Source organism: Nestor notabilis, unplaced genomic scaffold, assembly GCF_000696875.1.
Source record: "Nestor notabilis isolate BGI_N333 unplaced genomic scaffold, ASM69687v1 scaffold6522, whole genome shotgun sequence".
NCBI lineage: Eukaryota > Metazoa > Chordata > Aves > Psittaciformes > Psittacidae > Nestor > Nestor notabilis.
This window is the reverse complement of record NW_009916886.1, coordinates 34,416-106,504: the sequence shown is the minus strand read 5'-3', so window position 1 is coordinate 106,504 and position 72,089 is coordinate 34,416. Positions and strand designations below refer to the sequence as shown.

General features: G+C 40.0%; 1 protein-coding gene across 1 annotated transcript; it reads left to right on the top strand.

Moving 5' to 3' along the window:
- Positions 1 to 22,518: 22,518 nt before the first annotated feature.
- On the top strand, positions 22,519 to 57,087 carry SLC28A3 (solute carrier family 28 (concentrative nucleoside transporter), member 3; the record flags this gene model as incomplete). The annotated part of the gene is made up of 17 exons (XM_010024798.1): positions 22,519 to 22,635; positions 25,684 to 25,766; positions 30,303 to 30,394; positions 31,792 to 31,981; positions 33,882 to 34,026; positions 35,666 to 35,779; positions 37,253 to 37,330; positions 43,350 to 43,430; positions 44,447 to 44,527; positions 45,394 to 45,519; positions 46,589 to 46,716; positions 47,563 to 47,731; positions 49,366 to 49,563; positions 52,153 to 52,234; positions 53,100 to 53,198; positions 55,018 to 55,141; positions 56,973 to 57,087. Coding segments are annotated over 17 exons (2,022 nt in total), but the record flags the coding sequence as incomplete, so codon positions are not given.
- Positions 57,088 to 72,089: the final 15,002 nt, after the last annotated feature.

Genomic DNA, 72,089 nt, shown 5'->3' with positions numbered 1-72,089 from the left:
TTTGAAGAACACGACTCTTCACTGATGATCTAAAACAGTTTTCAATTGACAAGCGAGACAGAAGTTTCTGCTTCCTGGCTGCTGGTTTATGGTCCTCTCACTCTTTGCAAATACTAAAGGAAAAAAAAAAAAAAAAAGAAATCACTATTATAAATTCCACATTTGTGTTTGTGAAAAGCAGAAAAATGAAGAACTGTTTCAGGACAGATATTTGCACTGCAAATATTCTAGCTTCCACTCTTCTCAGCTGTTTGGTTTTGTTTAGGATGGGCTTTTTTCTGGTGGTTTTTTTGTTTGTTTCTTTCTTTCTTTCTTCTTTTTTGTTTGTTTGTTTGTTTGTTTTCTTTTTTTGTTTGCCTGCTTGTTGAGTTTTTTGTTTATTGGTTTGTTTGGGGTTTTATAAATTTATTTCTATTATTATTTCTATATTCCCTAGAGGTACTAAAGAGAATTTGGTCTTGAATATAACAAATTATCCAAATATACAAGAAAACACTAACTCATCCCAGAAAGTGTTTGAAAAATTGCAGCCATTTTTTATGACTGAGTTTTAAATTACTGTATCATGAGCATCTTCGAAAACCGACTCCTGATCATCTTTGCACTCAATGACATAAATGAGACACTCCCTCGAAGAATCCTTTCCTACTATAAAAAAGCAGAAAATCTTTCTGCGCCAGTAAAGAAGAAAATAACATTACATACTCTGGAGCACCACCTGCTGGTACCTGACTAATTCTTTAGCTACTGTATTATCCGATTATTTTTCTTCTCAGTGATCAGCTTAAATTTTCTGTGATTTGGAATCTGGGGGGAAGAGTTTGGGGAGGAGTCGATATTTCAATAGAAGATTGAGAAGTTGACTGAATCAAGAAAATGTGCTGCATTTCATAAGAAGATTCACAGAATTTCCAGACACCCTCAGCGTATGCATTATGCAGCTATCTCTTTCTTTACGGCTCACTCTTATAATGCACCTTTATCTCAGAATGCCTAGGATGGCTCAGAAGCTGTAAAGCCTGGCTTTAAAGGCAGCCCAGGCCAACAGGGGCTTGGTTACATAGACTCACCTGGGAGGACAACAAGAAAAGATTAAATGAGGTACCAGAGAATAAACGTGGAATGTGTTTTAATAAACTTTGTAGTTTTGTCTCACAATGGCCATTGTCATTATAGCTCCAGTATGAAGCAATAATCCACTGCCCAGAAGTGGTGCCTGGGGATACAAAGGGGGCCACTGTTATCGTGTTGTCCTTCCCATGTCTCCCATATTTGACCTGCCTATAGAAAACAGTTTGCTAGGAGTTTCCCTTTGAAATGATACTTCATAAAACATTTTAAAATGTGTCCTGTGAAAACTGAAATAGTGCATGGCCACAGTCCAACAAAACAGTCAGGGCTGTGTTCTTCCCAGGCTCTTCCAGCTAGCTCAGGGGACCGCCTAAGGTGCTGGAGCCACCAGGAGCTGCAGTTCATTATCCCTATAGGTAGCTGGAGCTGGAGGGACCCTCAGCTTTAAGTTTCAAAACAGGTAAATAGCAAGCCAAGAAGCTCAAAACTTGGATTCTCAAAGAAAATAATTTACAAACCCACAACCACACCCTAAATAAATTACTTTGATCACTACTAAATAAAGGACCACAAATTCTTCATCCCATTGTAAATGCTGGAAAATCAATTTACCTTTTCCAAGCACAGAGAAATTTCCATGGAGGGGAATTTCAGTTTCCAAAGTGTTCCGGTGTTCAGCAAGATTGCTTAGTGCATTGCTGTCTTCCTAAATCCTGTTATTGCTAGTCATTCCTTTGGGAAAGTAAAAGGGGCCAAAGCTCTTCACTCTCTCTCCCCAAACACACACACACACGTATCTTAATATCTCCTGGAGCCACAGTGATTTCAGCAAATGTTTTCAATGGGCCCTGCAACTTCTGAATTTTTATTAGTTCAGCTCCCAGCTCCCAGCAGTATTGCTCCACTTAGCATAAATTATTAATTTATTACAGAGCATTTTGAGGGGACAGAGGAATAATTCATCTGGATAAAGACATCAGCTGCAACAAGGAGAGTGAATCGCCTGTGTAGTGAGAAGGGAAAAATATCTGTTCACAGCTTTTCAAACGAAAACAGGTGGAAAGATGGCTCAGCTGGACATGAAAACTTCCCAACTTCATCCCTATATAAATTACCCAGTGTTTCATATCCATAGTTGGTAAAAACAAGCAATACTAAAAGTACATTGCTTTACACCAGCTGAGGACTGCTCTTAACACTTGAAGCAGACTGAGTTGTTTTCTCATGTGATTTTCTTTTACTTCCTGACATAATTTTTTAAAACAAAAATTCAGGGTTGTGAGCATCATGAGGAAAGCAATACTGTAACATGGTTTTATTGCACACCAGAGCTGTGAAAACCATCTCATGAGACCAACAGACACCCTTCTCTGAAACAAACAGTAAAAGTGGGGGGGGGGGGGGGTAGAGAGAGAGGACAACACATGACCCTTAAATATTTTTCTTGTTCTAATCCACTTCAAAAAGCTGTTTGCATTAAGGGAACAAAATACCTACACAAAATAAATGCCTGGCATTTCACAGTTTTACCAGAGCATGTGAATCATAGAATGTCGCTTTTACTATTTGCACCAAGCATTTCCACAATTCGTATTTCATAATAGGATAGGATTGAAAATATGTACAGTCTACAAGTTTCAGAACATAGAAGAGGTTAATTTAGGTATTGGAATACATATGCCAAAGTGTTTCATGCATTCTTCTTGGCCACAATCTTCTTCTTGAGCTAGGGTGCACTTGCCACCCCCCAGAATGGCTTCTTGCCATCTTTATACCTCTGCCATTTGCTTGCAGCATTAGTAGATGATTGCTTCAGTTATCTGTACAGGCCAGGCAGCCTCAGATACCCATTTCCAAAGGCATCCCCAGGGACAGATAGGCAGTAAGCTGTGCAGCAGGATGCCCCTTGCTGCACTCGAGGATCCGTTCTCACCTAATCACACGTTCAGCAGTATTTTGCAACACCAGCAAGTTGTTAAGTGCTTCATCCACTACAGAGGCATCTGAGGCATCGTACCTCCTTGGAGACAACTATAGGAGGCTAATGCTCTCATAGCAATCCTACCTTCAATCTTAATCAATACAACCTAGATCAATGTTACCAGTTGTACTGTGATAGATTTCAAATAAATGTTCACTTTTGTCCTGAGATTAAGCAGATAGGGTCAGTGAGAGCAGAAAGTCAACAATAATCAGGAAAATCATAGAATCATTTAGGTTGGAAAAGACCTTTAAGATCATTGAATTCAACCATAAAGCAAAATCGTGTCTGACAACTGCAACAGTAAGGCTGAAAAGAGTAAATCGTATTTCCTGTCCTTTCACTCCTCTTCCTCCGTTTTTTTTCCCTTTCCTCCCTACCCTGCCTTCCCAGTTAGCCAAAAGTGTCCATAGCTCTCCGAAGGCTGCACTGGAAACGGCAGAGCTGATGAAGTTAACTGGTGCAAACACCTAATGCAAATACTGCCATCAAGTGCCCAACAGGCCCATTTGCAGTGCAGACTCGCATTTACAGCTACGCAGAGATGTGGATGTTAATACACAGCATACAATAGCCGCGAATGCTCCTAAACTAGTCTCGCTCGTAGAGTGTCAAACAGATAACGAATCTGAACGTACAGGTAAATGCAACCATCCTCCTGGAGACAGAAGAGTTGCATTAAGTTTAAAAAGTGTGGGCAGTATGGGAAATCATTCTCTCCATGGCCTGGCTTATGTGACTGTAAGGCTTATTCCATTTCCTGTCATGCCCCAAAATTAAACTTAAACATTCTCTCTTGATTCAGAATTGTCTCTCTTGAGCCAGCACTAAAGTGTGCTAGCAATGGCTTCAGGAGAAAGCACACTAAAATGCCTGGGATTGTTGCCCACACCTGCCAGGGCTGTAATGCCAGCTGTGTTAATGCACATGGGCATCTCAGTCAGTGCCCTGACCACAATGCAACATGGCCCCACACACCTAGGAGGAGCCCCCAGCCTGTTGGAGACCCCTAGGGCACAGCCCATCCAGAAGCAGAGACCAGCTCCTGGGGCTTATAGCTTCTTCCTGTCTGTTTACATGGGAGTTGAGACACTGCTGCTGGCCTGGCCTTCTGGTTCACTGGCACCAGACACCTTTCCCCTCCTTAACTTTTGAGTTCTCAGGTCAATTTCAACTAAATCTAACTGAACATTGAACTAACTAAAAGTATCTAACTGATATTTTTTGGAAATTGGTGATTTTCAGTGAGAAAGAGAAACGCTAGGCTGTGCTTTTTTCTCATTGTTATACTTGTGAGCCAGCTGATCCACAACAAGGATCAGGATCAGATGTCTTCTCGTTATCAATAGTTATGCTTGCCTTTTTCTCTATGTGTTATTTTAAGCAGCTAATATACAAGGAGTGCTTTGCAGTCATCAAAAGCGTGTCCTCTGTCCGTGTTAATTGCAACACTGTAAATGACTGTATCAGCAGCGTAAACCAAAGTTTTGAGGCAACTGAGTGGAAACCACAACTGTCAGTAAGAAAAGCGGGAGCAGGAAAGCTTTCTGGATAAACAGTCTTCAGAAAGACTTGAAGATATCTGCTTTTAAGCTTAGAAAGCACCAGGACATAGAAAGCTGAGAGTCAGAGAAAGACATGAGAGCAAGAGCGACGTTAAAATAATAAGAAAACCGAAGGTATGTAGAAGGAAATTACAACAAATAAGGCTGGATATTGAAGCAGAAACATGACTGTATGGGGTACTCAACGTAAAAAAGCAGAAGAGATGAGATAGAATAAATAGCTTCAACGTTGTAGAAAGCTAAACGTGAAGAATAGAAGCCTGAATATGATTTAGAAAGACAATCAGATAATCAATGTTCTGTTTCTAAATGTGATCCAAGACACTGAACAAGGAGATAATTTTATAGGCAGGAGTGGGCTAGATTATTCTGTGTGTGTAAAATACTAGTATTATGGTAATTGGTGTAAGTGGCCATAGTTGAGCTTAGGGATATATATTATACTGATAAATAGAGAAAATCCTTACTCAGGAAGACTAGACATAACAAGCTAGGAAGTGCTGAAAAGATTACAGGTAACCCAAACAGAAAATACCAGGGCAAAACAGAAGGGGGCGTGTCGATGCCAGCAGAGAGGGAAGCAGGCAGGGATTTGGCTGCTGCTGTGCTTTCGCTGAGGATATAGGACTAAGGAAGCCCTCACAGGTAGTAGGGGAAGCCAGCACGATCTTTCAAGTCAAATTTTTACTCCTGGCAAGAAAACCGACGAAACGTACGCTAAGCAACGCATCTGTCTGTATGTATGGACTGGATATTTTTGTGCTGTTATTTGGTCATGGGATGAGAGCATACATATAGATAATCGTGTACAAGTAATAGGAAGAATAACGCTTTTATCACTCTTCAGACCTCAAAGACAGCTCAAAAGACCAATGCTTACTAGCAGTGTCACTTTAGGATAAACATAGGCTTCCTGTTCTGAAAGTCTGTGGTGTGTGGCCTGTCTGGAGAACAACACACGTGTACTCCATTTCTGCTACCAACAAATGTTACTCTTCTGCTTAGAATGAGATAACTTACTGGAGCTTGTTCCCCCTTCCAAGAAAGAAAGGGGCAGGGAGTGTGCTTGCCCTTTCATAGCTCTCCACATCAGTCACTGCTAGGGCTGTAATGGGACCCACACATGCTGTGGTTTGGTGCTTCCTAAAAATTAATCTGATGTACAGCTGGTGCAGGGCAGCTTTGCGAGGTAATTTGCTTCCAGTGGAATTTTCGAGTATGCTTTAAAGTACTTAAGTGTAAAGCTTTGTAAAATGAATAATCCATCACAAATAATTAGAGGTACCCCTACAGGAGTTGGATAGTCACTCGGAAACAGATGTGTGTTTAACTTACGGGTTACGCATGGCCCAGAGAGTCAGCTTTTCCGATAGAAGCTCCTGCTTGAATAGTAGTTAGTAGCTCCAGAGGGTGTCAATAAACAGTTTGTTCATGTGAGAAAAGGCCACAAAGGATGGCAAGAATGAAAAAGGAATTAGCACATACTTTTACAGTAGTTACATGGAGATGTGACATTCTAATTACTCTTTTTGGTTTTTAGTGGGTTTTTTTTGTTGTTGTTGTTGTTGTTCTTTTTGGGTTTTGTGGTTTTTTTAATGTGGTTTCACTATTCCATTGACATTTGCTAGTTTTCAGGCATACAAGATCTTTTAACTCATGTTCTGCACCCATTTCCATAATTAACTGGAACAACTTGCTCAGCTGTATGGTTACAGTTCCTTCCTGCTTTTAAACTAACTTTTTACTTTTTAGTCCAACGGGAAATAATTCTGGTTTTCTTCAACTTCTTCTTTTAAGCAAGATGTTACTCCTTATGCATACTGAATATGCCACTGGCCCTGTGATGTCTTTGGGTGCTTTGTTCAGGTTTGGAAATGGAGCTGAAAGGATTTTGATTTGACTTTCTTTACAGTACTCTCCTTTCTCTCCTAATTCTTCAAAAGGTTTTATTTATTCCCCACAACCCACAAGGATCCCACAGACTTACAGAGGCCAAAACATATGGAATTTAAAGACATGCAGCCTGTAATGAAATAATGCCAATATTAAAAGGAACGATTTGGGTAAGGGGGATCAGAAGATTAAGGTGAACAGGAAACTTCTCTATCTAGAAGCTCTATGAAGTACCTATTGGCAAATTACAAGTGTTTCCAGTGTTAGTTAGATCAATGCAGAGCAGCTAATTCTTCTGTGACAACATTGCTGAGTGTCATCAATCCTTGGATCTAAGTGGCATAAATCAGCTAGCAGGAGCTCTGTTGTTGAAAAAGCTGGGAAAAAATTTACATTTGCAATATGGTGAAATGGAATAGGTGATGGCTCTGTCTGTCAGAAACATAATGAAAAACTGTCTTTAGGTTATGTTGTGTCAGGTTTATGATTAGGTTGCTTTGTCTAGCAACGTATTTAAGAAATTCAGAAAGTTCACTAGGCCAGCAAATATTTAGCTGAAAGGACACTAATGAACCACCAGTACATACACCCTGCAGCACAGAAACATAATAAACATGCAAGGTAGGAGCTTTGTATTTTTTTGAAGATGAGTAAAACAAGATCTGCAAAAAAAGAGACTGCAAATATAATTTTTCCACTAACGGATTAATTGAGTGAACACTGGATCTGTTGGACAAAAGAAGAACCCTTTGTGTGATTATGATATTGGTTGTCCAAATCCACTTACATTCTGTTAAATCCTTTGCCTTGACAAACGAGCTGTAGTTTTGTGTCTCTTGGACCTTAAAGATATGTATCTTGAATTCCTGGGGGAGTGGTGGAGGGCGTTGCAGCTCTTTATTCTAAGCTGTGCTTGGAACACATACTTTTTATTCTTAGCCGTAATTCCAGGCTGGGTGTCTTGCAAGATGATTTTAACTGTTTCCCAGACAAAGAAAACTTAGTGCGGGGGATAGGTGAAATGGTTCTGCTGGGATGACACAGGCCACATACATCTTCAGATTCCAGCACAGGGTTCATTTCAGGTAGGAGAACTGGTCTGGACAACACTGCTGTGATGCTGGGGCAAACTAGAACTGCCCCAGACTATGCTGTAGGTGGAGCCCTCTCTGAAAGCTATCAGGATGATAACAGCTTTAGGTGTGTTAACAGCAGTATGTTAAAAGCAGAGTTTAGGCACTGTCGACTTCATCTCCTCAGCTGTGGCAAACGCCTGAACTTCTAAATACCCATTAAAAATTCAAAAGAGCATTCTAAATGGTGCCTCTCCTTCCCTAACTGCAGCAGTTTAAAAAAAAATTCCCTGGAGTTCAAACTGAGTGCACATGTTGCCCTTGATTGTAGTATAATATTTCACAACCCAGGGAGTTATTTTCTCTTCTCAGGCATATTTTACTTCAACTTCTGCATCTGGCCAATAAATGTAAAATACACCGATACGGAAAATACGAAAGGGTGCTTAATCATGTTTAAGTATCTCGAGGAATTGACTTCCCACTAGTCAAAGGGGAGAGTTCTTGCTTTATTTCAAAAGGTTTTGATATTTGTATTTCTTTAAGTTGTATTTGGCACTCGAGAGATGACCTTTAATAGAACCACACTGGGTGATCCCATTGCATCAAGCAGAGAGATGCTGTATCATCTCTAGTACACCTAGGGAACCAGCATGGCACAGAGATTTATTCCAGCCACTTCAAGTTAATAGGTTATATTCAACCTCATTTGTCTGCAAGACTTGATCTTCCATACTGGGCTCATTTTTGAAGTTTTGTTCTTGCTGTAGGCTTATGGAATATTTATTCAAAACCACTGTACATGCTTGCCCTGCTTCAAAGTTATTAATTTCACTGTACTTGAGATAGGTAATTAAAGCAGGATTGTTTAATGAAGTTATATGAGTAGTGTATTTTAACAGTATCGGCCAAGGGGGGGGAGGAGGGGGGAAGAAAAGAAAAAAAAAAATAAAACCAAGAAAAAACTAATGGATAAGAAATTTTACCATAAAGAGCTTATATTAATATGGCCCTTTAGCCTGATTAAGTCCAGATTCTTTCTCTGCTTCCTCTTCAAAATACACACACAGTTTAAGTCCTCGGATAGGCCTTGTTATCTGTATTAGACAAAAAAATCTATTTCTAGTATAGATGAAAGGTACTTAGGGTAGCATGTAACCCAATCCTCTTCCTCCTACCACATTTCTTGTGTCAGTGAGGAGGCTCTGAGGTTGGAGGAATGGAACCTGGGTGTCCTGGTCAGAGCAGTAAATTAGGGCACAATTTTTAGCTTTGTTATTTTGAAAATATAAGTCTGCTGAACTGACAGTGTCGACCACGTAATGAAAAAGGAAAGATAGTAACTTTTGTTGGCAGTTCAGTCTTATAGAGATGTTAAGGTTAAATCTCTCACCAGTGGTGCTGTTTTTTAAATACAGGGAATTTGGACTGCAGTAAATTTACAGTTCTGTGTAAAAGTATTTAACTTCATTGTGATGGGGCAGCCTGAGGACTACAGTCAGCATTGCTCTGTAAGTAGCAGGTTGTGATTTTTACAGCAGTGAAGCTTTGTTGCCTGTGTAATGAGTTTCTCCACAGGGAACCATACAGAGCATTGATATTCATACTGTTTCTAAATTACCTTGGATCCCAGTAATATCAATGAGTGATTTACCATTAAATGTAAGGAGCATGAGCACAGAGCTCTTTGTGACCTCCTCTTCATTCCCAGGAAGTGCGGATTCCTGATGGCTGGTTTAAGTTCCTGCTTGTCATCATCCTGTCGCAGTTTCAAGCTCCAGAAGCACTGTTAAGTGCTTCAAGGAAGCAATAACCAAACAGAAGAATAAGTGTTTTTTGTATGTATAGTTTTAACTTGTAGACAGACATCTAAATACTTTCAGGACTTTTGGTCAGGTTCTTCAGATTTCTGATCCCTGACTGCCCTCTTTCTAGTCCTTTTGAAATATTTTATAATAGGAAAAAAGTTTAGTTGTGCTGCTACAGATCAAGGATCAGTACCATACTCGAGCTTACATTGCACTGGCAGTTCAGAACAGGACACCTTTGTTTACTTATCTAAAAGCACTTCAGGAAGTAGGCAAGTATTAATGTTTGAATCGTAACAGGAACTAATAATGATATAATAAACACTAAAATATTCAAAACTTGTCAGACTCTGACCTCACTTTTAAAAAAGTAGAATGAATTTACATTGTCTTGCAGCAAAAGGTTCTGTTTCAGAGGAAAGACTCCCTGAGCTGTGCAAACGTTCATAGACAGAGTGCTAGTTACAAAAATAATTCATTGTGATCTCTTGCATAGATAATGTAATGCTTACGTGGGCAACTGAATGTCTCAAACAGGGCTGTCTGTCACTATGCAGATGCTGCAGGACTCCTATTGCAAGTGTCGCAGTAGCATCTTCACTGGATCAGATGAGAGTCCCCAAGCTGTGGTGTCCTTCTGAGTCCTATTAGCAAGATAACTACTCCGTAAAGTGCATTATCCATTGCTATGAGCTAGTTTTAAGTACCTACGAAACATATTCTATCTGTCTTAGCTGTGCACATAAGGCTATCCTACCTTACTATTACTATTCCATATGCAGGAACAGTTTCTACTTACTGTTCAAATTATCTTATCTATGCACATTTTGGTCAGCTCCTTTCTCTGCAGTAGCAACTACCCTGGGGAGACCCCAGAATTATTCAGGGTGTTAGCTGACACATCTCAACATGCTCATAGTGCCTACCTACTGGTCTCAGCCCCGGAGGGTAAGCCCTAGTGCCACTGAGAATCCAACACATGGAATCCAGCACATCCAGTACAACTTAGGCAGCTGCTGTGAGACAAAAAAAAGCTAGGAATTTAATCAAGAAATTTGTTACAAATTAGTCCAATCACTCATCTGTATAGAGACAAGCTGGGGAGTTCCTCTGACGAAGCACTCCAGGTATGTACACAGGTGCAGCCTTTGTATACACGGCCCTTGTACATGCCAGCCACACTGCAACTATGACTACAGGAAGACTTGAATTTCCTCTTTATATCAAAATTATAAGTTAATTTCCATGGTGTTTGCCACATCTGCCTTCACAGAGAGTAGAAGTATGCATTACTTACCTCTAATTCACTTTCTGCCTCGGAGGTCTAATTTTTGCAATTGCAGTGATTGGCTACCTTTTTGACTATCTTTTCATCTCATTGAACAGAAAGGCAAAATTATCACAAATTAAAAATCAGCTAATGAGCCTACACACATACCCAGAGATAAACTGCATCCTTTGTGAAGCATATCGCAATAGTTGTTCCACCAAAATCAGTTGTGTTTATGCTGTAGTTTCTACTCATGTGTCTGAGCAATGACTAGAAGTTATGTTGGAAAGATTTCTAGCATACAAAACGTATTATTTTGCAAGCAGAATAATTAAAAAAAAAAAAAAAAAACACAAAAAAACCTCACTGCCCAAAGGAAATATGTGATGTTAACATTTCAGCTCATTTTTGCATGTGGCATTTACAGATTGATGCCAGTAATATTTCTATGCTTAAAAGGTTAGAAAAAACAGCCCAAATGACAGAAATCCAGTAGACATATTTTTCCTCAGTTAGATTAAAGAGAATTATACCAAAATGCCATCTACTGATGAAGATCTTTCAGATTAATAAGACAATTTTAGATTAATAAAATGCTAAAAACCTCAAAAGCCTTGTAAGCCTAATTGCATTTGTCTTTGAGCTTAGGTTCACACAGAAGTTCCCACTTGCAGGTGGAAAAACCCTTTCTGAAGCAATCATTGAACCTAGGTGAGTTTTCTACCCTAATTAAGTAATTTCCTTATTAGTATTCTTGAAATAATACTTCCTATTACCTTTAAGTGTATACCTTTCTTCTTTTATTTGGTCTTTGTTTGCTTGTTTTCATTTTGTATTCGCATAAATGTGGAACGGAAGCATCTATGTAGTGTTATTTTCTTTTACTTTGCCTGTGTTGCATGATTAAGCTATCACATGAAATCTTTTTTCTGCTTCTTGGAAAGCCTTTTCCCTTTGGGATGGTCTCTTTAAACTTTCCTGAAGTGGCTGCTAATATCTGAGAATCAACAGCTGTAGGATTCCTGATGTTTAGCCTTACGTGGGTATTTGTCACAAGGTAAAACACAATAGCCGCCAAAGGCCCTTGTCTTTCTTCCAAGAAGTCTTTCCCTCCCTAATTCATGGCTTTTGTTAAACATGATGGTTTTTAACATTAATGTTTCCCTCCTGTCAAGGGGCAGCTTTAGGATAACTGGAAAAAAAGAAAAAGTTTCTTTTCTGCCACAGAAAACCAAGAAAGTGAATAATTTTCTTAGTAGTTACTCTGCTTTAACACTTGAACAGATTTCAAAGGTATCCCAGAAGGAGAGCTGAAAGCCAGAGTAAGAACTAGAGATTTACTGGGCAAAAGACTGTGACTGATGTGGACCAAAGACTGAACTCATAGCAGAACCTGGGAGAGAAGGTGGCAGCACCTGCTCAACCAGCCATCTCATGACTGTAGGAGTAGTATATTTTTATAAGGTCCATCTGGCAAGAAGTCAAAATTAGTCTGAAAATGATGATGTTTTTCCCCCATCATTTATCTATGTAGCAAACAAATTCTCCAACATGTGTTATGAAAGAATGCAGTGTATTCCAAACAGGCTAGATGTCATGCCTCATATGTCAGATGCTCTGGACTGTTCAACCATTATATCCTCATCCCATTAGATTACCTAATTTTCCAAAAAGTTTAATAATTTTTCTTCTTTCTTAGCAAAAGACTGCAGATGAAGGAACAGCAGAGTTTGATCAATACCAATGCTTTATGAGGTATGGAAAATATACATTTGTACAAAATGTACAAAAAGACACATAATGTTTCTTTAATAGCATTTACTGTCACTTTGTACAGATGTAAAAGATTTTTTAAAATGAAGGTTCAAGGCTTTGTGTCCACATTTCACCAAACTTGACACCATTCTGATTCTTTCCAGACTTTTTATTTTAGTAAGAACTTTTTACTTTCTGCTTTCCCCTAGCTATGCAGGATCTGTAGCTGGGAATTTTTATTTTTGTTTTTTTAGGGAGCGGGATGGGTGGATAAGTCCCCCTCAGCAAAAATTAGCCCCAAAGTTAGATTTTCCAAGAAAACTCTACATCAAGGGATGAATTTTACACTCACAAAATTATATTTTTTCCCAGAAGACATTTCTCTCCTTCACCCTTTATTATCACAGTACTGTTTTAGAGTTTATCTTTTCATTGGTAACCTAATGAATATGTTTCTAAGAACTGAATAGGCCATAATACAAATATCTGCAGCTTGGATATTATAGATATTAACAAAGAATGTCTTTTTGGTCCAAGCTTTTTCAAATATGGAATGAACCTTTTTCACTCGGAGAAGACAGTAGGTGGATAAGCAAGATATTTAAGCTTTCTGCTTCCTTAATAAATTTCAGAGGAATAACTGAGAGCACTTTTCATGTGGAAAGAATCCAATAAAATAACTGTTACATATAAAACTTCTTTTAAAAAATCTTTATTTCTCAAATTTATTAATTTTCTAGGCTTCATTCATACGTGTGATAAAATAACAGTGGTTCATTGTGCCAGCTGCCTGCAAAATTATAGATATACAATACACTGAAATGAAAATTTCTTTAGTGCATATCAAAAAAGTAGGTTTGCATACTTATTGTGATATTGGTCTTTTCCAGATTGCTGTTTCATACAATAAATGATTCCTTTCCTAGTTTCTGAGGTCTGCTAAACAAAACAACAATATTCTTTCAATTAATTCATAATCTTCTATCATTACAAAAAGTGAGAAGCACCCAGAAAAAGTTTTAAAATTATCTAATAAGTTGTCAGAAGAATACGAATAATAGCGGAAAATATGTGTGTCTTGGCATAGTTACCAGGGTAGAACTTTCTCCCATCCATGCAAATTCAGACTGCAGATTTTAACATTGCATGGGCTGATTTGAAAATGATTCACTGTCTTGTTTCCTTCTTCACTCTGATAGTAAAAAACATGTCCAAAACTGGCAAGAGGAGAAAAGGAAGAAAGGAGGAGAGAAACAGCTGAGGTATGCAGTAATCAACAGACAATTATATCAAACTTGCTAAAGAGCTTTGCAGCTATTTTTGCTGGCGATTAATGTGCAGAGACAAGCAATTAGTCACAGAAATTGCTCTACTCAGAGGGCAAATACAAATAGCATCAAACATGCTGATTTCAAAACCTAGGGCATCAAAAAAGTTTCTGAACACTGAAAAACAGAATATACCATTAAAAGTTTTGTGGTCCTTACTAAAAAAAAAAAAAAAAAAAATAAAAGAAAAAGAAAAAAGTAACAAACAAGAAAAAACCTAGTCTCTCTTTTTAGCAAGAGTTATGAGATTCAGAGATCATATATTGCAATTGTATCATTTATAGTATAAAGCATAGTTGGAAGGATGCATCTTCTTATTTTTCATGTAACTACTCTTTATTTCCAAGAATATATTCAGTCATGCTAGTTCATTCTGTCTGTATTCCTAAAACAGGGTGGAATTTTTTGCCTTTTATGACAGGCAAAACTCATCACATTTACAAACTCCGTGCAGGAAGTTACAAATTCAGGCACCTAATGTGTACAAAACCATATGTTGCTGTATTTCAGAGAAATAAAACATTCCTTCGTTTTTGTTGTCATCAAAGACAAAATTTATATTCTCTCAAATTCTGACATAAATGTCTGTAATAGTGCTACTATTTCCAGTGAACTTATGCAGAACAAGCTGTAAAGACACCGTCCAAAAACAATCAAAACCATGGGTAGGAGACCCAACTGATAGTTCTAAGAACATAATTTTGCCATTCTGCAAATAGGAAGCCTGGAAAGTATTAGAAAACACGTCTTTAAAAGTGAGTAATCTGAGGACAGACATCCAAATGACCCTGTGCCGTAAGATTTGACATGCCATCTGAAAAAGTATAACCGGTGTTTGTTACAGAGGAATGGTAGTTGTTCATTTTCCATTGCTTTCTTCTGTTAGATGAAGTGCCTAACCACCGTGAAAACAGCCATGATAACATCACAGAAACAGTAACTTGAGAATAGCTGTAAAAAAAGATGTCAATTGCTCTGACCTCTCAAAGATCTGGGTGTGGAAGATCTTCCCCCAAGCAACTGCCAAAAGCCAAATGTGTGTCACATAAGTACACACATTTGCCTTTGGGATCACCCAGGGATATATCGGCCTCTTGAGGCTCGCAGGAGTTCTCCCTTCTTGTCTCAAGAAACACTGAATGCAGTTTCCCACGCTGGCCAAAAGGGGTTGTGCCAGGGGAGCGAGAAGGTGGAGCCCTGAGTGAGCAAGAGCAACCTGAAAGTGCCTCCAGCTAACCAGACCTCAAGTGATACTCGCCGACCTGTGGATGGAGTAACCAGGTGCTGCCTGCCGTTGCCCTGTGCTGCAAGTATCTTTCAACATTGACCAAAAACTCTCCTGCCCATGCTATACACATGGAGCTGAAGGAGACCACCCACGATCACTCAGGAGTGCACAATTTGGCCTTCCAGGTAAGCATGGTTTCTTTTGCTTTGTGGGAAGTGGAAGGACTTACAAACAATGAACAATGCTTACTTCAGTCCCTGAAAAAAAGATGTAGCAATTTCTGCTCTGCCTGCAGATCTTTTACAACATCCAACACGCTTTGCACTGATACGCTGCCAAAGTGCAAGGCTGGAGCACAACCAACACGTTCAAGTAGGCTCCTTTTACTACTCATCTGCTGCCTGGTATACCAGTGTCTTTATAAAGCCTCCTAACTCAGTAATATTTTATAGGCTGGTGTATCTCACAGCTAGCTCATCCACCTCTCCCATCTGCTGTATCAGTTGCTGCTTTTTCATGAGGATAGGTAATTCACAGTTCTGTTGAAGAAGAGGTCATCGTTATGCAGCAGACATGTACCTCATCAAATCAATATTAATAATTTGAGGAAAATATTCATGTAATCACATGTGGCATATCTTCTTTCTTCCATGCATAAAATAAGTGTAATTGTCTCCTGCTTCCAAGAAGAGCACAGAAAGGAGGTAAGGAGCTAACCCAGAAGGTTCTACGTATTATACATATAAAGTAATGTTATCAATCATTTTTTAAAAAGTAGATTTAAAAAATGGAAGCACCAAAAAAACTGTTAAGAAGTTAGTTATGTTTCTCAGTGCCCAGCATCCCTGCACATTACTAAGAATTAAGGCAGGGAACCCTCAGCCAGGCTGGTTCACTGTACTTGTTGCTGAAAGTAGAACAGGTCAGGAAGAGAGAGTAGCTTTAAAGAGCGCTGCATTAGCTAAGTAGCCCTTGCTCTCCTCTGCAGCTTCGGATCCCTGTGCTGCCCCTGAGCTCAGCTAGCAGTGAGCTAGCACGTAGTGGGTGTGAGTATCAGCCAGACACTATTCGAATAGCACAGAAAGATCTTCGTAGATGCTAAGCATGTGGAATATTATGTAATACCAGCAACATCCAACCACTCTGTATATTTATTCATTGGGCTATAGAGAGACAAGCAATAGATTGATTTGATAATCTGTCAGTCAGGGAATATTTGTGGAATGTAAGGGAGTTAGGGTCAAGTCCCTGCTCCAGTCAACAGTTAATAATTCATGCTAAGTGGGACAGTTTCAAGAGTAGACAGAGAGATAACTCTCTTAAAACATGATAGCCCAGTGGTTAGGGCATTCTCCTGGGTAATCAAAGCACCCTCAAACACATCTGTGTTTCAGAGCTGATAGCCAATATCAATTTGAACTTGGGTCTCCCTCGGTTGAAGTGAATGTGATAGGAGAGGGCTTCATCCTTGCTGCTTTTTCACACAAAATTTGTACCTAAGATAGTGAAGTCAGCTTCCAAAGTCTCTGTCTTCAAACCCTTGAAGGAAAGAAATCCCTCCCAACCCGCAGAATCTCAGTACCTAAGCTGAAAATCACCTCTCTCCTCAGTAGCCTGTGGAGCACAATGCGGTGATTCAGGTTAATCCACTGCTTTACACAGCTAGCTCACCTGGGCAATATGTGGGGAACCCAGGTGCTTCCTTTCCTGTCCACTGCAGAGGTTTGCAAGAGTCTGCATATCCTCTCCTATTTAAATAATTCAAATGTCAAATCAGGAATACTGTCCAGAAATGAAACCTAGGGCCTGAATCAGATTTTCTGGTTAATTTTGTTTCCTGGAACACCACAAAATTGTTCACATTTACCTTTACACTGTCTTTCTCTGACTCAACATATAGGTTGCTTCCTAGAGAAAATAAGACAGAGAAGGAAATAGGTAAACTTCTTCATATAGAAAAATAAATCACTTCACAGTAGAAGCCACTGAGCAGAAAACAGTCTCATGGTTTTTTTCCTAGTTGAACTTTTCTTGCACAAAGATTGAATGCTTTTCTTCCTCCAAAATACAGTGTCTTCTAGAATCAAGGAAAGAATATCTGCCCTAAACCACAAAATAAAGAAGTGTTCTGGAAAGGGATTAATTTAAGCTATTTGTGGTATCAATGTGGGATTGCACTCTATAGGTACTTTCAGATGTACCTGAGACATTTAACGATTAACGCACAAAGAGATAGAAAAAATAAGACAGGGACAAAGTAAACCTGGGTTCATTAGTTTGTTTTATAAAGTAAACAAGGAAACAGCTTTCAACGTAAAAAAGCAGCTCAAAGCTAACAAATGATGGATGAAGGATCATATCGGAGATTTATTATGTCAAGAATGGGAGGCATTGTGCCTTCCGTTGTGGAGGACTCTAAAAGGGATGAAGAGGTTGAATACAGAGTGATCTGCCTTTAACTAGTCATACGAATGGGCAGAGGGAGCTAACTATTTAAGCAGTTCTCAGTTTCACATTGCCTGTTGATATTTAAAATCACACATCCACACAGAAAGATTTTCTAGTGATACAGGATTTTCACTGCATCACAGAGGCTAGAATCAACAGATTGCCAGACTATTTATACAGAGACATTCAGGGGTTTAATAGTTTTTATCCCCTTAAATTACGTCATGCAGTGTAAGGAACCTAAACCTTTATCTTCAGACTCTCATTGCTATTCCAAAGATTGTCCATGTTTAGTGTCTACATGCCAATGTAATACATTCTGTGTCTATATCTGTAATAATGCCATATGTAATGTTTAGAAACAATATTGTGCCTCTTGCATTCAATGTGGTACAGTTAACTTCTCCCTGATGGCACCAGCTGGAGGATCACTACTGTTGCCCACAGAATTTCCTGCTCAGAAACTCTGCAACAGTTAACAGTAACCCTAAAACTGAGATTGGATTTACCTAGCTTGTGTATAGCCATCATTTAAGAGGCAAAGATTTTACCTAATCAGTTCTGATGATTCAGATCTCTGCTAATGATGACATTAAACAACAACTCACACTTATTCCTCAAGGAATGATAAGAGCTGTCTCATAAAAAGGAACGGTAGGTGGGATGAAAAAAATCCCTGATTTTTAAAAGGAACTCAGAAATAAACATAAAATAAATACAATGCAAAGGGAAGGTAACAGCTAATAAATATTTATTGTTCAATGGCCCCCTATGGTCAGTGTTATGATGCATTAAACAGTCAGTCCTTGTTTCTGCAGCAGAGCACACCATGCTCTTAAGAAACTGACTTGAGAAAGGATGCCCTTTAAAATTCTGCCTTTTACTCATGCTACATAAGGACATTGGTATTGCCATAATATATGCAACTTTTGTACTCCATTTCATTCAAACAAGCTTATAACATATCATAAAAAATGCCATATATTTATGTGTTTATCTCCATCCTCCAGAACTTCCTAGGTACTTTGGTCTGGTTGGTTAATTAGCCTATAGGCACTATTAAGAATTTACATTTCATTTGCATCATTGTTGTAATTTCTCTTGGAAATTAGGAAGGCATTGCACTGCGTAACTCCATCAGATACACAAGGGAAAGTATGCAGTCCTTTTCCACATTTTTTAAACTTGCTTTCTAAAGCATGTTTTTTGGGTTTTAGGTTTTGGTTTGTTTTTTTAATAATTTAACTGTGACATTCTACCCCGCCTCTTACAGGAAGCAGTGAAAATTAGTCATACCTTTAAGCTCTTTTCCTCTCAGGCTAAGAAAACATTCCTTGCAAAAAAGTTTTTATGATTCTTGTCCTTGTCATTCTCATTGTGTTCCTGCTTGCCACCAATAGATGTTTTGAATGCCATTAACTGCGGAGGTCATGTGCACCTTTTTATCTTCTCAGGAATGTGCAGACCTTTTTTCCTGTTTTATATTTTCTGGCTTTTGCTTTCTGCCTCTGATGCATTTTACTTGCTCTGAGAGCAAACGGATTTCCTATTTATTTTTTTATGGCCGGCTTTTGCCGGTCTATCATTTTAACTTGTTTATCCTACATTTCAGGATACTATCCAACTATCCCACTCGAGACTGACAACCTAAGCTTTTAAAGAAAACACTAGTGTACTCAGAGGTGGGTGAGCCTAATTTACAACCCATTTCAAAACACCTCATGAAGATTTATCCAGCTGAATTTAATCTGGCAGTACATGTTTCTTATCTGCTGTCCCAACAGCTCATTTACTGTAGTTTAACACACGGATAATGAGCATTCATCCCTCAACCCTTACACTGAATTTTATCATTTGACAGGAATTTATGAATGCTGTGATTATTGATCAAAAGATTTCTTTATCCATATTTAAAATGCTTTTTAACTAGTTCAGAATTTTGTCACTCTGACTAGCAAAAGGTAGTATATGAGGGAAAACTTAGATGAATGGTCTTCGATTACAATGAATATTAAAAGAATAGCAAAGTTTTGAACAGTGAACCATATGGCTTCATTTCAGTGCACTAAATGCAACCTGAAATCCAATGAAATCCAGCATGGTAGCTTAAAACATTTGCTTTGAAGCATGTGTTTTTCACTGAGTTCCTTAAGTACCCTGATTCTAATCTCCAAAGCTAATGTAATGGCCCATTCTTAAACCATAAACAGTTTAAGGAGCTGTCTGAATGCTCTGATAGCCAATCTGTTTTCATCACTAACTGGCAGGGGGGGAAAACCATCTACTCTAAGAGTGTGTGCTGCTGTTAGAAGCACAACCCACGGAAGTTACACCCTCTTTACAAAACCAATCCCTCCTTCAAAAGGCTGGGAGGACACAGGAGGGAAGGTCAAAGAATGTAGTGGTGCAAAAAGACTTGGCAAATGAACTGCCCATCTAGAGGGAACTAAACAAACACTTCACTTTCAAGTACCCATGCCCTTGCCGTTTAATCAAACCCTTTAGAAGCAGGAAATTTCAATCAGTAAAAGTGCAGCAGAGTGTGAAATCAGAAGTGCAACTGTGTAACACTTTTCAGATTGCTAACATTCAAAACAGATGGATCGATTCTGTAATACTCCAAGTGTGGCCTAAGGGGAAGAGAATTTTCCCCTGCAAGCTCCACTTACTTGGTTTTAACTTCCTGCTTCCTTATGACACTACAGACTGAGTAGGTTCAGAAGTGACATGGCATATTGCTTGATCTGGCCTGTACTCATATCAGGGCTGTGCTAGCTACAGTCTCCAAGGCTTGAACTCCCATTTTCTGTTGTGATGCTTTGTTCTACAGACATTTCCAGGAATGTGGAAAAGGATACTGTGCAAACGAGGTAGAAGCTTTCTGGCTGGGTGCTTAGGTAGAAATTTGCAACAGCAGGTGATAAACACAGGCAAATTGACATTTTGGCACGATGTTCCTTCAGCAGACTCAGAAAGACTCTACGCAAACAGGAAAAGGGAATAGGTATTTTTATTTGTTACGTAATACTGCTATTCTTATAAGAAGATTTTTTTTTTTTTTCTTCAAGAGGTAGGGTTAAATAACATGCATTAAACATGTTAACAAAGCATGTTATAAAATAAACAATACAAAAACCAATGTATAAAGGGGAGGATGAAGACATTATAGTTCAAGAATCAGCTATGAAATGTAAGAATTACTTGGCTTCATGGCATTTAATGGCTGTTTTAGTCAACGGAAGTAGTCTCTTACTGAAGTTAACTTGCTATCAATAGTAATTAGCCAGTTTCTACTGAATCTGGAGTATACCAGAAATGTGTTATGATGAGCTGAAATGAGTGGGGTTTATGCTTGCAGAAAATAACACAAATCTATCATTCTGCAGTGTGAGCTATTTAGAGTTCCACCAGTCACGTCATGCTCTTACTAGTTTTCTGCTACATTACTCATACATTCATATATTTTAATTTTTCTAGAAATTATGTAATTATTGCAGTTGAGCAGTGGGTTGGGCAAAGTGACTTTTAGAGGTTTCTTCCAATTTCTGTACTTCCATTGTTTTTAGACAGCAGCTGTTTTGTAGATGCTTACTGGGTTTCACGTTTGCTGAAAAAGTCCGAAGAAATCTCTGTTTTTTCTGGCTCAGCAACAAATATAGAAATCTTCAAAGAGACTATCCCATGGGTGTGTGTGTGTCAATTACAGAACTGTGCCACTCCATCTTCACTATGTTGTCTTTTTAATGTATCTCAATGCTACAGTTAAGCACTGCTTCTTGTGATGAATGTTTTTTTGCTCTTTATGGAGCTTTTGGTAAAGGCTTTCACTGTCAACTGCAGGGACAGCTACGACAGACTCCTAATAAATACATCATGGTTAGAAGACAAAGAGTTAGAGAGATGCTTTTTGATAAAGAAATACCTTCCTCTGAAAGGAATGCAGTGTTACACTTCTCTTAGAAGGAAGGGAACTGATATATTAGCATCTGGTTTATCAGGGCCACAGCAGATTAATCAACAGCTTCTTGCAAATCCTTCCTCTTCCACCAGACACACAAGGTTGCAGAAACACTTTTACTGAAACCAATTTTTTGTGAAGTTTAGAGGCAGAACATCTTTAAGGAGAATATGTTACTGAGAAGTGCCCTGATTGCTTCCATTGGTCATATTCCCATCAAAAGGCAAAATTTAAATTACGTCTAGCAGTACTGCCAATTCCTGCCTTTATCATAATTTTATATGATTAAGTTTATTTTGTATTGTTCATTTGGAAATGATAGTTTTCTTAGAAGGCTAAATGTAGATACTCATTTACTGGTTTTATTAACATGTAAGTAATGAGATACTTCGTGCAATAAGACACTGTGAAATGACTGTACCATAACTGCTGCCATAACAAACCACTGAGATATAAAACATTTATTATTAGTTTATATCAATTGTGGATATTTAACGTTTAGTTTAAGAAGCTTTCTTACAAAAGCAAAATAAGAACCAGCCCTTCAAGGATCATTGTAAAGAAATAATGTACTCTTCAAAACTTTAAGAAACAAGAAAACTAATATTAATGATAATAATACTAGTACAAATAGTGGAGTTGATTATGGCTGTCATCAACTCTGTAGGTATACCACCTACAACTAATGCAGTAAAGCTAGCTGCTCTCTTTAAAGATACTCCATGTGTTTCCAAGAGCAGTAAAAGCACATCTTTTTTAAAAGATGCGTATTTACTGTATAAGCATAAGGAGCATATATACTGGAGCAAAGGTACTAACAAGCTGGGGAAAGCCCAGATAGGCCCTTCTGCCATTGGTGGAGGGAGGGCTAGATCTTTGTAAACTTGTTGAACCAGTGCTGAGGCAAAGCATGTGTTTCGGTCAAGAAAACAGCAGATTCACAGTAGCTAAGCAGCACCCATGGCAGATGCAGGTTTGTGTAACAGTGCAAGGACTTGAACACCTGAGCTTTGTACAATGAGTTGCAGGGTCCCTGTATTAGTGAATTAAAACATAGAAGCACAGGCATCAGAGTATAAATCAGTTCTGCATATGAAAAAAGGCTTTTGGCTTTTGATTTGAACCAATACAATTTCTGGTCTTGTCACAACCCAGAGCGACAGCGAAGGTGTGGATGTTACAAATACGAAAGGTCCTGGAGACAATTTACAGAGAAGCAAGAATTCAGAAAATAAGAAAACTGTACATATTAACCAGGTATGGGTTAGGCTTTTTTGTTGGTTTTTTTTTTTTTTGTTTCAAATAACCTTATGAAACTTTATAAACCTCACATTCAATTTCAGCAATGGGTTATGATAATACTTCCAAGATATATATATATTTTTAGAAAGCCTGGATTTGATTTAAAATTCATAAACTGACAGAGAAGGGAGATCTGTTCTCAGAAATAAGGAAAAAACACAGAAAATTGACAGGATGTGGAGGATTCAGAAAAATGTTTTCTAATGTCATAACTCCTTCATATAAGATAAAAAAGAGGCATCAGATACGGTGATCAGAGAGAATACCATGGATGACAAGTTGATATAGAGCATTTTTTCCCGAGAGTTGGAGAAAGAGAAGGTGGAAACATTGTGTTTAGTGACACAATCTTTCAGGCAGGGCATACATTTTATTAAATACCTATTCATTCAAAATAAGGGAAATTTCTCGACAAACACAAACTGGAGGCAGCAGCTCTGACTTACAACCAACCAGACAAAGTATAGGAGAATACAATACAGATTATTTCATAAGAAACGCATCCATTTTGACTTCTTTTGACTGTACATTTTTTTAAGCCACCATAGTGAATAGCTCACTATGAAGACATGAAAGTCAGGGTAAAAATCCCCACAGATATTTTACTAGTGTCATGTATCAATATTTTCAAATCCACACTCAAGTTGCAGCCTGATACCCTAAAAGTTCCATGAAAAATTTCTAGTACTTTCTGCTGTTGTAATCATATCTGCTTGCCAAGTTTGGTGATGGTCCTTGAAGCAATACATAAGAAATAGAGCTTTCCTAATGCTGTGGATATTCTTTTCTATCTTCCAGTGGGTTTTTTTGATATAGAGGCAGCAAAGGCATGCTGTAAAAGAAATGCCTCTGCTCCCAAAGCTGAAGTGATTCCAGACTTACAGTGATGGAAAGGACCACTTGGACTGTTCTGGTATGCACTCCAGTGAGCTAGACCAGGATCTGAGATCCTCAGAGAAGATGGCGGTAGACAGTACCTATACCTTCCTCTTCAAAAGACAACAAAAAGGAAAATGTCAAAACAAAAAGAAAAAAGAAACTGATTGAAACTTTAAAAACAGAGAAAAGTAGTTGCAGTCAATTAGAGCTTCATTTTAGTTAAAGAAACCTATTTTCCACTAGAAAGATTCAGGTGAAAGTGTTCAGCCACTGTTTTGTGCAAGTGTAGTAGAGACACGTATACCCACATTGACCCTTTCTCAGGCACACTGTGACTAAGGCAGAAGCCTGCACACATGAAAGCATGGCTTTTCAACCCAGAAGGCTGGGCTATCCTCATTTATAATGTAGGTTCAAAAATCTGTGATAAGCACCTGCATGCAATATACCTCAAATGTAAGCCCAGGAATAAATGATATTTCAATACTATCAGCACCCAGTGTCCCTCAGGTAAAAAGCCCACCTCCTACAGACACTGAGAAGAATGCTCCTAGTTGGCAGCATCTACATTTTTCAGGTTTGTTTTATGTCATAGTCAAGACCAGAGAGACAGAAATTAAGGTTAGTGAAAATGCAGCCATAAGTTACAGTGCAGTTTCAGAGAGCTACACAACTTCCACCCCCTCTCCACCTCCAAAAACTGCAGTCAAGAGGACTTGAGGCTCCTGTACGTGTCACATTGAGCTTTCTCCTAGGGGAATGAGTAGCAGCTTCGACGTACATATTCCTTTGCAACATTTTCATTACTCATCTTACGTTAACTTTGCCTTTGAGCTGGTTCGAGCCTCTCACTAGGAACTAACTTAGGGCTTTCCAGGATTTTCGGTGGCACCTGCAGCAGGAAAGCCAGATGGAAAGCAGGGACCAGGGCAGGATCCATGGTGGGCCTTGCTTCACACAGGAGTTTGGGGAATGTAGTTAGCACAAATGATAGTGACAGAAAAAGAAAAGGCAAGCTCACCTGCAGCCTGCCACCACTCCCACTGGCTGGGCACAGCGGGCCAGCTCCCCTCCAGAAGGCAGGGAAACACCGTCTGCCATCACCACGGTGCTGGTGGGACATCCAAGGGCAAGCCACTGGTCATGCTGTCCTGGCACAGCATTAAAACAAGGAGGTGTGAGTGTGGCTCAAGGGCTATGTGTGGTTATGCTGCTTCCTTTGAATCCAAAAGTTGCCTGCCCTGTGTCACCAGGCCCTCCATGGGCCCTGCCACGAATGTGGAGGTATGTATCTATGGGATAGACACTTTGCCTCTGCCCTTCTGGACCTGGACAGGGGAAGTAATGCAAGGTGGGCATGGCATGTGCTGAGTGGCTTCAGGGGCCGTGCCGTTCCTAGCTGCCCCAAGGACAGTCCTCTATCATGGTGGAGGTCAAGCTGCAGTTGTTCAAAAGCCTTAATGCAGCCAGGCTTATGTGGATTCAGGTAGTAAAAAGGGGTGTTCTGATGAAAACATCAAGTTTCTGCTACAAAGCTAGCAGATGGATGACAGCTCTCTTTAAAGGTTTGTTACCTGTTCCCTTCTCTCAGCAGCTTTTCTTAAGAATAGATTTATTGGCTTAGTTAAATTTTTAAAACACTAAGCTGCTCTCCCCTGTAATTCAATCATCCTCCATATATAAAATTTCCACCTTATTAAAATTCTGCAAAGAGAGAAGCAACAAAAAGAGAGGGTCATCAATAGGAGGTTCTGGGCAAGCTGGCTAATTGACAGCTCTGCCACCCCTACCTGCAGCTCTCACTTTTCGGTGTGTATACAGTGGTAGTCTGTGTGATTCCCTCTTCAGTTCTCAGTAACACTGGTATTTTCCTCCTGCCTTTATTTCCCCTGTCAAAATGGTGCGGATGGCTTGGGAAAGTTCATAGCCACAGTCTAATCACTGGGCTTGACTCACACTTACCACAGTGTTGGTGGCAAACAGGAGAGCTGGAGCCAAGTGCTCAGTGAAGAAGGAAAGGCCTTGAGACTGCTTCAGCCATCTGCCAGCAGGTATCTGGGGTTTTGTACCTTACTTATCAAGCATGCACCTCTCTCACTGCCTTGGCACTGATCTGTTTTCCAGGAGGATGAATACATCAATATTGAGAGTGATCTGCATGAAAACAAACGTGACTCAGTAGATGATGAGCAACCACACTTGAAAGGGTAATGTCTTTTGGATGAGTAAATTTTCCACTCACTTCGCTCTGGCCTAAGGAATAATCTGCCAGTGTTTCTGCTTCTGGAGTGACAGCTTCTGTATTTCACTGCCATACCCCTATTCTACACACACCTTTGTACTTCCTAACAATTGTGTAATACAGAAACATATTGTATTTAAAATTATTATACCTTTCAATTGACCTGTGTGATGGTACAACTAAAGCCTTTCAAATTAAAGGAGCAAGATTTTTTTTCCTTTTCTACATTAATTACTCTTCCAATATTTCCATAAAAGCCTTTTTCAAGGAAAGGTCTTAAACTTTCTTTCAGGAATTAAAGATTTACTATTGTGCTTCAGTTTGCATAACTATCCCAGTGCAAAAAGAAGAAAGGAAGGGAGAGGAGAGGAAAGGAGAGGACAGAAGAGGAGTGGAGAGGAGAGAGCTGTAAAAAAGCCATTTTAATGGAGCAGAATTTTTACACTTCTTTAGTTCTAGTGTCAAGTGACCTCACGTGAAAACACACCTACATTTTACTTGACGATTAGTTTATTTGGTGAAAACTACAAACCCTTCATAAGACATTAAAAAATTAAGAAATAATACTTAAAATCATATTTTAATGTCTTAGTATTTTTCTGTTGTATTGAATCTTCATATAAGCCTTCATAGAAAACATGCTGTGTTTTTCATATTCATTCATATGAGAGCACACCATTTCAGTTTTGAACCTATCTTCCTATGAGCAACTTACGTACTGGATATCTCGAATAGGAGTTTGTCATACTCAAATGGGACTACTTGGAAATATGTCATACCTGTACACACATACATACAGAAGTAGCTGTGAAGATTTTAGTTATGCTTTCAATGTGTACATACAGAACTTAGACTTGTTAGGATGATCAGTTTTACTGATGCCATTGTATAACGGCATAAAATACTGCTTCAAAAATCTAGCAAAAGTATTTAGAAGTAATTTAAATATTCTTTCTTTTATTCTCTCTGTTCTTTGGAGGTCTATCATTCGTTCAGCAGTTCACGAGACACTTTCTTCTTTAAAAAATTTAGGGTCTTGTCTAGCAAAAAAAGAAAAGCCGAGATTTGATAGATCAAACATCCAGGTTTGATGAGACTCTCCAGTGACATGTATCTAGCTTTACCCCACAAGTAAATACTGCATAGGCAAGTATTGGTACACAACTGGCTGTACAATGTTAGTAAGGTCTCTCCCTCTCAAACATGGGCCCTGTCACTCGGCAGGAGGCATCTCTGCACAGGTTGAGTTGGTGTAGAGAAGAAGCCTGTATGGTTTTTATTCATTCTTATTTGTTCTCCCACGGAGAGCCGAGGAATAAATGAAGTTTAATTCACAGGGCTTACTGTTCCCAAGGTCCCCTTGTTCTTTCGTCAGCATCAGGTACCATTCCTTCTGGTAGTGAAAGCTCCTCCTGGGCTGGAAGCCGAAGAGCACTTTGCTCTATTCTGATTACAGTCAGGCTACGGCTTGTTCTGTGCTCTCCAGTTTTGTACTTAGTTTTCTGTTTTGTTTGGGCTTATTTTTATCTTGAGCACCTGACAACTCTATAACTCACTAACTCTACTAAGTTATTTTTTGTAAATTAGCTCCTAAAAGCGCACACTAATGTGACCTAATGTCTTCCTTGTATCTCTCAAAAGGGATATTCACAAAGTATACTTCCAGTTTGAATGTCATCGATTTCTTTCAACAGATAGTACTGAATAGCCTGCGGTCTGAGACACAGCCCATTTGAAGGATCAGTCTGTTGATAACAAGTATTCACTGCATGTGCAAGGAGTTGACATTCACTTACAGAGTACCTGCAGATCAGAAAAACTTTGGAGTTGCAAAATGCAAGCAAGAATAATTTTGGCATATACAAATATTTCACACTGAAGTTCTACTTTAAATGTTCTTTGGTGATATTATGTTTCTCCAACATGCTTCACTTTAAGCCTATAGGATTTGGTTTTAGGAAATAATCTTTCCTTTCAGAACAGGGCTGCATATTTGTGACGTATATATGTCTCAACATTCAAAATATCCTGATACCACCTAAATTAATAAATTACGAAGGAGAGACAGATGTTAGAGCAAAGAAGAGATCACAAGGAGTTGTAACCTTAAAATAACAATTTTAAATCCCAAAGGACTCATAAGCAGCATTAACAGATAGTAGATAATATTTTTTCCTTTTTTCGCTTGATGGATGCGGTAAATTTGATAGAGTAACTCTGGTTTATTCATGCATCTGCCCCTCATTTCTCCTTTTCTTTTCCTGTTGTAGCTAATCTCTGCTGAGATTGGATCGATAACCTCATGTTCTTAAAACTAAAACAAAACAAACAAAAAAAAAAGCTATGATTTGCCAGGCAACAGAAATTCCCAGAACTAAAATTGAAATACCAGAAGCAAACAAGACTTATCAGAGACCCTTTTACTCTTTGAAATGGTGAAGAAGTGTGTTCCTGCTCTGTGTTCTGAGTGTAGATATGAATTAAGTTAATACTCCTTGTTTACCTCCAATTTCTTTTAAATTCATCAGTTTATATAACGGTGTCTATATAGACTGTAGGGTGTGAGCCATCACTTTAGAAAGGCAGAGCTATAGCTTTGATTTCTTTTTCAGCTTGCACAACACAAGAGTGTTTACTTAGCTACAACTTTTGTAACTAAAATAACTCCACATCACCAGCATACTTAACATTGGAAATCTGTGTTGAATTAAATCCCTTAACTGCTGTTTCCCAAAATTTCCCAAAACATCCTTCATAAAATCACTCTGTGTTACCCTTAGCAAGATGAGAAAATAAAGAAGTGAAAAACAGATACTAGAACATATACTAGATAGTGTCCCTCTAGTGGAAGAACAGATACTAGAATAGGACATTCAAATGCAATAAATCGGTTTAGCTTCCATAAAATCATAGAATAGCTTGGGTTGGAAAGGACCTTAAGATCATCTAGTTCCAACCCCCCTGCCGTGAGCAGGGACACCACACACTAAACTATGTCACCCAAGGCTCTGTCCAATCTGGCCTTGAACGCCTCCAGGGTTGGAGCATTCACAACTTCCTTGGGCAACCCATTCCAGTGCCTCACCACCCTCACTGTGAAGAACTTCTTCCTTATATCTAACCTAAAGTTCCCCTGTTTAAGTTTAAAGCCATTACCCCTTGTCCTACCACTAGAGTCCCTGAGGAAGAGTCCCTCCCCAGCATCCTTGTAGGCCCCCTTCAGATACTGGAAGGCTGCTATGAGGTCTCCACGCAGCCTTCTCTTCTCCAGGCTGAACAGCCCTAACTTTCTCAGCCTGTCTTCATACAGGAGGTGCTCCAATCCTCTTATTATCCTCGTGGCCCTCCTCTGATGAGTCATACATGAGTAGTTCATTTAATTAACAACCAATTTTTCAAATATACAGAAAAATCTATGCACACTCTAATGGGGTTTTAGATGGATATTGGTTATTTTGCATACACAAATGCAGCTTTACACCTTTACAACTGCTACTGCTCCACATTGCAGTGCTGGGCTGGCTATATTAACAATCTTTGCGGATCTAGTAATGAGCACTGAATCTTTACCTACCAGTTTGTACTAACCCTGTTAACAGGCCTCTGCACAGAAGTGTTGTACTTCAGGGGTGAGCAAAATTGGTCTTCTAAATTTGACCTGTTACATAGCCAGATTTTTTTTAACACTTGTGTCCTAGTTTTGGCTGGGGTAGAGTTAACTTATTTTCTTTCTTGTAGTTGGTGCAGTGTTGTGTTTTTGCTGAGAAAAATGCTGGTAACACACCACTGTTTTAGTTGTTGCTAAGTAGCACTTACCCTGATCAAGGACTTTTCGGTCTCCTGTTCTGCCAGTGAGGAGAGGAAGGAGAAGCCGGGAGGGAGCAGAGACAGGACACCTGACCCAAACTGGCCAAAGGGGTATTCCATACCACAGCACGTCGTGCTCGATATAGGAACTAGGCTCAGTTGGCTGGAAGGGGCCAACTTGGGCCTCAAGTTGCTGCTCAGGGATGGGCTGGGTATCAGTCAGTGGGTGGTGGGCTTTATCTGTCTCTCTATTGCTTTACTCCTACAACTACTATTACCACTACTACTGCTGCTACTACTATTATTATTATCATCATCATCTTATGTAAATTATTAAATTGTTCTTATCTCAATCTGTGGGTTTTACCTTTCCCCAATTCTCCTCTCCATCCCACTGGAGGCTATGAGAGACTGAGCCACTGTGTGCTACTTAGCTGCCGACTGAGGTTAAACAGTGACAACATGTCCCACATCAAACCAAAGGTGTACCCCCAGACAGCTCTGCAGATGTCAGCACAATTTTTGTTGGCACTTATGGGATTTTAAGCCTTACCAAGTACAGCATACTCCAACAAAGAAAATTTGATCAATTTAACCTGATCTTCCTCTGCAAATTTTTTTTCTTTTTTTTTTTTATTTACATCTTAAGTTTCTGTTCTATTTGGTTTAGTTTTGTTTTGTTTCATTTTTCTAGGCAATTAGAAAAGAAATATGATAAAGCTTGTGAATTTTGCAAGAAACATAAGACCAGAATTCACTATGTGATCTATGGAATTTTAATAACAGGTATAGTATATTCCACCCAAGGTTGCTGAAGTTTTATTTATTTACCTTTATGAGATTATCTTCTGACTTCTATCTTACACAAAAAATCTTTTGTCTTAAAGAATGCATTTGAAAGGAGATAAAAGTGAATTTAGACCCAGAGAAAATTCCAGATTGCAAAACTTCCACTCATTCCCAAACTTAATAAAAACACAGATCTTGCTACATTGCTCCTGCATCATGCTTTAACTCTGACTAGCAATTACATTTGGGATAAAAGGGTAGTTCAGCCTTTGTGTCTGCTTCATTATCAGCCCACTCCAGGAGGCTTGTTAAATCACAGTTTCAGGAACTTGCCCAAAACCATGCACAAATCACATTAAAAAGTCAGGCATCGACTTGGACTGAACTTAAGCCAGCAGGCTAGAAATGAAAGTTTTCTATTCTGACCCATACCATTTGACATCCACAGCAAATGTTTGTTAGAGGAAACGTGGTTTATGTCAGCATGCACTGCAAAGTCATTCAGATATTCTTTTTTGTCCCTTCTCAATTAAGCAGTAGGTTGGTTTGTTTCCTTCCCCTTCACCAAGCTTCTTTTTGAGATCCTCCTACTTGAACACTGAGAACATAAAGGCCTAAAATATGTCTGTGTGATAGGCATCAGCATACCGTAAATGGTTATAAAAGGGTCGCTTGCACGCTGAATATCCTGCCCTCCTAGTATAAGCTCATCTTTCTTTGTCGTAGTACAGACATATCTTGGCTCAAAAAAGTGAATTCTAAGGATATGTCAGGATTAAATCCATAAAAACCTACTTGCCTTACAGAAATCAGTAGTTCTTCTCAATTATTTGCCATAGAGAAAATCAGATTATTATTTACAAGAACTGAATATTTAATTGGCCTTCATGTATTTGCAAAGAACCTGCCAAATGACAAGTCAATTCACAGCTACTTTATGAAGTAAACTACTTCTGAGTTTCTAAACTAATCAAATCAGGCCATTAAATCAGGCAATTGATGAATGTTTTTAATTGTTTCTTCTACTAGTTTTATTGGATAAACTCATCTTCCTGTGAAAGAAGGAACAAGACCCATTGTTTACAACTTTTACACAAGAAAAAGCAGTTTCGTAGACATGGTTAATTTTTCCAAGTGATTAACATGTTTGATATGAATTTGTCTTGGCCAAAGCATGTAACTTGCTTTGACAGGATGAAAGCCACCTTTCATATCAATGAGCATATTGTAAGTAAAAACACTATGTACGAAAACAAAGTTTTTCAATATTTAGGCCAAGAGTCAGAAAAGCATTCAAAAGGCAGGCCTAACTTTAACCACATTCTTTACATGTGAGATTTGATTCTGTTTTTAAAATGACCAACCTCACTGACATATTCTTGTTTCTGTGACAGCATATTTGGCAGTAGTCATTGCAGCCTGCAGCTTGAATTTTCAGAGAGCCTTCCCACTCTTTATCATCACTGTCCTAGCCATCTCCTTCATCTGCTGGGATTTTTTAATAGCTGAGTATGGAGACAGAATTGCTACATTTTTTTCCCCTGGAGTACGATATCTGGAGGAACAGTGGTTTTGGCTGAAATGGTAAATATTAATTACTTCCTATTTATGCGGAAGGACAAAGCATTAGCTAATTTACCCCTACAGTTTTCTTTCAGCTTAGACCCCCATAAGCACAGGGATATGGATCTATATCGCAATAAGATCAAAGAATACATACAGAAAAAAATAATATTTTCCAGTTAGTAGATGTCAGATACACCTTTTAGATTGCAACACAATACCTAGGTATCAAAAATCTTGTCAGAAAGTGTAAAAAAATTTAAATTCCTCACATTTAGATAGGACAAGTTTTGGGTTTGAAAAGAGCATGTTCACAGAAGTTCAGGTGCAGGGTAGCCTTCTGCCTTCACTCTGCAAGCCAGAAAATGCCTTATTGTCACTTGCTCAGAGAGCTGTGAGATACGTAAAAAATTTAATTCTAACGTATGCAGACTGCTAAAGACCCATGTGTGTTATGTAGACACTACTTGTTCACATATCCACACAGCAATTTTTAACTGAACTTCAGGAATGAAAACAAGCCAGCCACATTTAGTATCATAATAAGATCATATAGCCTTGTTCAGGATGATAGACATTCATCTGGTAGAGAAATGGGAAAAACTTAGAATTGGTAGATACTTGTTCCAAGAATTCCTGAGCAGTTATCGGGAATATTTAAGTTATTCCTGGGAAAATGGGTAACTAAAAGAGGCTCATAGACCAAAGAAAACACCAAATGAAACCTCATTAAAAAGGGCAGGAAACTGGCCAGCTACCTTCTGTCTCAGCTAGGTCACCTTCTATCAGAGAGACAGAGCTCTAAGGAGAAGTCTTTTTGTGTTCAGGGAAACATCCCAACTTTTTCTTAAGATTTCAGAATGTTTGCTACAGAAGCAGAAAATTCTAAAAAAGGTGCTATAAAGATTCTGGTCCTTCTGTTCAGGAGTCACATTAGAGACTAGTCACACATAGATGCCTCTGTTAGACAATCTGGCAGCCTCTCTGGGGGAAGGAGCAAACAGAACAGGAGCCCTGATGAGCAGATGGAACAAGCCAAGGGCAGTAATAATACCTGGGCTGCAGTGCTTAAATTGTACATTGTACAGGTTAAGCGCTTAACTAGGTTATGGATTCCTCCAAGAGACAGAAAGTGTCTCAGGTGTAGAAAGTGTTATTCAGCCATGCAATGGCTAACCATTTTGTCTAAAAATTTAAGTACCGTCGAGATCAGTGGAAGCTAAACAACTGTTAAACATGAATAACATAAAGAACTGTGACTAAGTTTAGTTTTCCCCTCTGTAAATGGGATGATATATTTCCTTGCCTCTCAGGCTTCAATATGCAAGCTGAACATAGTTCTGTGATATTGGAGACCATAGAAACACTGAACACAGTTGCAGACGTGGCTCTTGTCACTGTTTTGAGATAGCTGAAATTGTTGTGATTAAGTTATTTTTCTAAGCAGACTACAGCCAGTTACAAAGAAGTAAACAGTTTATAACCTACACTCTGCTGTTTGGACCCACCACTTAAACAGCAGAGTGCAATTCATAAGAACCACAGCCTGCCTTGCCCAGAGCTAAGATTCAATAAAGAACACAGGGAAGGTAAAGGAGGATGGAGGACAAAGGAGGGTATCTTCTCACGCTTCATTTAATAGAGATAACTCCCATACAAGAGTAACTTGTGCTTTATTGAGTTTCCCCCACGCTCTGACTTTGGAGACATGGTTGGAGGACATTTTCTTCTGGATGCCACCAACGAACATTGTTGTCAGGGTTGCATCAGCAAAGGCAGGTTCCTTCTTGTGTAGAGTTACACATTTCAGCTTAATACATTACTCAGAGTTCATTCACAGACTGAGATATAACTACTGTGGGGAGGGGAAGGAATATCTGCTGTTCTTCAGAATGCCATGTCTGACACTTCTTTTTCCTAGGGTTTTGTGCGCAGCTTTTATTATAGCTGTCATCTGCTGGCTCATCTTTGACACAGCAAAACAGGGATCCCACCAGCTGATCTCCTTTTGTGGGCTTGCGATGTATGTTTTCTTGATGTTTATCTTTTCCAAATATCCAACCAGAGTGAGTATTTAATCCATGTTGGTTCTTTCGGGCTTGGTTTTTTTTTTTTTTTTTGTTCAGTGTCTCAAAAGCTATTCCCTTGTGCTAGTGCCAACTTCAGCAAGAGTAACAGAAAACCCATGAACATCAAAACTGAGGCTTACCAAAACCCAGGGATGTATTAAATTTCTGAGGAAATTTATTTTGCTCTGATATCTTGGGAGCATGTGTGGGGCTGTACCAGCATCTGGGTCTCACTGTTTTGGGAGTCTACTGCCTGTCCTTTGTTCCAGCCCTGACGCAAATGATTGGAACACATTTGCTTCTGGAGTATCAGTGCAAGATGAGGCAGGCCTGCTCCATGCTTTGCACTCACAGGAGACTCACAGCAGTCTTGAGGACATCACAAGCGCTTATTTGAGGACACTGTCATCCCATCAACACAAAACACATGGAACTGGAGACGTGCTTCCCTCATTTATGTCGCTCTTAGTCCCTCACAAGTTTAATTTCCACTGCAAATGCAACAGCTGAGGCCAAGCTGAGGTCCTCACTTTTCGCTAACCCACTCCCATAGGCTTGTCAATGCCATTTATTTTAATTTTCCAGATGACGTCCTTTCTGTACTGCTGTGATATTACAAAGGAGTTACTTTAGCCACCACAATTCCCACTTCAGCTCTTACCCTTGTGTGCATGCCTAGCATACAGTGCATGCTTTTATCAGTCATATATTAATGACTAATCCATTGCCCAGGTCACCAGGTTTCACCAACGCTTTTTCAACTCCTGCATCAGTGGTAAGGATTTCTTAACAGAAAAAGTGCCCTCAGCAGGGACTCAGTCTCCAACTGAGGTAAACTCATGTATTTCAAGTGCTTTGTGCTCTCCCATAGGTACTTATTAAACCTAATTGGCTTCTGTTATTCAAATATCAACTGAATAAATTGAAGAGTGCCATCTCAGGTCTTTGCCTTGTAAATAATCAGATTCAATTTTCACAAAACAAAGATATTTTCTGAGGCAGCAAAGCAGAAATCTACAGTATAGTGAAGAGGCACTGGTCATAGGCAGCCACAGTTTTTCCAGCTGCCTTTATGTCTTATGAATCACAATATCTAACTGTGAGTAGTTTGTAAGTATCAAAGATCTTTGAGGAACAGAAGCAGAGTTGAAGTCACTCAAGCACACACAAAAAATTGTAGCAAAATTTCCTTATTCCCACTCCAGATATGTGAAGAATCTGCATGCTCAGTTGCTTCTTTTTTTTTTAATGTTTCCATTCCAGTTTAAAGGAAAAAAATGATGTCTGCTGCCTTGATGTATGTCTATTTCATCTATAAACTCTAGCAGAGAAAGAATTATTGCTCCTTTTCCTACTACTTGGTTACCTGCAGTCTATGGTAGTGAAATGGGCATGTCCACACTTACCTAACTGGGCTTTGATCAGCTAGCTTAGATGGAGACAGCCACATCATCGAGCTCTCAATTTAGGAGAGCTGATTCATGCTTCAAGTCCCCTACAACCTGTTTTGGCAGCTGCTCCTATCCTGCAATATAGCCAGATATCCCCTTACATTATTTTAACAAACATCTGAAGTAAATTATTATATATTTAAATTACAAGGAGTTTCTTTGTTTTTCTTTTTCTGTCCATCTAGGTTGCTTGGAGACCAGTATTTTCAGGAATAGGAATGCAATTTATTCTTGGGCTGCTTATCCTGAGGACCAAAGTAGGGTTTGATGTGTTTAACTGGCTAGGCATTCAGATCCAGGTAGGCTACGGGACAAAAAAACCCCACACTTATATAATTTTCTATCTTGACACTCTGACATAACAGCCAGGCAGTTCCAGGGTCCACTTGCCCCTGGATGTTTTCCCCTCAAGAGAAAATCTGGGTTCTCAAAAAGTTCAGGACTCCCTGAATTCAATCTTTTAGTGTCATTTTTGTCCAGTTAACACAAGATCATGTGGGACAGGATCATAAGTAATGGCCAGGGTGACCCTGTATCTTAATGGCCTTACCAGCCTTGGGCTTATAAATAATTATAACCCTCCAAACACAAAACCATGATTGTGCCGGGGCGCTCACAGGAACTCTTAGACCTGGCACAACTCCAAAGCATCCTTGCAATAAACCTGGCATGCTGAAAAGGCCTGGGCTTTGGCAAGGCAGAAGCACCATCGTCTTCAGAGGAGCCACAGATCTTGCCCCAGGGGCATTTCATAGTTCTCATGGCATATAAGAAAATGAATTCAACTGCAGGTGACAAAATCCACAACTGCAAGCAGCAAAAGGATCTCTGGAGAGGGGACAGGATCTGCGTGAAGGTGCCCCAGCAGGCAGTCTGCAGGCACAAAGATTTTTTAAAAAGCTCATTACTGTAAAGTAATAAGTAAGAGAAGTCAAAAATGTAGGTCAGAGAGTACCCACTGAAGGGCATTCAGACTTCTCACCCCAGGGACACCATTCTCACAGCTGTTCTTCACAGTGCAGATAATTAAGAGCATTCAAAACAAGACAGTGCAGAATGTACTGTCTCTGCGCGGGAGCGAAGGTACAGGTCTGACGTCTGTGTGGCTGTTAATCTGCAAGAGTGGGAGTCATCTGGGTTTTGTCACCAGGTTCTCAACATCCCCTTTCGTCCCCGACTGAAGCGGGTCTGGCGCCCCCTTTCGTTAGCTCAGAGGGCTTACGGTCAGTCCTGTCGTAACTTGTTACTCTAGCTGTTACATCTCCATTTTGAACTGTGTCATTAACTGCGTATGTTGGCATCAGGAGTCTGAAAATGCATCATCATATCAGAATTAATAAGTTGAAGGGGTTTTTTTAGACTAGCTTTTGGCTACTTCTTTCAGAACTCATTACTTCAGCCACTACATCTCCATTTTAAACTGTATTGTTTGCTGCACATTTTTGTGTGAGAGGGAGTGTAGAAATGCACCACAGTATCAGGATTAAAAAGTAAAATCTTCTTTTAGTACAGCTTATGGCCTTTATTGTGATGGCTACTTCAGGAAAATATGCTCTTGCTGTTTATCTAAATACTCTGAAGCAGCCTGTGCTCTTGGCAGAACAGAACAGAGATACTCAGTTCAGACATACATAGTAAAGCCTAGATCCATACAGAGCAGAGCACAGCTTCTTGGACCTCACCAGATCTCTGCAAGACAGCTAGCAATATTTTTTTAGTTTTTGGCGGGGGCCTGGAGCTTATGGCTAACTTTCTCTGCTTTCTGTCCATAGACTTTTCTGGAGTACTCTGACACAGGTGCTAAATTTGTGTTCGGTGAGACATACATGGATCATTTCTTTGCTTTTAAGGTAAGTCAGGTTTTATATATACCATGTGTGGCAGATAGACAACACAAAAAATAACAGTATGGCTGGCAAATTCATTTTATATCTTGCCATACTAGTGCAATCACCAAAGAAATCAGCTAAGAGGTAAACTGTTCTCTACTGTGTGACACTGAATTGGAAGTCTGGGAATGCCACATAAAGCCCTTTTATTTATAGTCATACACTGCATTAGGTTACTCAGTCTAATTATGACAACATATATTACAGGTAGACAAAAATTTTGCGTATGTTTCTACAAGGATTAGGTAAAAAGGCTCCTATCTAGTGATGGAAAGCCAGTCTATCTTTCTCACCTCTCCATGAGAAAAAATGCTATACCATGCTATGCTGTGCTGTCCTAAAGTGCTGTGCACATGATCTACCTCACAGACATTGCCCCTTTAGAAGTGGAAAGCCTAGATGCATACTTACGCCAGGTAGAAGAGGTAGAAGCTGCTATGTACAAGCAGGAAGAATTACATTACATTATTTTTATTATATTACTAAGATCCCAGGGAGATTTTCCAACTCTCCCTTAGGAGCCTGTTGAAAAACTGCCAGAATACAGCTTGTGTGCTGTGTGCTGTCTAACCTGCAGCAACAGCCTGTCTGCTTTTGCTCCAACATATAGCCCATGGCATAATGCCTGCTTAGGCTGGAATCAAGAACATATAAAGAAAAAAAAAAACACCAAACACAAACAAAAAAACCCACACACACGAAAACCAACACAACCACCAAAACAAACAAGCAAAAACCAAAACAAACAAGAAACCACATCCAACTATGAGACACATATAGGAACTTTATCAGAGACCATTTATCTGTCTGGTATTTCAGACACCTGATCTTGCGCTTACACTCCTTTTATCTTCATTTTTTCTGGAGGTGGTATTTCACACTTAGCTCTTCCACTACTTCAGAAAGCAAATGCTACCTGTAGAATATGCTGCTACTAAGAATAGTCAGAACATCTTAAAGGAGGAAAAAAACAAGCATTTCAGCAAGAAATATAAATTGTATTTTAATTGCAGCATTTTTGTCATTTTTGTTTCACTTTCCAGTCTCCTCTCACCTTTACTCTATTGAGCATTCAAATGACAATTTGCATTCATAATTACATATTTTAGGGATGAAAATGTTTAATTCACACCCCCAGTGCTATTCATGTGGCTTTCCACAATGCCTTATGGATATGATTTTTTTGAAGATGATTTTTTTAATGCCTTTGGTGATGCAAAGTACTTTGCTGACTAAAGCCATAACTAGGAACCAGACAGTCAAAAGTTTGCTTCTGTGTGTGCACACATCCATCAGTCTTATTCTATGGGATAAGCCAGCAAAAGACATGTGGAATGTCTAGAACAGGCTAACAGGGACAAGTAGATTATTTTCACACTGAAAAACAAGAAAGCAAACCCATGAATTGATTTTCAGAGCTGCATATGTTTTGATATAGGAATATATATGGTAAACAGAGTAGCAGACAAGTGCACAGCTCCACCATAACATGCTCCATCTGCTCCTCTTGGTGAAAGAGATTTCTTGCTTCCAGTGTCAGTGAGTGACAGCCAGCCTATTCTCTCCTGAAACACTTGTCATTTATTTTGAGGTTTAGATGGTCAAAAGTGGGGTTTTTTTGTGTTTCAGACATTTCATGATGTTTGCACATGGTGCTGAGCTGTCCAAATCTTGCTCCAAGATATTTCAAAGTGCCCCGTAGAAGAGAAGAATCTCAGTCTCAGCTTAGCTGTTGATGGAGAGTAGGCAAGTGATAGGGTATGTCTCCACAGAAAACTGTCAGAGCCCAGTTGTATCCATACTGCATCCTTAGAACTATGCAAGGAAAACTTCCGTTTTCTGCTAACTTAGATGGACACAGTTACCAACACATACACATCTCTAGCGTGCACTCACTGGGCATTCTGACCAGACTACAGACTACAGAATACAGACCCACTACCGACTTTGAGCACGTAGTCTTGGAAGCACTAGTTAGTCATAAATACATGCATTTGCATGCTTAAACTGGGTTGTTTTAAATGCGTATTTCTATATATGCAGATGTAGGGTTGCAGAGTTCTGGAAAAAGAACACTTGTCCATATAAAGAAGTGCACCCAAGTATTTAAGTAGACAGAAAAAAACTCTTAGAACTAAGTCATCTATCCTGTTGATTGCAAAAGGCAAAGTTTGCTTCCAGCAATCAGGAAATTAGACTTCTGTTATATCAGTATCTGTCTATGCCAGGAAGATTATGACTCCCTGAGAAAGGCTTTGTTTTGAAGGTCAGGCTGTAGGAGTGTCTGAAACCAGGATGTTCCTTAAACATCAATAGCAACTTCTTTAAGGGAACATAAGGGAAAAGCTGAACATCAAGCCACAAATGGGAAAGGAGTTCTGAGCAGCTGACAGTTTTAACTCCCTCCCTGCATGTAAGATAGGCAATAACCATGAAAGTAGCTTAGTAAGGTCAAACCATATTGCAGCATAGATAAGAAGTATGAAATAACTCAGTTTATTAAAATGTAGCAATTAAAGAATTTATTTTCTTAGAGACTGCTTTATGGGAAGCATGAACTGCAACATTGATAGGCCACATAAATATAATTATAAAGACCACTTTAATACCAGTTCTCCATTGAAATGCGGGATTTTTCAGGGTGCTCATTAAAATTATTCATCAGTTAAAGCTAAAACTTGACTATTTAAAGGTATGTAGTAGGTATGTAGGAGCTATACATATTGGAACTAAATTTCCACACAAGTTTGTCCACAAAGGGAATTCTAGTGGTTTAACCATGCAGGTAGAATTACACTGTGGGACACATCCACTTCTCCTGTATGGAAACACCCTAACCCTTTTTGAGGAGAAGGCTTTTGCTACAGCTGAGGTTCATCTGACTTCCCTCTCATATTTCCTTTTGTGGTTCTCTCCCACTTTTCTCTGGGTTGAGAGCTGTCATTACAGCCTGTAATGGTGTGTGTATATCCAAATAAAACTCGTGAATTTTTTAACAGCAGACGCAAGTTGGAGACAATCTCTTTGTCATCCCTGTTCAGAGTACCTGTGTCTTTGTGGCAGACTCTTGCACTCAGAGAATAAGAGCACTCCAGTAGAAAAAAGGAACTGGCAGTCCATGAGACAGAAGAATGAGTTTTCAGAGCTTTTGTTTCCTTAAAAGCAATTTGTTGCAATCAGTGCATGGTTTTGGAAAAAAAAGGAAAACCAAAGGGGACTCTTGACCTATTATTTACAAATACATCTCACATTTAGCCAACAAAAACAATTAAGGCTTATGTTCCACCATGCCCTCCCACTGCTGTACGCAGTGTTTAACAGCTCTATAGTTACAGAAGAAAGCTGTTCTCAAGACTTCTTAAGATCATCCTTGTGCATCCTTTATTCCCAACAGTGCTTCCCTCATGTACATATGCCTACCTCCCCCAGTCTCCTAGCTCTTCAGACTCTCCTCAAATTCAAAGGTTTGCATGGCCTATTCTCCTCCTTAACAACCTGTATCTTGTAGCTGGATGTCCAGCAAGGCTGGGCTCCTTTCACCCTCCCCAGGCCTGCTGCTAGCCTGGGGTCCCTTCACCCCCTTGATGTTTCACCAGATGTCTGACCCTGGAGCACCACCAGAGCTTTCCTCTCCCTCTCCCATGCCCCTGCACAGCTCTTGACCATAGAGGTGTTGCCTGGACATGCTTGCCCTTCTACTCAGGCCCTAATCCTCAGAGGGAGCACTCTGTTATTGACCCTGTGCTACCTGCTCCCCTGGTTCTGGCACTACAAAGAAGGAGAAGGAGAGGATTGGAAGTGGGAGAAGATGCTCCTGCATCATTTTTACCACTCTTGTCTCACTCACAAAATGCAACCCCACGTGGGCCCAGCACAAAGCTGAAAGTCCTCTTGGGGCTGGTGGAGAGGAGGTGGTCACTCCATATAGACGGGACAGAAGGAGTTTTCTTGAGGCTGTTTTCTCCTCTGTCCCAAGTTTCAAAACCAATGACTTAACACTTCAGGGTATTAATACCATGGGAAGCCTTTGTGTGAGAGTGGGGTTGTTTGGATAAAGTGGGTTTTACTTAAAAAAAAAAAAAGTTTTCTAAAAAGTGGTTTGTTGGGGTTTTTTTCCCTTAGGTGAACTAGTTGTTTCATGTTAAGTGCTTTTCATTGTGTTTGTCTCTGCAGACCACACAATTGAAAACTGGCTTGAATGTGATGTCTTGCAAGTAGCCTTTTTATGTTCTGCTTATTTTAGAGTAATAATTTGGCAGTGCTTTCTGTGTGGTTTTGTTATGCCTTTCATAAAAGCTAGCCTGGACATGACAACTCATTACCATTACTTACCTGTTAAATGGTTTCTACGCTTTTCTGATGAGGACATAACATAATAGGTACCACATTAAGTCACTGGGGATTTAGGCAGGAGTGCTTAGTTATAAAATAGTCCCCAGCTTCTTTACTCAATAAAGGCACAAACGATCACAATTGAAAAGTAAATTCCCTGTTTTGTAAAGACTAATATTTCATTCAGAAATGCCTGCAACTGCAAAAATGGAAGAGCACATTTTAAAGTTATCAAAGGTATTTTCACATCTAAACGTATTTAGGAACAGGGAAGGGAAATGGCAGGAGAGAAAAGGCAGGGGAGAAGGTGAACTAAACTAAACTAGAGTTTTCTGAACTAAACTTTCTGCTGTCACTGCATGGCAAACTACCCCTAGAGGATCGCTAAAAGGATCAGAAAATCAAACTAGAGAAATGAAGAGCGCAACAATATCTGTAAATTGCACTTTCTCCTTTCATTGAAAGGTTCTGGTCATCTAAACTGAGTTTCCAAACCTTTATCAAAATTGCTGATAGTACTTTCCTCTAGAAAAGGCATAGCTTCTATTTACCAAAAAGGTCTAAACAAAGTGTTTTGTTCTTTTTCATTCTCTTCCTTGCTTTTATTTATAATGAATTATGCCCTTAGTTGAACATACATAAAATTTCCTTGTGTTAGTGGTACTGTTTTAACTGCAACAGTCTGTCTGCCTAATTGTGGATCTTTCAGAGAGATTTTTCTTTCTTTTGTATACTAGCATAGAACTGCTGAGATCCTGTGTATTTAACGTACTTTAGAATCAAGTGATATTAGTTTTATTCTGTATGAAAAACCAACACATTTAATAATCCACCTGACAATGGGTTAGCTATTCCTGAAATTCTTTTAAATTATATGTGTAAGGAAAATATTTTTCTTTTGGTCTCCCCTGAAAAAGACATATCAGTTTTTATATTTAATACATATGTACCTGTGAATTTGTTTTTAAGCAGATTCTCCATCTGTTTACAGTTAAAGAGCTCTTGAATACTCTTCATTGTCGTTATAATCAATGTCATAAATAAAGCAGAATAAAAGAGAATCTTTCTATAGTGTACAATTAAAAGGCAGCTTCACAGTATGGGCTTTCTAAGGAAGCTGCCCTCAATTCTGTGAAACTAAGTCAGCTACAGTTCCAATCAAAAGCTCTTCAACTTCTGCTTATATAGGAATCTAAACTATTTTTTAAACACAGACACAGAGAAGCTGAGCTCTGAATTCTACACTACAGTCCCACTGTATATATTTCTGCTTCTGGTTTTCAAAGACTACAGATGTACATATCCATGTCTTTGTAGATGTCATTGCCCAGTAAAAGTTTTAGCTGTCTTAAACATGGCTTCAAATTAATGTATATCATGCTAAACCAGACAGTTTCAAAACTATTGCAGTCCTGTTAGAAAACTATATAGATACATGAAAAAATAGTTCATTCTGGAACAAACATAAACAATGAGCTAGAAGGTTAAAAAATTTACAGTACAAGTGTAAACTTCATGGTGAGTTTTCAACACCTTTAAGTGTATCTCCAAAAATGTGACCCTTTTTTCTTTTCAAAAATTGAATGGCCTGCAGAATCAAGGAAAGGAACTCTCAAGAAGTGTTAATGATTTTGTGTCTCCAAATCAGGTCCTGCCTATTGTGGTTTTCTTCAGCACAGTGATGTCTATGCTTTACCACATTGGATTCATGCAGTGGCTTGTTGGAAAGGTATGAATTTTTGCTAGTAGGTACTCATTTGACTAGTATGGGATACTTTTTGAACACGTGCAGACGAACTGTAGCAGCACCAAGCTGCTAAAAGTAGTTTTTTATTTTTAAATCAGAAATAGTTCTAAATATTACCACTGCAAATTCCTAATTGGCATCACATAGCACATTTTCCTCCCCTCAACCTGGTTGTATTGCTAACGTCATAATAATTGTTAGATTTGTCTGGCTAGCTTTAGCGTTCCTCAGATGCGATACTTGCTTATATTTTACTTTCTGCCTGCCCGTCTCACAGCCCCCAAAGTACAGGAGGGAGGTTACATCACAGACATTAGATTTCTGCTTTCTACTAAGCATTGCAGTAGCAATTGCATATACTGTGATATTTCTATCACAGATCCTCAGACTGTGATCAGAGGCTAGTTCTTCACCTCAAGATCTAAGTATTTGTTTCTGTCAAGTCTTCTGTCCAGTGTCAGTGTCCACTAAGATAAGTCCACAGAAAGTCCACTTCCTGCCCTGTCCACCCAATAAACTTAACATATGACGGAAAATATCTTCCTGCATGGTGGTAGTTAAACCTTATTTGAAGATACTCCTTAAGAGTCCTTTGTCCTTCTCATTCACAGGATTGTTATATATAAGCACCACAAATCTCACATAGCTGAAATACTGTGCTAAAATTTCTATGAGGCATTTTTAGCTTTAATCTAAATTACACATTTTTTCCCTTCATATGATCCAAGTGCCTTTGTACAGGTGCATAAGTAATAAGGACACATCAAAATATCTGCTTTAATTGATTTAGTTTAACTATTTAATTCCCAGGAGGAGCCTGAGGTACTCTCAATTCTGTTCAGTTATTATTGGCTTATTTTCAAATGCCACAGTTGAAATTATTAACTCAGGAAATATTGTAAAGTGTCTCAGAATGCTTACATTAATTAACTCAGGAAGTGCATGGAATAGGCAGACCAATGTGCTTTGTTTCTTTTTTCCTTTTTTAATCATTTTAGGTTGGTTGGATAATGCAGATTTTCATGGGGACAACTCCTGTTGAGTCTCTGGTAGCTGCGGGTAACATATTTGTGGGACAGGTGAGTTAGAGCGTAAAAGAACATGCAAGCAGAGGGTAACTAAAAATCGTGCAATACTGCTGCTCAGCATGCATCTGTGTATAAAAAAATAGTTTCATATTAAGTCAGGACTCCAGTGCAGCAGAACTGGTGGCTGATTTCCAGAATTTGAGAATATTCATATGTCATCAACAATGCACAGTTGGGTAAGTTTTGGGAAACATATGTTTTCCCAACAGAAATTCAAGCATAAGTGTGGGTCACAAAGCATGTGATACAGTCTAGCAGTCCATTTTAATCGGAAATCCATTAAACCTGCGCTACAGGAATGTCTGTCCCAGGCTTCAAAGCAATGTGGAAAGATCAACATGTAGCACCCAAGCCATGTAACATCCAAGACCATCAGCAACATTAGCATATAAATTATTTAGCAGTGGTGCATCACTGTATCTGCTTCAAGATTTAAACTACTACTTCTGCATGACACCACCTCCAGAATGTACTCGTACACATGGCAGAGAGGCTGGGAGCTTTAAGCTGCCTGTAGCAGATGGTATATCTATTTCACCTGATGCACAGCCTTGCCTCTGGCTGTCCCTAATTCACACAGAATTAATTGGATTAGGATTTCTTGCCAATTTCATTGGGCCGTCAGAGGAGACAGCAAACCAGCAAGAATTCTCTTCAAACAAAATGGATGTTGGTATGATTTTCTATCTTAATGTAAAAAAAACAAAACCAAACCCCAGTTAGTATACTCAGAGTACTCATTAGCACTAAGATTAATTAGTCAAAGACACCTAAGAAAGTGTGGTGCCCTGTTAATAAAATAACCTCTGAGTGTTTACTAGGAAGTTCTTAATTTGGTAGTTGTTTTTTGCTTCCAGACAGAGTCTCCTCTCCTGGTACGGCCCTACTTACCTTACATCACCAAATCTGAACTCCATGCGGTCATGACAGCAGGATTCTCAACTATTGCAGGAAGTGTCTTAGGAGCATACATTTCTTTTGGGGTAAGATGGGGAAATATGCTGTTTATCTGAAATCACGTGAGTGTGGAAGTTCAGCTAAAATGCTTTGCAAGCATACCCAAGTCATTCCTTTTTTTTTTTTAAATGAAGGAATCAACCTTAGAAATCCCCTGTCTTCTGACAGTAAAATGGATACCAAGATCTAATGCTGAAAATTCTAAGTAGCACAAACATATACTTGTAATACAGAAAGAATTCCTGCCACAGCTGCAAGGAAATGACTGACATGTGGAATATACCAACTAACTGAACAACTCTCCCACTTCTGTGGCAGTGATACAGACAAAGTCCTGCAGGAACTATTGCTAGCCATAAAAGGTTGACTTGTGACTGAGGTTCTAGTGAAGCTGTACAAACACAAGCAGTAAATAGCTTGTCTGCTAAGGGACAGGCAACACAAAGCCGGAAGAACAGGGTTAAAGGTGTGATTTATGATCAGAGTCACTAGGGAATGGTTGATAAATACCTTAGTTCCGTATCTGAATAACATACAGTGGCGAGACAGAGGCAAAAAGTGGCTATTGGCCAAAAAGGCTGAGAGAGTAGGAGAAGAAAAGGAGAGAGAGAAATACTGCAGAAGTTAGCAAAGAAGTTATTTTGTGTAGAACTTCATGGAATAAGGGGTGAAAGGTGAAGAGAATTTATGTTAGAGCATGTAATATCTTTTTAAACACAACTTCAAATGACAAAATCAATTTTGTGCCACTGCATATCATAAAGGGGGTCTTAAGGAAGGCTGACTCTTGCTCACCTGCTCTGCTATTGTTACACCCAACTGCGCTCAATGGAGCAGGATTTTTTTTGTTTCTTTTGCCTTCTGGCTTGCCAGTAGTCAGAAGTGAAGTAGTTTGCCTCTTGGAAAACTACTTCATACTTTTCACTACATAGATTTTTCCTGAATCAAATTGGTTTTCTCCTGTATTGCTCATTCTCTTCCTTATGAGCAATGTGAACTTTTTAATGACCCCCTGTAGAAAAATCATCCAAGCATCTAACAATTTCAATCACTTTCCTCCATGTCATGCATATTTTCTGTCACCTGGAATTTTAGGTTTCTGCCTCCCACCTACTGACTGCTTCTGTCATGTCAGCACCAGCATCATTAGCCACCTCCAAATTATTCTGGCCTGAAACTGAAAAGCCTACACTAACTCTGAGTGGGCTGCGGATGGCAAAAGGGTAAGCTGATCTAAGCTCTAGTTAGTAGTAAGACTCATGCACAATGGGATTCGGAAAAATAACACCTTGCACATAGGCTTTAGAGGTAGCACACAGTAGATGTGCAAGCAACAAATTAATGACACACCAATATACCCCAAATCAGTAGTTTGTGAATTCAGGTGCAGGATGCCCCAATACAATGTACGGAGGTTATCACTACTCACTGGGACAGGCACAGTGGTGCCAAGGACCTGGGCCCGACAGTAAGCCCTCCAAAGAAAGAGGGAAATGCCTATCTAAGCGGAGCCACCAAGAGGATTTCTCATATGCTTTATTGCTGTCTTTCCTTTGTAACAAATCTAAAAATGCAAACACACAAAACCAAGGGTGAAGCAAGCATTTCAGCAGTGACAGCGGTGAACTTGTTGCCCATCTGTAGGGAGACTCACTTGTGATGAGAACAACAGGCAAAGAGAAAAGGCTTGTAAGGAACTGTTCCTGAACAGCCCAGGCATCTGTGCAAGGGCTGCCTGGAAGACGAGCAATGCCAACTCCCTTGTCCCAGTGGGGGATAGGTAATCACAGTACTGGGACCTGATCCAGATCTTGCCCAAATCCAAATGTGCCAGAATTCACCTTCAGGGCACCAAAAACATACCCTCCCAGTAGCTTTCAAGGATCAAGAGCAAGAACCTACTCCACATCATCACTATTTCCCCTGTGAGTGAACAGACAGCTTCAGTAGTAGATTTCAAATCAAGTCAATGTAACTTTTCAATCTATGATTTGTTTTTGAATTAAAAATTGTTCACACTCTTTTTTTTTTCCTTTTTTTTTTTTTTCCCCCCCTTTCCATTGATAAAGTGAATCAAAGAATCTGCTGGAAGCAGCCAGTCAAGGTGCTTCTACCTCCATCCTGCTGGTAGCAAACATCGCAGTGAACCTGATCTCCTTTCTTGCCCTGCTCGCATTCCTTGACTCAGCCCTCTCTTGGATGGGCAGTCTGTTTGACTATCCACAGCTGAACTTTGAGGTATGGTGTCCTGGTCCTTCACGTCCTTCATGCAGCCTATATATATGTATAATTTGTCTTTCTCAAATAAAGTGCCTATGTGATTAGTGGGGGGTTTTTGTTTGTTTGTTTGTTTGATTGGTTGGTTGGTTATTGGGGTTTTTGTTGTTGTTGCATTTCAATATGGTCTAAGCCCATATATTTTTATGTGCATGTTCCTGAAAAACGTTTTTACAGCAAAAGGAAAATTGTTGCCATGTAAATATTTCTGTATCCTTTAGTCCATGTATAGCTTCCCTCTGTGGTAACCAGCAGAGTATGTTTACAGAGCATTGTATGCTAATACCTACCTCCAGTGACTTGGCAGTGCAGCAGATGTCAAGTTAGTTATGCAATTCTTAAGTCATTAACCTTCACTTAATATTTAGAGCAGCTTTAGCTTCAGAGAGCCGCATCAAGTCTTTAACGTTCACTAGCTTCAGTTAGATAAGGACACTGCGGCAAGGAAGGACTTGTCTGAATCCACCCATGATAATTATTTCTCAACAGAATTATATTGTAAAATTACACTCAGACCACTCAGCTGAGCAAACAGGTTTTAAACAGGATTTCTTTTGTTAACCTAGGTTCACGTATATATAATTTTTGACCCTATACAACAATCTTGGTTCAATGGTTTGGGGCTTTTTGTTTTGCAAGCTCCTAATAACAGTCCTGTGTGAAACACGGATATAACATTGCAATAAAGGTGCTGTAGAAGTGAATAGACACTCAGAGCAGATGTGGCTTCAGCAACATTTCAATGTTCCCGTGCATAGCTTCCACAGATTATACCACTGCACAGGGGATACGCACACAAGTATGCATAATTCAGCCACGCTCATGCAAGGGCTGGTGTTTTAATAATTGCTGATAGAGTAAGTTTTGGAAAGACAGATAAACCACAAGGACCTGAGACTCAGAGACATGCTGCATTCAGCCATCCATTCCTTTTGAGAGATTCTGACATCTTGTCTTTTGTGGACAGAGAAACCAACCAGGAATACTAACTGCTTAAACATCTCGGTTAAGTTTACTAATGACAATGTGACTAAACCCTTTCACAGCTGGTGCTACTTTCTTTCATATAAAAATAATCTATACTGCCTAAAACTTTAATGTTAGAATAAAAAGGTACACCTTTACTTGTGTCAGCTTTTATGCAGAGACAACTCTTGTTTACACCAGTTGGAGTCCAACAACCTGGTAATTAGGCATGTTCATTAACACATTTGATTTGATCAGCAGAACTAGACTTCTCAATTTGTCATCAGCTCTTTTAACTTCACCCTCCTTCTCTGCTTCAAACACTACACCCAATCAGAACCTACTGTTGGGGAAAAAAGGTACTGAAACTTTTGGTTTACTTCAGGTGTAAAATTAAGGACATACCAAATTACTTTCTAGATTTTGGGTTGGTCTTTTAGAAATTACTCAAGCATACCTTACTATTGAAAACCTTCAGTCTCCCAGATGTGCTGGCAGCAAGAATTCAAGACCAAGTTTCCTCTGCTGAAATAAAACCATCTTTGTTTTAGGTTTAGGGAACTTATCTCATGCCTTTGTTCTTTGACCAACAATATCTTTTGACCTGCTTTCTTTTATGTATTTTGCAGAACATTTGTGCCTACGTCTTCATGCCATTGTCTTTCATGATGGGGGTAGACTGGGAAGACAGTTTTGTTGTCGGTGGACTACTAGGTTACAAAACTTTCTTCAATGAATTTGTGGCTTATGAGCGCCTCTCACAACTGATTCACAACCGAGAAAAGGGTGGGAGCATGTACATTAATGGTGTGAAACAGTACATGACTGTAAGTAACATTTTCTATTGTACAGATTTATAGGATCTAATGCTTTTCTGCTGGAACTCAGCTTATTTTTTAATATGGGCATAAAGGGATAATGGTCGAATATTACTCTAAAGTGTGTCTTTCAGTGACAGAGTTCAATTATGAAAATACAGCACTGCTTTGTGAGGCTGCCAAGATTGTCAGCACATTAGTTATCTCAAATGAACATAGCTAGAGAAAAGCGTAGTTTTGGGGAACATGTAATGTCCCACAAGACACTGTGTTTAAGACAACGTCTGTCTTCAAGGCGACTGTCTTCTTACCTCATTCTTAGCTAGCGCTTCCCTATGAGATACTCTCCCAAGAAAATCCTGGGCAAGAACTGGAGGATCCTCCTGACTGCAGAGGTTAAGCCAGGCATTAAACTTCAAGTCAAGAGAGGCATCCAGCAAGCTTTAGGTGACAGCTTTGAAGGTATTACTGGCAGACCTTTGCTGGAGGTTATTATCCCCTGTGCAGGGGGCAGTAATAAAAGATATGTATTACATGGCATACACCTCCCTTGCTGCACTGAGTCCAACCAGTTCATTTCAACTGCCAAATGAAAGTTCGTTTAGGCCAGGCCCACACTCATTCACACATCCACCCAGATCCACACAACAGTACCTATAATTCCTGAAGAAGAAACCTGGAGGATGGCAACACAAAGTGCATCCTAGGTGTGTGCACAGTGGCAATGAGCATGCATTGATCAAGGCTGACCATTGTAGTCACAACTGTTCTTCCATTTGGCATCCACATGCACAGCCTGCACTGAATTTTGACTCATTGCAAGCACAGGCAACGAAAAACATGATATCCATCTTTTTGTACCTGCACTGGCTTTTCTTCCTCAAATCAAGACAAACTATCATTGTAGAGGACCCTTAATTAGGAAACATCCTTTTGTACAGTTAATCTGGTGTGATGTTGTGCATACCTGCCTTCTACACAAAACCAAAAACATGCTCCTGACCACGTCTGCCTGAGCAACCATAACCAGTGTTCCTGGAAATCCTGGAAATAGACTCCTGGGCTAGACAGAATTTTGATCTACCCTGCTACAGTCATGCTATGTTCTATAAGTAGAATACGGATCTGAACTCCTGAATGAGTAAATAGGGGTTTTCGTAATCTGGAAGTCAGCCTTCAGATGCAGATCCCATCTACTGTATTTCACCTTCCTTTTTTTTTTTTTTTTTTTTGTCTTATAAAACATCCACATTCACTTCTAATGCCTATAAAAAGCTGTATTAACTTCCATGCTAAAAAACGGTGAGATGTAAAAATAACTTTGATTCATAACATTAGTAAAAATTGCCCAGAAAGCATTTTAATTGCCACACAACAATTCAGCTGAGAGTGCTCTTGAATTCCTTTTTTAATTTCTCTTCGGCTTCAGAACTCTCCAATACATCCAAGCACAGTCAGAGTGAGCAAACAAGCGGCCTTCAGACCTCACTCACCTGAGTCACTAATAATAAGGCTTCCTGTTTTCAGAGCTAAGAAAGTGCAAATGAAAGCAGGAAAATCACAGCACATAAAGGCTTTTCCAGGAAAAGCAGACAGAGTGGGCACTTGAAAAGCATTTTCCTGCATATGTACAGAGTGACTGAAAATATCTACAAATTTGTCTTCATAAAACAGGAATGGAAACAAAAACTTCTAATAAACAAGAAACCTTCTAGAACACTCACTTAGGCATCTTCAGCTTGGGCCTAAATCACAGTAAATAGGAGCTGAAAGCTGTTGAGGGGGGATAAAAATCCATTTGCTGAGATATATTTTCTCCTTTTCCAAAACGTTAGAACCACATTCTTCTGAAGGTTTTTTAGATTTTCAGCCTGATTTCACTCAAAGCAATTTTGTGCCTCATGAGGGGTCCCTCCATGGGAGGAAAGGGCAACCCAACCTTGCTCTGGTCTCAAGTCCAGGCTGAGCTGGTGTTGCCCAAAGGAAGGAAGGTGGCTGAAGTCAGGAAGGAAATAAGCTGCTAATGGGGATTCCAAAATCACGATGACCCTCTGCCAGTACAACATCAAAGCACCCACTCTCTAGAAGACCCATTACCCTTTCCCTCTTCTGTGCACAGGGTGGAGTGTGCACAGAGCAGGTTTGCACAGGGAGCCCTCTGCTTGTTCACGGACGAAGAAGTCAGGGATAAATGCCAAAACTTGAGGTTTCAACAGTGTTATAGAGGCAGTCCAGCTATGGACAATAAGCTGAGTTAAAGTTCTCAGACTCATGCCTTCAGAGAACAGCAGATATATTGCCATTAGAAGGAAGAATTATTTTTTTGTTTTTAATTACTAGTACTCAATTCAACAAGGCACAGCAAACTACATGAAAAATAAAACCATCACATGGTTTGAGAATCCTCACGAAGGCAATGGGTACTTCTCAGCAAGAGTATGAACCTAGCCTGTTGAAAGTCACACTCTGGGGCAGCAACCAAGCACAACAGAGTGATTTCAGTAGTTAGAGCTCTGAGCCACAATGCCGTGTTTTCAGATCTCTAGATCAGCATGAGCTGCCTCAAACCACTCAACAGGGTTTGTGTTTGTTTTCCAGGTTCGCTCCGAAGTCATTGCCACCTATGCTCTTTGTGGGTTTGCCAACTTCGGCTCTCTGGGACTGGTAATAGGAGGCCTGAGTAAGAATATATCTTACAAACAATTTATTTAGCAAGCAAATCCTAAAGAAAATAACCAAAGGAACAGGCTGTAGGTGAAGCTTAGCAGCATTGAAGGCTGAGCAGGTGCTCTGCTGAGACCCAGCACGCAATGGTGCATGGAAGGGCTCCCAGAGGGGTGCAGGCTTTGGTATGGATGTACTGGGAGAGAGGCTGAGGGCAAGGGGAGGGGACTAAACCTTGCAGACAGGCACCCCTGTCCAGCCCTAAAACCGTGAGCCTGAGCTACTACAGCCATTCGGCTTTAAGAGGAGCAAACCATCTCTATAGCCTGCTGGTTTGAAAGACGAAGTTGGCTTTTCGCTGTAAAAGTGTCACATATATGCAGTAGTCTTAGAGGGAGGGGGGTGAGGGGGGGGAGGGGAAAGGCTTTTCAGATCTTGAGGGAAAAAGAAAAGTTGAAGAAACTTGTGTTATCCTCACCAAGCAGCCAGAATGTCTGGCAGGCATCTTTATCCAGGAGCCCACTGGGCTCTGCAGTGCCCGCAGTGGGCCAGCACAGAGGGGCAGGACCCGGCATGGGGCCAGACCCCAGTGCCCCACCTGGGGTTTGCTTCTGGAAGACACCCTCACCCAGCGCAAACATGCAAACTGCCGAAGCAAACTGCAGTTGCATTTTATACACAAGTCGCCTTCTTAACAGCAAGAGCCAGCAATAGCACTAGGCCTTCAAATTGTCGGCTAAAACTGTTTTGTTTCCCCTTCTTTCTTTCCCTTGTTCAAACTGCAGGGTGGGGATTTCCTCTTGTGGTGGAAAAGCCAGCAAGTTCTCCTTCTTTATATCTGTATGTACTTATGTTTGACACACACTTTAATTTTCTTCTAGCAAGTATTGCTCCATCCAAAAAAAAGGAAATAGCTGGTGGTGCTTTCAGAGCAATGATTGCGGGAACTGTGGCCTGTTTCATGACAGCCTGTGTTGCAGGTACCGGATCCAGGTTTGGTGTCTCCTACAGTCGGTGACCACCGGGTGGCAGTGCGCAACACGATAAACAGCTCCTCTCACTCAAACGCTGCTATTTGCGAGTTTAGCAGGATTAAAAGTTAGTGTGAGATGGAGGGCTCAAGAGTTATTTAATTTCTTCCCTTGTGTCTTAACTAATTTTTTTTTTTTTTGTTAGTCCGTGTGTAACACATGACTTGTAGACAAAGCAAGTCACAGACGAGTTACAATCCCTCCTCCACACCACTAGCTACAGAAATAATTATGGAGCAGAAATGGAGAAGTGGAATGAATGGAGGGTGTAAGAGAAGAAGTGAGGGCGAAGCCAAAAGGACTTTTGCCTTAATGCTAAATTGTTATTTTGGGCTGATATTATTCCGACAGAGCACTTAGATTAAGGAAATTGCCCTAAGGTGGGACTCAACAACAGATCCTTATTTTTGAAGTCTCACCTACAAACTGAACAGAGTCACAGTGCAACAGCCATTTTAGGGAGTAAATTAGAAAGAACATGATATTAATGATTTGAAGGATTAAATAATTGACCAGATATTATTCAGCAGGTAAAATTTATCCCCAGTATTTAACTGTACTTTCCCCAGCTTTCTTTTCGAGCATGTGATACACAGAATTGTACGATGAAGGTTAAAGCACTCATATTCCTAGAGCAATGAAAGGTCTTGGTGTTTTATGTAGATGAAAACAGCATGTCTGCTTCTACCATAGAGTCCCTATCCCTTTGTGTTCGTTGCAGCAACAGAAACATACACATTTTAAACATAAGCATACACTATTTTCTGCAGGTTATAGAACTAGTACACTTGAAATGTCATTAGTTTCATAGCCTTCCATAGTAGTTTAATACATGACTCTACGCTGTATAACTGAGGAATCAGGAAGTCTTACTAAAATGTGTCATTTCACAATCCTGGTCTTAAGAACAGAATTACCAACAGCCAGTAGAAAATCTTTCCAAAACAATAAAATCTGCTTTGGAAAGAAAATTGTATTCCACCAACTCCTACCAACCCTAATGTTTTTCCTTATGCCCAGAAGATAAAATAGCCAAGCAATTTCTACTACCCTGGTTAAGATAAGAACATATTAAAAATGTGTCCACATTCCACAACACTATGTAAAGAAGGAGCTGTCACTTTCATATTCATTACTGCAATGAATGCTAATATTACTATTTATAGGAAATTTTGAAGGTTTGAAAGTTTGAAATCTAGCAAAACAAAGACAAGTAATCCATAACTAACACATTTAAAACAAAAGAAAATGTCTTGAATGTACTTGCACTGCTACAAATGCAGCAGAGCTCCACTTCAGTCACTTGAGAGAGCTCTGGCCTAGCAGTGAGAAAGCCATTAGCATTCTCTGGCTTAATGACTAGGTACTTCACAGAAGGAGTGGCAATAGGCTGTTCTTAAAGTTTTCTTCTTCAAAATACAGTAATCTTTTAGACTACTATGTTTTTCTTCCCCTTTTAATGCTACTAAAAGGTATGGTAATGGCTTTCTCACTGCTGGGCCAGAGTGCTTTCAGTAGCTAAAGTGGAGCTATGCTGCATTCGTAACAATGCAAGCGGTCACTCCTTAATCCAGTTCTGTAAAATGATACAGATTTTTAAAAAAACCCACAGTTTGAGGGTTTTAATCTTGCACCCATACGGAACCATCTCAGAGGGTGATTTCATATCAGCCAGAACATTTCATCTGACCATGCCCCAGTGACTGACATCCCCAAGTCTTACCTTCCACTTCATTACTCATTCAGAAAGTTGTTAATTACTTTACAGGAATGCTGACTGTCCCTGGGCTGGAAGTTCCTTGCCACATTTTGTTAGGAAATGCCTTCAACTCCACAGATTTTCCTGCCAACAGCACAGAACTAGTTGAATGCTGCCAGCAACTCTTCGCCAGGTATTGAGGAAGTCTTTATCTTTCTGTCAGCATAATTCAAGAGCTCACATAGTATCTAAAAGCTTAATTTTATATTTTGTATTTGGTTTTTTTTATTAGGCACCTGCTTTCCATGAACTTGTATCTTTTAATGCTGCTGAATTGTTTTCATTTTCCTGCGCATTTCTCTGTTACTTGCCAAACATACGTGGAATAACAGAGAACTCAAAACATCTTTGTCCAAACCAGAGCTTCCTGAAGTGTTAGAGATAGATTACCACGTAAAGATTCAGTGGTTTAGCTTAGGCTCACCTCAAATATTAACAAAATTAAATCAAATATTTGAAAAACTCTAGCTGGAAAAAAAAAAAAAAAAAAAAAAAGCCAGGAGCTTTTCCTTCTGCTGTCTGTGAATTTGGCTGAAGATAATATTAATCATGCCTGTTTACAAAGAATTCAAACTAGAAAGATACTCTGAGGTAAATTGCGTTTGGTATTTCCCTATCTCAGATAGAGAAGAAAGATAATGATACTAAATAAGAAATAAATTTAGACATACTTAACACTATTTCACAAAAAGCAGAGGTATTTTTGTATTTAAGTTATGCCAAGAACCTTTCAAATTTCTCGTAATGTGATGCTTTTTTTTTTCCATTTTCATGACTAATTGCTTTAGAAGCAAATACTCTAATTCAACTTTTTTTCCATGCTATTGAAAATAGAACTTTATCTTCCCTTTCACATTTCTTTTAATAAAGACAATGCTCTAAGATTGAGCATTTCTCTACAACATACAGTGTAAATGTAACAGTGATGTTGCTGTAATCTAACCTGCAAGAATTGTCTTGACAGAATCCTCAAATGGGGAATTTTCTTCGGTGTTGATTGCACTGGATCTGCCTTCACAACCCCTCACTTAACTAAACAGGGGTTTTGTGTGTGTAGTAGGAAGATTTCTTGTTACATCTTCTTAGCATCAAGACTTGTGACAACTTAAAATTTCTTGTGATGTTTAACTCCTCATGTTGGGGATCAAAATTCCAATTCTAACTTCAAGTGATTTTTTTTTCCTGTATTATTCTTTTAACACGTATATTTCTTCCCTCCATGCCGTGTCTTAAAAAGTAGCTTTGAATATGGACATATACATTATATATTGTGCCCTTCTTTTTATGGTAACATTTTTAGATTTCAACTATTCATAAAAATGTGATTTAAAAAAATCATTCATGTTGGTATGAAGATCACCAGCTTCTGCCTAAACATCAGTGCTCAGGTATCACAAGGAATTTCTGTTTTTGCAACCTGATGTTCCAAGTAAGATTTTCTTAACATTGAACTGGTGTAAAAAACTTTTTTGCTCAGTAAAAATCATCTGTGAAGTTAGGCACATTATTTCATATTTCTTCGTCACTCCAACTTGTCTTCATCACACTAATTTTGACTCTACCAAGCTGCTCCAAAGACAAGACTTTGCTTTGTTTTGACTAGAATCAGTGTCGAGCAAATGCTCAAAAGCCTTGAACAGTGAATTGAAAACCTCAATCATTTCAGTTATCTAGGAAGATATACTCGAAGACTTTATACAGAAAACCAGACATCACCCTGATAAAAAGGGAGAACATCTAGTCATGGACACGGCTGGTGTTTGGAAAGTCTTATTACCATTTCATATCTCATGAAAATTTTAGCATTTTTGAAGTTGCTTTGGAGAAAGTGTGCATGTGTGTGCATGTGCATATATATATGTGCATATGTGTGTATTATGTGAATACACACATACAGAGAGAGAGAAAGATTCCTGTAAGAAAAAAGGAGTATATCTGATTTCTGCTTTCATCTTCTTCCCCAGTGTAAATCAATCTCAAGAGATCTTCCATGGAGGAAACTACAGCATGAGTTCCTGGAGAGGATGTTGCCACATACTGGATCAACCTGCTCTTCACTGCACTTGGATTAAACCTTAATTTTTTTCTGGGCGGTGTGTCATAAATAAAAGCTGTGTTCCTTGGTAGAAAGGTAATAAAAAATTTCCTTTTCCACAACCGTGACTCCAACCCCCGACTTTTATTTCCCATCTCTTACCAGCCCAATTCCTCTGACTTGCTTGGAATTACTCATAAATTAAACTGGAATAACTGCAAAACAGCTCTTGCTGCAGATATCTTTTCCCATTACAGATCAAAAGAGAAAAACATTTTTAAACCTGATTCTCCTGATTTCATTTCTACCCACTAACCAATGAATCTCTAGAATTAAACTGCTGTAGGCAAGAAGAAAATCTGATCCAGAGGACAACTGCCATTTACAGAAAGTTGTGAACTAGAAATGGTATTTGTAATTGTCATCTATTCCTAGTAGTATTTCTGCTCTTTTTGATACCAAAGAAGTGCTTTAACTGCACAAAGACAAACGACTCTGTTCTCAGAAACTCTTGCACATTTATTCTGGTAACTATGGCTACATGCGAACACGGCTGTTAATGTGGTGCACCTCACCACTTGGTCACTGAAGCACCCACAGGAGACTAGCCTCTGTGTGCTCCAGTCACTCTCTTTCTGCCCACAGAGGGATTGCCTGGGTTCAGCTAGCACAGTCATTTTTTCTCCTTCTTAGTAGCTGGTGCAGTGCTGTGTTTTTGACTTTCAGCCTGGGAACAATGCTGATAACACCGATGTTTTTAGTTGTTGCTAAGTTATGTTTACTCCGACCAAGGACTTTCTCATTCTCATCCTCTGCCAGGGAGAAGGGGCACAAGAAGCCAGGAGGAAGCAGAGGCAGGACACCTGACCCAAACTGGCCAAAGGGCTATTCCATACCACAGCACGTCATGCCCAGTATAGAAACTGGGGGGAGTTACCCAGAAGGCCCAGATCTCTGCTCGGGTCTGGCTGGGTATCGGTCAGTGGGTGATGAGCAATTGTATCCTCTCCCTTTGTTATTCCTCTTATCATTATTACTGGTAGCAGTAGTGGTTTGTATTATACCTTAGTTACTGGAGTGCTGTTATCTCAACCCGTGGGAGTTACATTCTCCTCCCCATCCCTCTGGGAGTGGGGGCAAGAATAAGGGGGGGAGGGAGCGACAAGCTGCATGGTTCTGAGTTACCAGCTGGGCTTAAAGCACAACAGGTATCCAGGCCACATCTTGATCCAGGGGACTGGACCATGCTTAGAGGTAACTCACATGAATGGAAATGTCCAGCCTCAAAGGAAAGTTTCCTGTATCAATTCCTCTCAACTTTGCTGTTAACAACTGTGAAAATTGATCCTGGAGTCATCAACCAGGAACTCAGAGCGGTATTCCTACCAGAAACAAGAGCTGTGCTGCAAATCAAATATTCATAAAATGAAGTCACAATCTGCCTGCTCCCTGTGAAAGCAATATTAATGTAACTTCAAGACCTCTACAAGATCCTCTTGAAGTAGAAAGGTGGTATGTTTTTTAGCTTCAGACCTTTCATGGACTTCAAAACTGAAAAGTTCTTTGCAGATGCTTTAGCAAAAGGTATATATACATTCCTATCCAATAGCACTGTTAATGCCAAAGACTTGTTAAAAAAAACTAGAAGCTGAAGCACAGGAATATCAGGAAGTCCTGACATACCCTCAAAATCAAACTTGTGCAGATGGAATTGTAATAAAACTATAGCTAACTTTTTAATCTTCCATTAATTGTTGTAGAATCTGTTCAGGGAAATACAGATTAATGAATGTAGACAGCTGCCAGTACAGCTATTTTCAGGAGGCATTTATTTGGCTTAATTGTAAAAGATGCTAATTTCCTATAAAACTCAGTTTATTAACTTAATCCTCTGAAAAATTTTAAATGCCAATATTACTAGTACTTGTGACTTTCATCACAGGTTAGATGTTAGATGTTTTCCTTTGGCCTCATCCACCTAGATTTAGGAGACTGCATGTCAAACTCAATTTTCAGTGTTTTTAAAGAATGTTGCTAATCCTGATAATGGAAGCTATATATGCTCAAATATTTTATGCAAACCTCTCCTAAAGAAATTGCATGGGTTTGGTCCACAATTTTTAGCCAGCATTCTGGTTATAGCAGGGTTTAGCTAAGCAGGTAAGTTTAGACTCTGAAATAGAGAAAAATATTCTTTCAAGGGAAATTAGTCAGAAACATTAACTCTCGCTGTCAAGCAGAACACACCCCGCATCCTCCATTTATAAGTCATCACTGGCACTCCCCCTCCTTGCTACTCCCTAGCATACTCTGGTTAATATTAGCCTTTTGAAGTGCTGCTCTTCCCATTCCCACAATTATAAGCTGATCGAAAGGGCTACGCCAGCTAGTAAAGACAACTATGCATAAAATTCTTTTAGCTTGAGGCAGCAGCTTTCCTCCCACAAATGAGATGTCATGTGTTTCTTTTCTTTTTTAGGACTCCTTTATAGCAGGATTAAATGGATGGCAATTTTAGCAGAGGATATGAGGCGTTGTTCTACATACACCTTTTCAAAGAGATTGCCCACCTGACCTGCTAATGGCTTAATCAAAAGATGATATATATGGGATATTGCATCCTAAATGTATCAGAAAAAGCAGTGAAAGCAGGAGGGGATTGCAAACACGTGCTGCCATGCTTTCAAGTGACTATTTTCCCTCTGTGCTTGTGATGGTGTTAGGAGTTCAGTGTAGAGGTCTTTGTGTTTCTCTCAACACAAAAAAGGGACCATGAATTTCACCTGCTCGAGGTTAACCTGCCAGCTTGGACCCTGAACTCTAGGCATCCAGGAACACATTTCCAACAGCATCATTGCTGGTGGCAGTGAACCTGCAACACACAGAAGAAACATTTGATTTAATCAAATGGTTGCTAGCACTTGTGGTGGGTTAACCCTGGCTGGATGCCAGGTGCCCACCAAAGCTGCTTCATCACTCCCCTCCTCAGCAGGACAGGAGAGAGATAATATAATGGAAGATTCATGGATCAAGGTAAGGACAGGGAGAGATCACTCCCTAATTACCTTCATGGGCAAAACAGACTCGACCTGGGAAAAATTAGTTCGAATTATTACCGATCAAAACAGAGTGGAATAATGAGAAATACAACCCAAATCTTAAACCACCTTCCTCCCATCCCTCCCTTCTTCCTGGGCTTAACTTTATACCTGACTTTTCTATCTCCCCTCCAGTGGCACAGGAGAATGGGGAGTAAGGGTTGCGGTCAGTCCGCCACACGGTGTCTCTGCTGTACCCTCCTCCTCAGGGGAGAGCTCATCACACTCTTCCCCTACTCCAGCGTGGGGTCCCTCTCACAGGAGACAGTCCACAACAGACATAGTCCTTCCTATAGGCTGTAACTCTGCACGAACTGCTCCAGCCTGAGTCCCTCCCACAGGGTGCAGCCCTTCAGGAGCACAGTGCTCCACTGTGGGTCCCCTGAGGGGTCACAGGTCCTGCCACTAGCCTACTCCAATGTGGGCTTCCCACAGGGTCACAGCCTCCTTCGGGCATCCTCCTGCTCCAGTGTGGGGTCCTCCGTGGGCTGCAGGGGCACAGCCTGCCTCACCATGGTCTGCACCCAGGGCTGCAGGGGAATCTCTGCTCTGGTGCCTGGAGCACCTCCTGCCCTCCTGCTGCACTGACCTGAGTGTCTGCAGAGCTGTTGCTCTCACGTGTTTTCACTTCTCTCTCTGGCTGCAACTGCACAGTTCTCCACCCCCCCTCCCCTTCTCAAGTATTCACTAGCACCATTGCCGATGGGGTCAGCTTTGGCCAGTGGAGGGTTCATCTTGGAGCCAGCTGGCATTGGTTCTGTCGGACACAGGGGAAGCTTCTGTCATCTTCTCACAGAAGCTACCCCTGTAGCTCCCTGCTACCAAAACTTTCCGTGCAAATCCATTGCACACTCTATACTTCTACAGATTCAGATACCTACATGAGCATTTCAGAAATAGTGGATTAAGTAATGGATGAAGCCTACGTAGAAGTATCCCTGTTTCATAGGTCTTGCAAAAAAAGGGAGAGCTTAACCTGCTTTGTGGTTGCTGGCATGGCAGTGAGCAATAGGTTTTAACCAATACAGATGACAAGTTAATGAAGCACAGGTGATGTGACTGAATCCGTCACCCTCAGAAGCTACTCTATGGATGTCGGTACATGTCTAATAGCTTTGTGGGGTTTTTACTGTAACATTCACAAGGAGTTAGTTAGTTGCTAAAGATCATTGGTAATAATTCCAGGAAATGTTTTAAACAGTTCAGTGTACAACAGTTCGAGGAAACATACTGAGTAGAATTTATCGTGCCCAGAGCATATACAATCAAAAAAAATCCTGTTCTTAATGTAAAACAAGTTCTCCCTGGCCCAAGCAGGAAAAGCACTTATATTTGTTAAAGAGGCAAGGCTGGTAGGTAAAAGGAATATTTCAGTTTTAATTGGCTCAGAGGTAGTTGGAAAAAACAAGCGCAGTTTTTGGAAACTTTTTTCCTAAAACTCTTTTCTCAAACTCTTTTTCGAGTTCACATACCACAGCAGCATTTGCAACCTGCATACCTTTGTGAACAATTGAGTCACTGTACGTTGCGTTTTAACCTGGCAGGCAGTTAAACACCACACAGCCACTTGCTCACTCCTGTCCCTGCAGTGGGATGGGAGAGATAATCAGACGCTAAAAAAGAGTAAAAATTACTGGTTGAGATATAGACAGCTTAATAGGATGGAAAAGGAAAAAACAGCAACAGTATTAGCATTAATAATATTAACAATAGGAGAATTAGAATATACAAACAATTACTGCACAATGCAATTGCTCATCACCCACTGATCAATGCCCAGTCATTTCCTGAGCAGCAGCCACCAGACAGGTTTACCCCCGCTTTCTATACTGAGTACAATGTCATACGATATGGAATATCCTTTTGGCCAGCTTTGGTCAGCTGTCCGGCTGTGTCTCCCCTATTCACTGGTGGGGTGGTGTAAGGAGGTGAGAAGGCCTTGACTTAGGATAAGCAGGACTTAGCAACAACTAAACATCAGTGTGTTACCAGCATTACTCTCATCCTAGATCCACATCACTCTACCAGCTGCTAGGAAGAAAATTAACTCTATCCCAGCTGCAACCAGGATGACACTACGTCAAAGAAGCAAGTCATATACAGCAAGTTATGAGTCAAGTAAGTGTTCTCCAAACCACATATCACATCTTTATCACAAAAGACATGAGCAGAGAGAGGCTAAAGATGCAGAATATGAATACCAATTCTCTTCCTTTGCAGACTGAAACAGTTTCTGCTACACAGTGGTCAGACTGCTTCCCACTATCCAGTGCCACAAACCCATGGTTCCCAATTTTTGTGAGTCTGTGGATCACTAGCAGACCTCCAAGAGGACTGTAGCTTTTCTTTAGCCACTTCAGCATGTTGCTCAGCAGTGGCGTGTAGCTGGGAAGGTGACTCCCAACTTCAGCCTCACCAGGTAAGCAGTGAAGAAAAATTTGTGCCTAGGGCATTAGTGCAGGGCAAGGGATCTCTCTGCCCAGGGAGCACAGGTCTCTGCTTGTCAGCTGGTGTCACAGGCTGACATGCCCTCGGGGCAGCTGATGTGAGGCCCTGAGCTTCAAGTCTGTGGGCACGGTTCACCCACATGGTACCATTCCTCTCTCTGCAAGCAGGCCCACAGAATAAGTAGGCCTGCTACTATCCTAAGCTGTTATCTGTTATCAGACACAAAAACAAGTGGCAGGTTAAAAGATTTTCATGTTTGAGAGGCTGAACCAAATTCTCCTCTTGTTTACACCAGTCTAAACTTCAGGGATCTTCACTGAAGCTGGAGTTACCATACACTTACACCAGTGTAAATCAGATGAAACTTTGGTCCATTGTGTTTGATTGTAATTTCAATCTGGTTTTAAAGTCTATCAGTCCATAGGAGCCAAAGGAAGTACTTCAATTATTACAATACTGTAAAACAATCACTGCAACTGTGCACATGCTTCTGTTTTGCCAAATGGAGCTCTGAATCCAAAACCTGGGAATATTGAGAAAAACAGACTGGTGCAAAACAGTTTGGTCTTTATCCCAAAACTACTTCATGATGGTTTTTATAGAGGCGGGGGAGAAAAAAAAAAAGAAAAAAGATCAAAGAATTTTCTTGTTGCTATGGCATTCTGCAGCATAGGGATTTGCTATAGCAACCAGTGCACTACCTCAAAAGGCATTGATCAGAATGTATGGGTTGCCATGGCTGCCATAGTGAAAACAGAGATTTTCTTTTTGCTATATTGATTGGTGCCTTTGAAAGGTCCAAGAAATGGGGGACACCCTACACAACATTGCTGCAGGTTCCATGGTGGTAAGTATAGATGGCTGTTCAGGACCATAGCTGACTACATGAAATGAGAAAACCTTGAGTTTTTACACGCAAAATCTTGCATGTTACCAGGATTAAGTATATGTAACAAATATTATACCTGGGTCTTTTTGCTTACTTGTTTTCCATATGCTGGGAAAGTGTTCCTACCTCAGCAGCAGTCGAATTGCAACATTTGGAGTCCTCATGTTGGGGAGAACAGCCCCATGTGTAGGATAATAAACCTGTACTTGTGTCCAGTTGCGAGTTTCCCCACAGGGTCCATGAGAGACTCTCAGCTCTGTGATGTCTGTTCCCAGTCTGTAAAATGAAGCTGTATCCTAAGGGTGTTGTTAGCAGTTGCAGTGTAGCAGAAGTTGTTAGTAGAAATGGAAGAGCAGGACTTTTTACATTGTGGGATTATACACCCAGGGGTTCCTCCAGATGATTCTATACTGAAAAGTAATGAGGATCTATGCATTACATGCCCAGTTTCTGCCAGAGGGTCTTACAGATGGATCAAAATGGATACATATGGCACTTTTCCTAAACTAATGGCTCTGGTTCAAAGAAAGGAGGAAGACTGTGAATATGTTCATACCAATGTTACTTCCCTCTGCTAAAGAGACAGCATTGCTCTGCTGTAGCAAATGAGCTCAGACAACAGCAGGGACACAAAAACCTGGTGCCCATACTAAATGATTGCTGTTACATTGCATCCTCCCAGGTACCTTCTGTATCTTAAAACATTACCATTATGACCCCATATATTCCAACTAGTTTTAATTGCTGACTGACCTTCTTCTACAAAACTGTCATTTGACTCTAGCTGGCTATTTGGCCGTATTACACCACTTATCACACACAGAAAGACTCCAAAGTCTCTTAATCTTGAACCATTTCTGAGTTGCAGGTACTTCCCCAAGAAGCCACTGCAAAAAAGCCTTTATCCATTTTCAGTTCACACATACCATGTAAAAGACATCCACCCCTCACAGTTTTTTGAATAATCATGCCCTGGCGTTTGAATAAAGAAATTTGTCCTTGCAGTTACACACTATTCTTGTAAACAGCTCAGACAAAGTCAACTGAAGTATTCTCTGTACTACACATTTACGTTGTGTAAGTGATTGTGGTATGTAGATTGACCTGAAACCACATAGGAAAACTTGCAGAACTCCCTCAGTACTATCAGTTCTTTCCTTGTGCTACCGTGACCCACATAATAAAGCCACAGCAGAAACCCAGGCTGAGATTTCAAGTCAGGTTCCATTTACCACGTAAATGTTTTATTTTCAAGCCTCTTGCTTCCTTCTTTTCATCCTTTCTTCTTTTGACTACTCCACGGTTCTACAGTAGCACAGTTCACATCTTGCTTTCTGTATTGCTGCTTTTACTCTTGATCGCCTTTTTTGGTCTCACACATCACCACAGAAGGGCTGGATTTTTTTCCTTTCTCGGGTCACTAGGTGGCAGAACACAATCAGTAAAAGCTCTTCCCAAGAAAACATGCAGGGATGCAAGTACGGAGCCTTTTTTATCTGTATGTACACAGCGTACTTGGGGGTTTTGTTGCTCAGAATTTCAGGGGAAATACTTTTACACATTTCCGGGTAAAATAAAAAAATGATACACTTTGGTCAAGGTGGTTTACTTTCAAGGGGCCACTATGAGCACTTTGAATAGCTCCACATTTTGGGCTGTTATGCAACCACCCCTGAAAATCATATTTTCCTAAAATGCTGCCTGCTGATGCCCCCAGATTCTTTATTATCTTCATAGACTGTGGTTAAGGGTGTTACTGGCTGTCTGTAGTAACCTTAGTGAAAGTAGTATAATCAATTATGGAATAAATAAAGGCTTAGATACTGCAAAATCTTGCAACAGATAGTGGTGTGCATCCTGCTATAATTTCCTAGTTCTATTTAGCTGCAGGTAATACGGGGTTAAGGGTTTCTGGAACTCATGAATGGCCCAGAATAGCAATACCAATAACAGTATCAAGGTCCATTTTACTGAAATCCCCACCACTGGCCAAGCATGTCCTCTGCCCTGGGACTTGCTGAACACAATAAGACTTTTCGCATGCAGATACAGTTTTCCTTAGTTGCCTTATAGAGGTAAGGGCAAGCAGGAGGAATCAGCTTACTGCGGTGCAGAGGGTTAAGAAAATAAGTATTAAGGGTGACATAAATTATTTGTAGCAGCCCTAGAAAACAGTATCCCTGGAAAGGAGAGGGAAATGTATTGTGGAGAAAGCAATGACAAGACATCCTTGTTAGTTGTGACTCAAGTAAGTGGCTTGTTTCTGGAGTAGCAGTTGTTGCAGTGTCTTTCGAACCCTTTTTTTATCAGGGAAAAGCGAAGCATGAAAAGCTGCTTTTACCTTCCAGAGGTACTAGAACGACTACTCAAGAGCTTACATACTTACTGCTAAATATGGCAAAGTAATCCTCTTCAGTAACCTGCTTGGAGTGAGTTGTAAGAGCTTGTACAGAATTTTAAAAGCTCTTTAAAAGCGACTGGATAGGTATAGTGTTCTCAAAACTTCAGTAAGGAGAGTCTGTCCATTACTTTCACTAAGAAATGTTTCATCAAGTGCAGTGACACAGCAGAGCACTCGCTCCCTGCTCTGGGCTGTTCATACCTCAGATCTGTGACTGTGTTAATGGGAACATTCAAGAAATGCACACACAAAGGCAAGGGACTGTGAGCACCCATCCTTCAGAAACCTGAACTGGAGCCATCCACAGCACACTCCCCAAAAACACTCCTGAACGGCTTAAAGCCAAAGGCAGTGTGCTGTTGAGACAGGCTCAGGTAAATTTGGTTTTCTTACATCAGCTTTCTATCATATTTCCTAATGTCATTCAATAAAGGCTGTTGTGTATGCTTATTGCTGGAGTTAACTAAAGCTCTTGTGGAAGGTAGGGAGGCGGGCAGTGGTGTTGCTCCTATCAGCTTTGAAAAGACTCTCTTTTCTGGAACATTGGTTGTAAAAGCATTTTCACTTGGACACAAAAGGGAGAATATTCTCCAAAGATACTTTCAGCTAGCTCCAAAAGGTACATTTCTGTCCTGAAGACTTTAACTTGACTGTTTACAATGAATAATTTGCCAAATAATAGCCAAAGCAAATAGATTAAAGTGTTGGTCTAATTCACTGTAATGTTTTCTCTAGATTCTTTTTCTTTCAATGGAAATGCAAGACTTTAAATAGTGGTAACTTTCCATTCCATGAAGCTTGCTGCCTAAAGTTCCATCAAAATATTAGTGTCAACTGGAAGGACTTTCTTCTCCATGTATGAGTATATTTCAATAACTAGAAAAATGTAACTCTTTTTCTAATAATTGCTATTCCAATCTGTAGAAAGGGTGTCCTTTGCGGTCTTTTGAGGATGCAGCAGTATCTGAAATGATGCAGAAATTGTTTCTGTATTAGAAGTCACCCTCACCAACAGAAGTCATCCTGCTGTTGAAAACAGTCCCTAAAATAACAATGGGAAGTTGCTTTTGGCTGCATCTAGATTTATTTCTCCTCTAACACAAGACCTTTGGTCTGTGCAAAAATCTCCCAAAATCCCATAGCACAGATATCAGGCAAAAGTGGCTTCTGTGATGTATGTACATTCTCCTGCCTATGCTTAGTTACATAGCAAAAAACATTTTTTTGTACTTGACTCCCACTAAAACTGTGTGGGCTGGTGGCAGACAGTGACCTGGATTCCCTTCATGCTTTGCACTTTCTCAGATAGAGCTGTGGTAGTTACTTCTGCAGAAATCCAGTCAAGTGATTACTCATTAGCCACCAAAGAGAGAAGTAGCCTGATTTCTGAGAACATTTGGCTGAGAGCATTTGACTTTGCAGCACTAGCAGTCAAGAAAAACAATTACTTGACACACCTGAATCTACCAAAGAAAGTTCCAGTTGAAACAGACCTGGTAGTGCTGGCCAAAGCAGAGGAGACTGATCATTCTTCCCCTTCTGGTTTATTTTGAGAAGGGTCCTTAAGGAAACTAGATTTCAAAAGACAAAAAATCTTCCATTTTCAGATGATCTTTGCAAATAGAGGCATTTCAGACAGACAAGTCTGAATCATGAGGTCTTGGTACAAATGACCCAGGAACTATTCTGGTAGAATTGTGAACTATTACTGTTCTTTCTATAAAAATTATCTCATTCAAGACTCTTGGAAGAGCCTTTCATACTCATATTCCCCAGACCAAACTGTTGCAAGATGTCTTTTCCTGACTGTGACAAAATAAGAGTATGTTGATGATGGCTGTATTGTTTGATGGCACCATTTTTAGCAAAACGTATTCTAAAACACAGTAGGTATAATTCTGAGTGTATTACTTCCACAGGCACTAATTTCCACTTTTGGAGATTGCATTGTACAAACAGATAGAGCAAGCATCAGAAAGCTTTTGATTCGACTTTCAATCAGAAAAAGCATGTGTAGATATCAAGGTAACAACAAAGACACGTGCATAGAATAGTAATCACAGTAGTGCTATCAAAGATAAATTAAAGGCAGTAAAAATTAAGCAGCCATTAACAACACAACATAGAGCACAATACAAATATAGCCAGGCCTCTTCTCTGAAGCAAGAGTATGAATGTGTTGCACTTTTGTTCTATTTGTATAGTGTAGTCCTCAACTGCTGATAAAACAATACAGTGCAATCAGGTAATCTCTTCCTTTCACTGCTGTGCCCCACATTTAATGGTCCATGGGTAGGTCTGTGTTGGTCAGCTCCATCGCTGGCCATGGATAAGAGCCAAAGTTCTCATTTGTTATTGCATGGGCTTGTGCGGCTTTGTTTCCACCACAGACGAACAACTGCCTCTCAATGTGTTGGTACTTGAGTTTTACACATATTTATTTTCTGAAGAGACCATGTGTTGCTCTAGCATCAGTGAGATTATCTGGGGGGAGCTTTTTACTTTCACCAGTGTTAAGACCAGTCTCTTCATTACAAGTTCAGATAGAACAGGACTGAAAATGTGTGTCTGGAGCTGTTGCTGATAGCACCTTTAGTGCCGAAAAGGGGGAACAAGGACAGACTTTTCATGTGAAGTATTTGTAAAGGAGAGAACGTTTGGCATTTTTCTTTGCTTAATTTATAAATAGTCAGCTTGCTAACGTTCAAAAGTGAAAGAATATACTGGTTTTGCAACATGTTATTCAGCTCTCTGCTCTACATTGGGCCTAAGGACTGGCCCGTGAGGTCTACGCGTCTCTGCTACGTGAGTGGTGGCTCTGTGCTCGACCTCCACCTTAAACCAATGTAGGTGATGCCATTAGAGCTCTCTTCTGACATCAAGGGAAGAAGCTATAGAGCGGCCGCTGCTGGACCACTCCTGCACACAAGCACATAGGATGAAGTCTGTTATGATGAAGTGGCATATTGGGTTTACATTGGCAAGGTTTTGGTAGCAGGGGACTGCAGGGTTGGCATCTGTGAGAAGAGACAAGGACTAACCCCATATCAGACACAGCTGGTTCCAGACACCTCCAAAAGAGCAGACCCACCAGAGGGCACAGTCGAACCCATCCACAATGCTGGTGGCAGCTTTTTGGTAACATATTTAAGAAAGGGTGAGAAACAAGACACATCAGTTGTGAGAAAGAGGAGTAAGAAAAACATGAAACAGCCCTGCAGACACTGAGACTGGTGGAGAAAGTGGGGGAAGAGGTGGTCCAAGTGCCAGAGCAGATTCCCCTGCAGCCTGCAGAGAACACTGTGATAGACCTGTTTTTTCCACTGCAGCCCATGGAGGACCACACCAGAACAGCTATACAACCTGCAGCTGTGCTACAATCAGTGGGCATGCCCTGAAGGCAGCTGCAGCCCATGGAGAGCCCATGCAGGAGCAGATTTCTCGAAGGATCTGCAGCCTGTGGGGAACCCACAGTGGAGCAATCTGTCCCTGATGTGCTGTACCCCGTAAAAAGAACCCGCGCTGGAGCAGTTCTTGAAGGGTTGCAAAGTAATCTTAGAACTGCAGCTGTAATCTTCTCTGGAGGCAAGACCAGCACAACATCACAGCCCAGACTGCTAAAGGAACAGTATGAGCTAAAAAGGAAATTTTTTACACCTCTTTGTTGTAGAAAACCTTCACTTGCATTTGCCTTTCCTTTATATCAAGCGAAAACCTGCTTTACTGTTTAAACATGACTAGGGCATGGCTCCCTACCTTGTTAAAGTACAAAAGGTAGGTCTTGTACTATAACTGTGCCTTAACATAACTATGTATGTAGCCCCCATATTACATATATGAAGTATTTGCATAGGCTGTCAGCATGCAGCTGATGGGAAAGGTTCAGGCAATGAAACTGATCTGGGTGCTCCAGCAGACTGGACATGAAAAAGAAAACAGTAAACAAATTCCAACTGCTGTCTATTAAAAAAAGAGTCATGAACAGCATAAATGACACTAATGGAAATATTACTGGCCTATTACTTTATGCTAATACCCTGTCTAGTTAGAAATACAAACCAACCCTATTGTTTAACAAAAAAATGAGCTACGTCAACCAGTCTGAGCCTTCTAGTCAGTGTAATCATAATCCATGTTATTTTTCTCATTCTTCTTGTACAAACGGTAAGATCAAGGAAAAAGTTCACTATTTTTCATTTCAGCTACTTCAGTTGCTATGCATTCTTGAGTAGCTAAAATCTTGGGGTGAAATTCTGGAGAAGGAAGAGAACATCTGCAGAGGTAGGCTTTGTTTCCGTTCCTGTACCTATTTCTACAGAGCTCATCAGTGTCAGCACCTGGGCTGCTCTTTGGTTCCACCCTCATGAGAGCTGGGTATACCGACAATAAAAGTGTCCAAACCTGGAGCTGCCATGCTGCTATGGGAAGTGCCAGATGAGCTGATTTTTGGGGGCAGCTTTTCAAGCTTACCATACTTACAGACAGTTTTCACGTGTGCAGTTTTCACATCAAGCTCTTTGCATCCTGGCACATGTGGCCAAAATGGTCAGAGATGTCAGACTCCAGAGTCTTGTACATCTTAAAAATTTGCTTCTTCTCTGATGCAAAAATGGGATCTGAGACCCTTCCAAATTGACTATGTACCATCTATGTCCCCTGGGAAGCTTTTCAGAACAGACTCTCCATGGTGCTTAGGCTGTGAGCTGTGGTGGGCTGTGCTGTCAGTCAAATGTTTTTCAAATGAGGAACATTCCCTGGCATGAAAGATCCACGTGACTGTTTTCTGCCTTTCATCCATCAGGAGCGGAGGATCTCCAAAGCAGCGCTGCCTGGTCCTCTGGATTTCAGGTCTAGGAAAGGACAAAGCAGAAAATCACCAGATTTCTGATGGGAATGTAGAGCTTCCCAGTGTTACAGAATTTATTATTACCAGATACTCTCTAGAGACAACTGCCACAAGTGAGAAAAAGGTGTGAAATCTCCAGACTGAAGGATCCTAACCACTAACACCTCATATGTATGCTTTTAAGCTGTTTCTAGTCATTTACTACAGAGACCTGAAAAATCTCCCCCATGTGTTTGCACTGTGACATTGTAATGATCCATATGGCATTGGTGACATACTGACATATGTTGTAGCATATGTCGTGAAAATGTATGAGCCACAGTATGCCCCTAAGGAGTAAAAGGTAGGAAAGATGAGGAAGAATGTGCATCTCCAGGCATGGCGGCAGCTTTCTCCTTACTCAAGAGTTCTACTTTTCTGGCAGATGTTTCTCCAAGTCTGTGGCATCTTTTTGAGATTTTCAAGCCTCTTTTCTGCCTTTCCCCTGCTCTGATATTTTTTTGAAGGAGCTTGCCAAGGAGATTACCCCCACAGCATGGGTCAGTGGGCTTGCTCCTTTTGCCAGCACCCAGGGGATGAGGAATCCTCTCTTTTCCCCTCTGCCCTCCTGGTACTCTCCTGTTCTCTTCACTGTGCTTCCCTGTGTTTCCCTGTCCCTCTTTTTGGAGGCTGGACTGTGTTGGTCTCTCCCAGGTGGTTGCTTTCCCTTTGCAGGATAGGAAGGGGAGAGGGGTGCAGCAAGAAGGGAGGCAGTGTAGGCTAAGGAGTAGGGGTATGCATGGTGTCAGGCAAGATGGAGTAAGGGCTTTGTCCACACACACCAACTGCCAAAATTCAAAGCTGTCTTTGTAAAACGCTTCCCACAAGCTGAGGGCTGTCATATCCCAAAGAGGATTTTCAGTACCATGTCTTCTGTGTGTGTGCAGAAGTACCTACAATTTCTCACCAGCCCAAAGGTAAAAGATGAAAACACTTCAGAAAGCCTGGAAAGTGGAGCTGAAAAACAAAATGCAAAACAGTAGGAAATGAAAACCTTTGTGTGCTTCCAGCACAATTTCTGTTTGACTATGATTTTCTCAGAAACAGGCTTTTCAGACACACTTTGTTTTTCTGTGTGGGCTGAGACTGAATTCTCTTTTTTATTGGTTTTTGTGTTTCAACTTCCTAACATTAAGAAATATATGTATGTCACACATCTAGCATATAACAGGTCCATTGTTCATTGACAAATTCAGTTTAAAGGTATATTTTTTCATAGGGCAAAAAGAAACAGAATTTGCATTTTAAAATTAGCTTTCAGGAAATATTTTAACAATAGACATGTCCAGAAACTATGTAATTCACATCAATGCTGAAAATTTGAC